At 47.8% G+C, this 71,611-nt stretch overlaps 2 protein-coding genes across 2 annotated transcripts; one reads left to right on the top strand and one right to left on the bottom strand.

Moving 5' to 3' along the window:
• Window positions 1-10,572: 10,572 nt before the first annotated feature.
• On the top strand, window positions 10,573-12,318 carry CCRL2 (C-C motif chemokine receptor like 2). The gene is made up of 2 exons (XM_060021415.1): window positions 10,573-10,691; window positions 11,251-12,318. Exon 2 carries the CDS (start codon window positions 11,263-11,265, stop codon window positions 12,307-12,309), a length of 1,047 nt encoding a protein of 348 aa, XP_059877398.1. The 5' UTR covers window positions 10,573-10,691; window positions 11,251-11,262; the 3' UTR covers window positions 12,310-12,318.
• Window positions 12,319-22,780: 10,462 nt separating this feature from the next.
• LTF (lactotransferrin) lies at window positions 22,781-51,323 on the bottom strand. The gene is made up of 17 exons (XM_060021416.1): window positions 51,239-51,323; window positions 47,430-47,593; window positions 45,960-46,068; window positions 45,478-45,660; window positions 44,990-45,137; window positions 43,989-44,044; window positions 40,145-40,323; window positions 39,515-39,689; window positions 38,403-38,557; window positions 37,200-37,290; window positions 35,005-35,052; window positions 33,919-34,074; window positions 32,054-32,195; window positions 28,112-28,179; window positions 25,911-26,095; window positions 24,609-24,798; window positions 22,781-22,985 (listed from the first exon to the last, which is right to left on the bottom strand). Exons 1-17 carry the CDS (start codon window positions 51,279-51,281, stop codon window positions 22,945-22,947), a joined length of 2,133 nt encoding a protein of 710 aa, XP_059877399.1. The 5' UTR covers window positions 51,282-51,323; the 3' UTR covers window positions 22,781-22,944.
• Between the last annotated feature and the right edge of the window lie 20,288 nt (window positions 51,324-71,611).

Here is a 71,611-nt window from a genome sequence, read left to right on the forward strand (position 1 = left end):
CCAGCCAGGCTGAGGACCAAGGCAAACCCCGTCCTGCAATTAAAATCTACCATGATTTAATTCTGTTAAAGGAACTATTTTTAAAGTGAGATGCTACTTAGTTTATTACCTTTTACCACTGTTTATAAGAAAAAAATTCTTATCTAATTAAGATACGGTTAGTATCCAATCAGTGACTGTCCAACACGACCGACCCTACGAAAGCTGGAGTGTGGCCAGTGAGGTGGGGAAGGAGAGGCGGAGAAGGGAATGTTGCGGGGGGCGGGCAGGAGGGACGAGCCACTTCCTCTTCCACTCTTCTGTTCACACCCTGATGACAACGGTGAGTAAGCCAAGGGAACGGTCAAGTGGAGTGAGCGGGCAGTGCGGCCTCGCTGTGCCCATGACTCCTCCTCCGTACACCGTACACATGGGTTTCACGGTCTTACGACACATGGTGGTGTTGAAAATTTCAGTTTCCATTTCTTGTCATTCAGGGTAAATGAAATGTGCGGGAAACCAGAACACTCAGCCTGTGCAGCGCTCTGCCCAGATGCCCACTTCAGTCCTGGGGACAGGGCTGCTGCCCCCCTCACTGGGAACCACCCTCAGCCACCAGGACCTACCTGCCCATGGGGTGGCTGAGGCCGATGACTGGCTGAAGTGGGACTGCAGAGGCCGGGGCCCTTCTCTCACTGTGGGATGGCGCTCAAAGACCACCCCGGAGCTCCACACAGGATCGGGTGAGACCTCACATTGTGCTGAGGTGTGTGCTGTACTCACATCGTGGTGGCTCCTCCCTCTGCCCGGTCCTGCCTCGCTCACTCCCTTACACGCGTGCCTCCTGGAAGCTGCCCCAACAAGACCTCCGCCCCTGAGGGCTCTGGATTACCAGGAACGCAATCTAAGGTAGTCTGATTCTTGGTTTCAACTTTCCCTTCCACAGAAACTCAATCACAGATGCCAGTAAGTAATAAAATGTCTCTACCCTGAATTGTGTTACTTTCCCTTCCCTTGCTCCATCTCTGACATCCAAGTAGATGGTCCCTCAAGGACCTGAAACAAAAGACACTAGGAGGAAAAGGGAGGAGAGGGGAAGAGGCCTATGCACGCCTCGTCTGGCTAACTCCCATTCAGAATTTGGGCTTAGAAGACTCCCACCCCGGGAAACCCTGCCTGGTCCCTCCGGCTGGGCCAGGTGCCCCTGCTGACAGCTCCCACAGCTCCTGTGTTCTCCCCCAGTACAGCACATGACTCCCTGAATTATAAACAGGTATGCACCTGACCATCTCGCTCCGGAAAGTCAATGCCACGAGGGCAGAAAAGGGGTCTACTTTGCTCGCCATTTTCTCCAGGGACCTGGTAAAGTTCCTGGCACTTGGGAGATGTGTCCTGCGGGGTCCTGGCAGCAAACAAATGGCACACGCAAATAGGGCAGCTGAGGAAAGTTTGGTAAAAGGACTCTTTACAAAGATTTAGACAGGGCATGGGGAAACCACAGGACATAGTGCAGTACCTGATGCTAGTGAGAGCAGGCCGCCATTCCTGCTGCTAGGAGCAAGGAGCACAGGGCAAAGGAGGGGGCAGGGGCTTCTGTCTGACAAAAGCTGCTCACAGGTCAAGAGACACATCAGCCCCGCCGGGAAAGTGACCCCTGAGACCCACCAGGAAGGATCCAGGGAGCTAAATCCCTTGACCTCACTTTCCAATCTCCTGCCTAAAACTCCCCATCGGCCAAACGCAACTGAAACTCAGAGGACAGAGGAGTCTGCTATTACAAGATAAGGCTCCCTGGACGTAAATCAAGGTGGAGGAAAGCAGAGAGTAGATACTGAAGAGCAAAAGGAAGATTTATGAGACAGTCGACACTAAATACATGGGAAATGAATAAATGAATGATGTTTTTCAACAAATACGCACTGAAACACTACTCAGTGGATACTTATTCTGATCACCGTCTTCATGGAGACAAATCAAAGGCCGCACACATAAAAAGGCCACTAGGTGTAACTCCAACCTGTGGGCAGACAATAAGGCCTTAGGCTACGTGAGATGGGCATCTGGAACTGAGAAGTCCTGACAAAAAGCAAGCGCTTGGGAAAAGGTGGACCAGAAGAAATTTGCCCAGAGGCAGATGACAATAAGTAAGCTTACCTGTTTTTGCCTAGGCTCTACGTGGGAGGGGGAAAATCTCTGAGAATCCAAAACCTGCACTTCATGAAAATCTGAGGTTCAATTTTACAATACCCTCAAAATGGGAGACCCCAAAACAGGCCAGGAAAGCTCATCTCAGGCCATTGATATCTTAGTGCTCCTGGCTGAAACAAATGCAAAACTCCTCCGGAAGGGAGTGTTCCCACTTCAGGTCACGAAAAAGCTGCTGCAGAGAAAATAATCCCCGATAAAGATGAACTCACACTGAGACTACAAAACACACAAGTAAATGGACCACCGTGAGTGACAGCTGGCAGGCCTAACAACTACAGGATTAGAACTCTGAAAGGGTTGATTAAATCATGATTTGATTAAAAGTATTTTTATAAGGAATCAAAATCCTAAAAAAGGAACAAAATATTATTACCAGAACCCACTCAGTGTATACAAAGGTATACTCCACTCTAACAGAATCTGTCTTATTGCCCTAACTCAGCACACTGTCTTAGAGGATGAAAGGTCCTAGAAACCCTTCTGGAATATGGGGGCTTTTACTCAGTAGGTGTTTCCCCTCTCTTTTCCTAGGGATACATACTCACCCTCTGAGTCCCCCTGTCCCCTAATTGAAGAATACTGAAATAATTCTCAGGACTTAACGATCTCCCTTCCTTCTTCAGTACCATATCTGTAGTAGGATTAGGTTTAGGTACAATTCAAAGGTACCACATTTCAAAGTTGTGGTACACGATTGGACCCTATTTCTTGTTCAGTCGCTACTGGCAAATTTTTAGAATTTTTGTTGAAACTATTTTTCAGTCATTTTACAAGGCAGTGGAGAAGGAAGAGTCCTTGACCCTACTTCACTCCACCATCTTTACTAGAAAGCCCCACACTAATGTTCTTGAGATTCTATAGGGGTAAGCACTGCTTCAACTTGGGCAGCCCTAGATGTAGCTGTGCTTGTATGCTGACTTCAGAATTCTGTTGGTGGGGTTGGTGTTTACAGTTGGGCGGCAGGGAGATACTGGACACCTCGTTTATGGGGCATTTGCCCCAACTCAGCAGAGCAACTGATTACATTTCACCACACGATGTTGCTGGTGACCCTGGGAGACCAATCTCAGGGGAACGGTGGGGACAGAAGCCAGGCCGGAGGGGACTCAGTAGGGAGTAAACAATGTGAAGCAGCTGGACAACTAATGAAGGCTGCCTGGGAAGAGGTAGAGTAAGTAGTTAGAGCAATGTGTGAGGTTAAGGGTGGATTTACAGTCTTTATTTAAGGGAGATACCTGAGCATTTTAAAATTTTGGAGAATCCAATAGAGAGAGAGAGGCTGTAGCTAAAGCAAAACATGGAAACAACTAACGGAGGTTAGACAGAATGAGATCCAGAGTGCAGGAGGAGACGCCAGCCTTCAATATAAGAGGAGTAACTCTGTCCGTGGAAGAGGAAGAATGGAGAATTTGAAGCTGGGGACCAGGGAGGTGAGAGTTTGAAAACTGTAGAAGGTGAGCTCCTCTCCTGAGCATAAATGTAGGTGATGGGAATGGGCATTTGAAGAGATGGGAAGAGTTTTAAATTGCTCAAAGTAGCCAATGGAAAATGAGAGAAAGTGACAATTTGAGATATTCAGAAGAGTTACGAGGGAAACTAGAAAAATCTCTGGAAGCCAGCTGAGATGGGAGACCATAAATGAGTGATGGATCTTGTCTTCATGGCTACGTGGTTTTAACCAGCTATTCTCAGAAATACATTCTCAAAGAAAGAATGGCAGGGAGTAGCAGATTGATGGATTGATCTAAGGCTGGTGGTCAAGGGAGCTCAGGGTACTGACCAGAGAATGACTATGTGATAGACTATTAGATTTCAGCTAGACTAGGGGGATGCAACCACAGGAGGGGCTGAGAGGCAGAGGCTGGAGGGCTTGATGAAGAATGACGACAGTTACAGAAGGAGCGAATGGAGTGAGGGAGACCAAAGGGGTAGACGTTGTGATCAGAAGAGTGAGCGATTTTATTGTGAAAGTCCAGTGGTGGATCAACTTAACAAACCTGAAATCTGACCATGAGTGTGGACGATAGTGGAGTGAAACTGAAGGCCAGTGAGGCTGAGTAAATGAGCTGAAAGCCCGGGGCCCTGCATGGGGGTCAACATGGGCAATTAAGTCACCAGGATGATGGAGAAAACTGGGGTGAAGAGAAGCTCCTTATCCATGTACACTAGTCTTAATAAAAGAAGGGGGCAATCAGGCAGACAGTGGTAATGATGAGGTGGAGTAGCGGGTAGTGGCTGGAGACCACAGTAGTCTCTTATATACGTACCTATTAGATCTTATAGGAGTAATGGTCACCAAGTGGTCACCTGGGGCCAGGGACGTCACCTTCTGATCCCCAAGGGTGAGGCGGGTAAGACAGAGAAGGAGCATCCTCAAGGGACAACAGATGGTAGGAACATTAGGAGGTGAGGTGAGGTGAGGGCAGAGAAGGCACAAAGGAGAATGGCAATGAGAAATTGAGAAGGTACCTGACCTGAGGCACTGACTGAAGATGGTGGGGATGGGGGCACGATGACATCAAGTGGTCTTACGTGTTCCAAAAAGACTGACCCCAGCAGACCACAGGTAGACGGTGGTTAAGAAGATGAGAGAAGTATTAAGATGCTGCTGAACGTATCATTCTCCAGTAAGCAAAGGACTCAAGACTCTCTAGAGACTGATGTCTCCCTTCAAAGGCTGTGTTAGCACAAGTTCTTCAAAATATAGACGCTAAGATGGGACGTGGCATAAAAGAAATGTATTAGAGGAAACGTCTCTGAGAGAGCTTGCAAAGGGAGGTGGGAGAAGCTGGGAAAGCTGCCAGATCACAATGCAGGTCTGACCACAAGGGAAGGAGAGAAGGAGGAAGTGAGGTTAGGGAGAAGCACCAGTCCATCTCCCAGGAATGGGCCTGTCCCAGTGCCCCTAACAGGGCCACTGACTGGGAGCAGCCCGTGGCCGGCATGGCCTCAGCACGGATGCAAGGATGCATTTCAGAGTGAGGAAGCTGGGATCCTCAGTCAGTTATGCTCATTCCCATGGCCGCCACACAACACAGCAATATTTGTATGTCTGAGGCAACATTTCTCAAAATACAGCCTGCAGAGTCCTTGGTCCATAAGTAACTGCGTAAGAATTAAAAGGGGATTCCATGATCAAACAATTTTGGGAAATGCTGCATACTTTCTCTAGGATCCTAATGCTTACTAGCACTTGAAGAGTTCTGAGAAGCACTGTAGTAAAGAAACTTGCTTTATATTTTCAGTCCACCTATTTCTCAAACCTACTTGAGTGAAGTCCACCCCCACTTTTTTTTTTACACCTTTCAGCACAAAGCAGAATAAACCGGACATGAAATGAGAAAGGGTTTTTAAGGATATAGTTAACTATTTTTCTTCCAGCAAGTACATATAAAATCTATATTTCAGGGTTGGTCATCAATACAATTGTTTTTTGGAAGTATCATTTCCCCCTCGCTGCCCTCCCAGGTAGCCCAGGTATTGAGAGGACTAGGCACTAAGGTGACATTTTAGGCTTAGCCAAGATGTGGGAGAAAATGTGGGGGCAGGATGAGACATTCTCAGAATCCCTAAAATTATAACATGTAGGTATAGGCCCCTTCAATCTACTGCTCAGTACCAAACAACGAATCCAGAGGAAAATTGTTTTCTAAGAGTAGGTTTTACACACTTTCCATTAAGAAGCAGTGCTATTCAGGGAGATCAGCTCGGTGCTTTGTGACCACATCGGCGGAGGGGGTGGTGGGATAGGGAGGGTAGGAGGGAGACGCACGAGGGAGGAGATATGGGGATATATGTATACGTATAGCTGATTCACTTTGTTACACAGCAAAAACTAACACACCATTGTAAAGCAATTATACTTCAATAAAGATGTTAAAAAAAAAGTAGTGCTATTTAAAAATTATAATAGCTGCTATTTGGGATTATCATAGATTTTTTTTCCTATACTTACCTGATTTTCTGTAATATTTGCTAATAAAAATTAGTTAGACAGATAGATAATCTGAGAACACTGATATTTGATGAAGCCATTTTAAGGGATAGATAAATTATTGTAATTCTAAAGTTCTGAATACCCATTTCTCAATAACAAGTTAGACCTCTGAAAATGTCATCACGCTAGCATTCAGCATCCTAGCACCCTCCCATCCCTTCGCTCAACTAATTTAATGTTGTATCTATCAATCAGCATCCAGTCAAAAGACAGGTATCATACCAGTAATTTGACCAAAGAGCATTTACTACAAAGAATTATTAATTAGTCAAAGGGGATTAACTGTCTAAGGGAGTAGGAAGCAGAGGTAGGAAGAGGCCCCTAGACTGAGGCAGAGCACCCGAGAAGGAACACACGTGGAAGAGGCCCTCCCTCCCAAGGCTGAGATTCAGACCTGTTACAGAGGGTGACTGCAACCCACTGGATGGTCAGGAAGTTTGTCAAGGTGAGGCCCTTGGGGGCTGGTGAGCAGGAAATTGCCTGCAGTGAGACCCACAAGAGGGTGGGCACCACTCGGTCTCCACACAGCACTGTCAGGTCATCCCAAGGAGCAAAAACAAACAAACAATAACAAAATTCTGTAACAGAATGAGAAGCCCCTGCCTCTTCCTGTGATTCTCAGAGCCTTCTACATCAGCTGGCAAAGGAGAAATGCTTATAGGGCTCAGCTCAAGGATTACAAAGCAAGGCAAGGAAGGATGGGTTAGGAGCTGAAAGGCAATAAATTACTAACAGGTGCACCGCATCCTTTGCTTGTTTTTTTTACTGAGGGCCAATGTAACATGAAGAATATTTCTGCATCTCCTGTAAAATTATTAATAAAGTCATCACCCAGTGTGTTTTCCAACCTCCCTAATGTAAGAACTTAGAAACAAGAAAAAAATGAGATAATGAGTGTAAATTATTGGACCTAATCATCTGCTGCTTCATCTTGTCAGAGCTCATCTTGTCAGCACAGCTTTCTCTGACTATCCTACATAAAATGTGAACCCCCAAACCACCCTGGTCCTTCCTAGTCTCCTTCCCTGCTTTGCTTTTCTCCACAGAACTTCTCTCCTACTACCCTACAATTTACTTACTTATTTTCTTTTTGTCTGTAATGTAAGTCCCATGAAGGTCAGGATGTTTGCCTACTGATGTGTCCCCAGCACCTGGAACAGTGCTGGGCACATGCTAGGCACTTTACAAACATTTGTTGAATAAATGAATTGAATAAATGCGTGATCTACATGTATGGGGGAATGAGAGTTATAACATGACAGTTTCCTAGACTGAAACTGGGATTGAACTTGAACAGACATTTTTCCAAAGAAGACATACAGGTGGCCAACAGGCACATGAAACACTGCTCAACATCATTAGTCATCAGAGAAATGCAAATCAAAACCACAATAAAATTATCATCACCTCACACCTGTCAGAATGGCTATCATCAAAAAGACCACAAAAAACTAAAGTTGGTGAGGCTGTGGAGAAAAGGGAACCCTCCTACACTGTTGGTGGGAATGTAAATTGGTACAACCACTGTGGAAAAGAGTATGGAGGTTCTTCAAAAAAATAAAACTTCATATGACCCAGCAATTACACTCCTAGGTATATATCAGAACAAAATGAAACCACTAACATGAAAAGATATATGCCCTCCAATGTTCATAGCAGCATTATTTACATTAGCTAAGATATGGAAGCAACCTAAGTGTCCATAAACAGATGAATGGATAAAGGAGATGTGGTGTGTACACATACAATGGAGTATTAACCATAAAAATAAATGAAATTTTGCAATTTGCAACAACATGGATAGACCTAGAGAGTACTACGCTTAGTGAAATAAGTCAGAGAAAGACAAATACTATATCCTATCACAAATACTATATCACTTATATGTGGAATCTAAAAAATAAAACAAACAAATGAATATAACAAAATAGAAAGGTACTCACGGATGTAGAGAACAAACTAGTGGTTACCAGTGGGGAGAGGAAAGGGGAGAAAGGGCAAGATAGGGGTAAAGGATTAAAAGATACAAACTATTATATATAAAATAAACAAGCAACAAGGATATATTGTACAGCACAGGAAAATATAGCCATTATTTTGTAATAACTTTAAATGGAGTGTAATCTATAAGAATACTGAATCACTATGTTATATTCCTGAAACTAATATAATATTGCAAATCAACTATACTTTAATTTTTTTTAAACTGGGATTTAATTATAGTAATAAAGAGGAACTCAGAGACTCAAAGGTAAGGTTTGTGAGCTACATGCCAAAGCCACAGCATGTGGTGAAGTTTCACCAATAATGATGACCCTATTACAGTTCCAGATATTAGAATGGTAAATAAAACTTTCCTCTTGCCTCAACTTCAGACCTTTAAACCATTCCTACCTACCAATTTAGAATTTCCAAGAATCCCACAGTCTTAGAGACCTAATACACAGTACAGTGATTATAGACAACAAAACTGTATCATAAACATTAAAATTGCTAAGAGAAGAGACCTTAATTTTTCCCACCACCAGAAAAGTTGATAATTTTGTTAGCTAACACTATCATGGCAATCATATTGCAATATAAATGTATCAAATCAATACGGTACACCTTAAACTTACACAATGTTATTTGTCAATTATATCTCAATTAAAAAAAAAAAAGAATCCCATGGTCTGGGTGTGGATAAGCAGAATGCTGGGAATCAAGCCAAAATAAAATAATTCAGAAAGTGAAGGCCATACAAATATCAGGAAGTTAGGGTGATCCTGAAGTTACCAAACAGTGCCTTCCTTAGGGAACTTCAAATTTCACATGGTTCTGTGACACGGATGAGGCGCCTGCTTGCTGCCATTTTCCTCCGCTTGACCGTATAATGCAGTGTGTATGTTCACAGGGTTTTTCAAGTTTCAAAGTTTGACTTGACCCTCAGTCCCCTGCCTGGGACTGACCAGTGAGTATCAGGCAATAAAGCACCACGAGCCACCATCACTTACTCCGTCAAAGTTCTGGGGGTACTGGTGTGGCTACAGATAGCCCAGCCACAGGGGGCTGAGCCTGGAGGAGGAGCAGGGCACGGTGGCCCTCACTCACTCACAGAAGCCATACTGCCGGGCGGTGGGGGAAGACCTGCTGGGAAACATTCACAGCCAGGTTCCCACCAGCACCAACCCCTCCCAACCCCTCCCAACCCCTCCATACGGAGGAACATCATGAGTTTCCCTCTGAGTTAAATTTAATGCTCGATCACATATTTGTCCAGGCCCTTTTAATGTTTATTTTTCCTTTCCCTTAATAGTTTCCTCAGTTCTATTTCTATTTTGGCAGGTCCACATTCTGCACCGACTACCACCTCAAACATATCTTTGGCATTAACACATGTCGTTTAACCAGCGAAATGCACGCTAAGCCAACATGTAAGACTGGTCCTCAAATTAGGTCCATCACAGATACAAAGAGTTGATCCAGGAGAAGTTCATACAGATTTTCCAGTTATTTCAAGTTCTTTTTCTCAGTTCATCTTTCTTCCAAACCGCCCCCATCCCCTTCCTCCTCCCTACACCCTCCTCCCACCACTCTAAATCTGGACTCTCAGCTTCCTTTCTCTCTGGCCTTAAACGTCACCCCACCCTAGCCTCAAACGGGGGTTGAACTTGTTCCCCTCACATTCTCTGCACGTGACTTGATGGAGCCTCTGCATCCTCACCATGGAATTTTCCTGTGCTGGGCCCTCCTTCTAGGAGCAGGGTCAGCTCCTAACATCTTGCCTAACTCCTTGGTTCCCTCACATCAATTTCCCCCAGGCACTGGTACTGAGGCTCTGTCTCTGCACCACCCCCTTCCCAACTGACATCACTCTGTAGCTTCCACTGTCCCCAGAGCAGACCCTACTGGGGCCCCATTCCTCAGCCAAAGCACACAGCGTCTCTCAAAAGGGACAATGAAAACCAAAGCAGTGGTTCTCACTGCAAGTTCTTGAAGCCCCATATGCTAATGCTGATGAAATGCTACATGGGAGCCTCAGGCCCCTGGGCCTGGACGCACAGTCATCGTATGTGACACTTCTCTCCTCTGCTGCAAGCCACCACCTGCTCAGTTACACGTCAGAGCACTTTGCTATCCCTCCCTCAGTATCACTGAGAAGCAGCAGTAACTTAGTTCCCTTATCTAGGGCAGCCAGCAGGATGGCCACAGGGAAATCAAAGGCGGGGTACGGGGTGGGGGTGGAAGCAGCAGGAGAAAACAACTTCCCAGTTTCTCTTTGCAGCTTAAGAAACTCTCTGGGGGTCTGGGGGAGCTTTCAAGTTGCTTTATTTTGGTTAGTCCCTGAGATGTGTGACTGGCGGAACACAGCCACCAGGGGGATAAACAGTGGTTTCTCTTGACCCTAAGGGTCAGGGGCCAGCTGTTCTGAAGGAAGCCAGCTTTTAACTGGCCCAGACGGTTCCCACAGCAACTCGGATGGTAGGTCAGGAGGCCATACCCTCCCCGCCTAGGAACTCGGTCAGTGGTAAGTCTTCGATGTATTTAACCAGTTATGTCCATGTTGATGCTTAGGGTGGTTTCGCTTTTGCAAACATTTATTTATATCCTTCAAGAGAAGAACTCAGACCTCTCCGCCTGTCACAGGAAGCTGTTACGGGGGGTGAGCAAACTTTTTAAATGCACAGAAATTGCGACTGACACCAATTTTGTGACGCTAAACCCCGGTACTTGGTTCTCTTTAATTGTGTTTTTTCCTACATGGCTTCAGGTAGGCAAGTCTCGTTTCTACCAAGAGAACGAAGTTATATGAAGAAGGGTAATGCTTACTTTTGTCTGCCTGTGGTAGCTCGCATACTACTAAACACCTGAGTGCTTAATGAAAGGATGAATCATAGCAGCTGCTCTCAGGATATAGGGCGTGTTAAAGAAATGTTTATTTTCAGTCTTCTGAGTTGTAGACCTGCTCTGGCTAAAATCAGACACCAGAAAAGGGCAAGTATTTATTTATCCTCTAGTCCTGTGTGCCGTTTCCTCTAGGACCACACAGCTGTATGAAGGGAAAATCATCTTTCATTTCTCCACAGGGCAGCCTGAAGATGGCTAATTACACGTCAGCACCAGAGGATGATTATGATGTCCTCATAGAAGACAATCTGAGTAACAACGAAATAGAACCATGCACCCCATACGAGCCCAAGATTCTCTCAGCCCAGCTGGTGCCTTACCTCTACACCATGGTGTTCACGGCTGGCCTCCTGGACAATATCTTGGTTGTGCTTATCCTGGTAAAATACAAAGGACTCAAGCAAGTGGAAAATATCTATTTCCTCAACTTGGCAATTTCTAACTTGTGTTTCTTGCCCACCCTGCCGTTCTGGGCTTACACGGCCTCACGTGAGGGGGTTCTTGGTGACCCCCCGTGTAAAATTGTCGTGGCACTCTACTCCATAGGCCTGTACAGTGAGGCATTTTTCAATGTCCTTCTGACTGTGCAAAGGTACCAGGAGTTTTTCCGCATGAGAAGGCTTTTCTCGGCCTGCAGGATGGTGGCTGGCAACATCTTCACAAGTGCTCTGGCGTGGGTCACAGCCATTCTGGTCACTTTGCCTGAACTTGCTTTTTACAAACCTCAGATGGAAAGCCAGAAATACAAGTGCTTCTTTACCAGACCTCACTTCCTACCAGCTGATGAGACATTCTGGAAGCATTTTCTGACCTTAAAGATGAACATTTTGGGATTTCTTTTGCCACTGTTTTTTTTCGTATTTTGCTACGTGCGAATGAGGAAAACACTAAAGTGTGGGGCGAGGAACTGTGACCTTTTCAAGCTTGTTTTCACCATAATGGTTGTTTTCCTTCTGATGTGGGGACCCTACAATATTGCGCTTTTCCTGTCTGCTTTCAACGAACACTTCTCCCTGCATGGCTGTGAGAGTAGTTACAACCTGAACAGAAGTGTCCAGATCATGAAAATCATCGCCACCACCCACTGCTGCATCAACCCTCTCCTCTACGTGTTTCTCAACAAGGCATTTAGGAAACACCTCTGCCAACTCTGCCATCTGTGCAGTGACACCGCACCTCCACCCACTGAGGAACCTGCCCAAGGCACATCAAGGGAAGAATATCACCTTTCCACTTAAATGTAAACTAGCTCCTACCAAAGGCGGGATAAATAAACAATAATTTTTCCCTCATTGCATTGTTTTGTGCAATAGTTTTTACACATTTGTACATAAAATAGGCTCCAGGAAGAAAAGGGGGAGGTGAACAAACATTCACCAAGCGCTGAATTTGTCTCAGGCGCTGTGCTAGGTTCTTGACAAACGTGAGCTCCTCCGTGCCTCACTGACTGCTCGTGGTGTAGGTGGAATTAGTCCCATTTCTCTGGGGGAGGAAACTGAGGCTCAGAAATTTGTCTGAGATCACACAGCTAGAGCGTGGCAAGGCTGGGACACAAACCCGGTGCCATTCACTCCAGAACCTATGCCTTGTCCAGCACATGCCGAACTTCTAAAATTCAGGCAAGAAGACACATAAAGCAAATCTGCACTTTTAAAACCAACCGGACCACATTCCAAATTAGAACAACCCATTCACACAAAAGTAATTTATCAGGCACAGTTTCTTTCAGGTAATTGAAAGAGATGGCTAGCTGGAGGCTCTGGGTAAAAGGAGGAAAAGGGACTTGCTCTGTGGAAAGTTCTCTGGGTTTTCTTGGCTAATCACCACACCCCCCGAAGCCCCCAGATACCCCTGAGGCCCCCAGATACCCCCAACCTCTGAGCCTCCCAAGGTTTCTAGCACTCTCTGCTATCTAACAATAGCAAACGTACGATCATGTCTAGAAATGTTTAACACAAGGCATGTTTTGTCCTTTTCAGTGTAACGTACACCTCAGGCCTCACCGCCTGTGACTACAAAACATCACAAGAAGAGTTTGCCTGGGGCGATCCAGTGCCCATTTTCTGTTACATATCCCAAGGAGAGGTGACAGATGAATACAGGATGCCTGTGGACCACAATCTCTCACCTCCATCACTGAGGCGGGAGGAGGAGGAGGTGGCACCTGGGGGAGACCCTGTAGGGAGCACAGTCTGTACCAGTCACTGGCTCTTCCGTGTCCTCACCGGGTGCTATGGATGAGCTGTGTCCCACAAAACATTCATATGTTGAAGCCCAAGCCCCAGTGAGATGGTATTTGGAAATGGGACCTTCGGGAGGTAATTAGGTTTAGATGAGGCGGAGTCCTCAGGATGGGATTAGTGCCTTATAAGAAGAGACACCAGAGAACTTGCGTGCTCTCTGCACCATGTGAGGACACAGCAAGAAGGCAGCCATCTGCAAGCCAGGAAGAGAGCCTGCACCAGAAACCCCACCATGCCGGCACCTTGATCTTGGACTTCCCAGCCTCGAGTACTGTGAGAAATAAATTTCTGCTATTTAAGCCACCCAGTCTGTGGTATTTTGTTGTGACAGCCTTAGCTGAGTAAGACAGGGCTCACCCTGAATGACATTAAATAGCCAATAAAAACACCATGACAAGTCAAGAGCAAGACCTCAGCTGAAAGTACCCCAGCAGATATGAAAAGAGGAGAAGGAGAAGGGACAGAGATATCTTCTTCACACTCATACTCACCAGATATGAGTAGGTCTGGACTCTCCATTCACTTCTACCACATATGGGACAGAAATCTCAGGCAAAATGACATCGTTTTTGGATGTTTATAGACACAGTGATGAATTCACAGAACAAACCCTTTCAGAATTTTCAGAATGAAAACATGGAGCATATAGAGAATAAACTCTTACAGTGACTGAGAGTGAAACAGTTACTGAAGATCAAAAGTTTGTGATGGCTGATCCGGCTACAATAGCCCACACACGTAAGTAGTATATCCAGCAAGGTCTTCTTCCCCTGTCAGAAGAAGAAGACAGTCGTCCTAAAGATAAAAATGATTCATGCTTGCACTATTTACAATAAAAGCAGCCCAAGTGCCTATCAAGTGCAAGTCGGATGAATGGATACACACACACAATGGAATAATACTCAGCCATAAAGAAGAATGAAATGCTGACATGTGCAGAAACGTGGATGGACTACAGAATATTATGCTACATGAAATAAGTCAGAGAAAGACATACTGTATGGTATCACTTATATGTGGAATCTAGAAAATAACACAAATGAATGTACATGCAAAATAGAAAAAGACTCACGGATATAGAAAATAAACTTGTGTGGGTTTCCCTGGTGGCGCAGTGGTTAAAAATCCGCCTACCAATGCAGGGGACATGGGTTCATTCCCTGGTCTGGGAAGATCCCACATGCTGCAGAGCAACAAAGCCCGTGTGCTGCAACTACTGAGCCTGCGCTCTAGAGCCCACGAGCCACAACTACTGAAGTGTGCGTGCCTAGAACCCCATGTTCCGCGACAAGAGAAGCCCGCGCACCGCAACGAAGAGTAGCCCCCGCTCGCCAGAACCAGAGAAAGCCCACGCACAGCAACAAAGACCCAGCGCAGCCAAAAATAGATAAAATAAATTTATAAAAAAAAATACTGAATCACTATGCTATACACTTGAAACTAATAATATGAATCAACGATACTTCAATTTAAAAAATAACACATTTTCCACTTTTCTACAAACTATTGCATTAGAAAACTAACAAACAGTAAAAAGCCAAAGAGAAGGCAGCTAGCATATTTAAGAAAATTTGACAGTGTTTCTGTTTTTGCCTGTAAATTATTTTCTAATGCAAAAAAAATTTTCCTATCAGGTCAAGATAATTCTGATTTGGGACATTTTAGACAGAGACTGAAATCTCATGAGAAATCTCTGATTCATCTCAATTTATGTGTTTGTGGGTACAAATGGAACAAATTTTAAAATGGTAAACGTGACTGATTTAGAGAATGAGAAAGCAATAAAACCTGAAATTGAAAAAAAAAATACAGATGCCCAGTTAATTTTGAATTTCAGTTAAGCAACAAATGATCTTGTTCTTTTTGGTTTTTACAAATGTGCTGTGGCCACATCAGCCCAAGTTGTCCTCCCTCCTAAGAGCTGCTCACCATTCCCTGGTCTTAGGCTCCCACACCAAGCCTGAATTTCAACAGGACTTTATCCTTTACCAACTGCCTTCACAGACGTATTTGCACCACATAACAGTCCTTCAAAGAAAACTGACTATCATCAGCCTCATTTTACAAGTGTGGAAACTGAGGCTTAAATCTCACAGCTCTCAGGGGTCAGAATCTGGGCTTGACATTTTCTGATATCAAATCCCACACTCTTTCCTCTCCTCCACCCAGTACTTCCTGGCTTGCCTACAGCACTTGGTTTATAGAGTGAGTTCCTGTATATTACTGCTCCAGATTTTTCACAACAGTCCAAAGGACTGGGGGAAGGCACATCCAAGGATTGCTGCTCCCCTCAGCCACCCATTTACAGACCCTGTGAAAAGCAAAGTTCGCCAAAGAACCATCTCTGGCACGTCTAACAGAAGAAAATCTTTGATCTAAATTTCAGACTCTGAATCCTTTGATTTTTCCCTGTGGTGTGGCCTTTAGCTATGAGCGGGGCCATGAGTCACCTCCCTGGAGTCCCCTACCATGCCTGCTCTGGGAGAAGGTAGGAAAGGGTGTCTCTCTCTTCCTGTGGGACCCAACACAGGCCATCTAGCCTCCCTGTGCCTCAGACAACTGGGAATAAGACACCCCCCCACACACACAGGGCTGCTGGCCAGGATGAGGGCTTAGTGAGCAGCACAGTGACTGGCCCACAGGACGCTGCCCACATCCCACTTTTCCTCACACCCTCCACAGATGCTGCCTGCACCCTAATGGTGCTTGAATTTCAGTTCTGATGGGCTTCCTCGTCCCCACGTCAGCCTCCTGCTGCTGCTCCAGGTAAATGACTATGTTGACAAAAGGATCTGGGGACATGTGGCTCAGCCCCAGCTTCTTTGTTTGAAGGAGTGGTGGGGAGGTTCAGACCATCTCGCTTGTATCACCTATGACAAAATGTGTTTTCCTCTGCCCTCAACCACGTGGTCAGCTCAACAATTTTTTTTTTAACATCTCTATTGGAGTATAACTGCTTTACAATGGTGTGTTAGTTTCTGCTTTATAACAAAGTGAATCATCTATACATATACATATATCAGCTCAACAGTCCTGCTATGAGTCTGTGGACAGCCATCCCACCAGAGCCCCTGCCCACATGCTCTTTCAGGCGTCCATCTTTGCAGAACACCTGCCACACACTTCCTGGGGGGCCACCCAGCTTGCTCACCATGGCTCAGGACCATCCCCAGCTGCCCCGTGCAGACGCTCCCTCCTCGGCAAAGCACACAACCCATGTCCCCAAGCTCACGCCGCTTCCAGCGGATGGCTATCTGTATGCATACTCACTGTCTCCACTCTTTTGTCTCTGAAGGACTCCAAGGCAGAGTCTGTGGGATTCATCTCCAAACGGACTAGAGGAGCTGCGACGTGGTGATGGATGAGGAGGCGGCCAAGAGAGAGACTCCAGCCAACACAGGTGCTGTTATTCCCCCAGAGAGGTGACACTCATGCCTGTGAGGGAAGGCAGGAGGAGCTGACTGCCAATGGGTAGTGGGAGCACTTCCTTAAGAAAGAGGCTTAAAGGCATTCCAGAGAAAATCAGAAAAATATGACTATAAACAAAATGCCAGATGACATACTTATCATTTTCAAGGGTGACAATAAAATTGCAATTATGTGGGAGAATGTCCCTATTCTTAGAGGATGCGTGCTCAAGAATTAGGAGTGAAATGTCGTAGTCACAGCTCACATTCAAATAATTTAATCCCACACATACACACACCAGGTGCATATAAAAGCAGCAAGAGGGAAAACACATCAAAATGTTAACACCTGTCAACTCTACATGGAGGGTATATGAATGTCCACTGAGCCCTCTCTGACCCCCACCGCACAAACGGAAATATTCCTAAGACCAAGTTGAAGGACAAAACTGACTTTGATTTTGTCTGGATAAAAACAAAGAAGAAAGATTGACCCCAAGTACAAATTTTAAAAGTCTCCTCCCTTCTGGTCCCTCATGACTGGGGTCAGACTCAATCTGTAGGAGAGTCGTAGAGAGAACAAGCCCCAAGCCCTCATTTTACTTACAAAGCTGAGCCCAGAGAAGGTAAAGGACTTACCCGAGGTCATACAGCCACACAGCAGCAGAGCTGCGACTTTGCTCTAGACGTCCTGCAGCACATGCCACTTCTTTCCCACTCAGGACTGACCTGTTATTATTTCTGGAGACAATGGCGGGCCAAATGATTCCGAATACGCTAAGGCTAACAGCTGAGAAAAAAGTACGCAGACTCAGCCCGTTTCCCAACGACCTAAGTACACACGGCGTTCCTCCTGACGTGATGTGATAGGGAAGCTCCCAGCACCACAAGATACTGGCTTTTCCCTCAAAACTAAACGCGCACCGCTAGGGAAGCTGCCTGCAGGCGTACCTTCCACGCTTCGTGCAACGCCACGCTCCGCGGAAGCACCGCGCAGGCGCAGACAGGAGCTTGGACTCCTCCGCGGCACCGATAGTCCCGGCACCGGGGGCGGAGTGCCGAAGTACCGCGGCGGATGTATCGCTGCTCCGGAGCAGCACCAGGCCTCACAACACCTGGTACGTTGGCAGGAAGAGTCGTCCCCGTTGTACTTCTAGAGCACTTCCAGGAACTGGTCCTGCACATCCGACAGAGGCAGAGCCCACCTTGCAAGAATGGATGAAAGGAGCCAGGGATGTTCCTACGCCAGGACAAAGAGCAGCAGCCAAAGGATGGGCGCATGCGCAAAGAGTAGCGTTTACTTTTTTTTTAATAGTTGGAAAAAATCAAAAGAATATTTCATGACCTGTGAAAATTATATGAAATTCGAACTTCAGTGTCGAATTTCAGAAACTTTATTTTCAATAAAATAAAGTTTTTTTGGAACACGACCACACTCATTTATATATGTATTGCCAGTGGTTGCTTTTGCACTGCAATGGCCGAGTCCAGTGGTTTTGACAGAGGCGGTCTGTGGCATTCTCATGGCTTCCCACTGCTGCTTGGTGCATTGTAAATTACAGCCAGTTATAATTCAATAGCATTTCAAGTACCAGACTGTGTTGTTGTGATACAATAAGACATATACCTCCGGTCTTCAGCCCTGACTGATGGGGTGATAGGAGTGTCCTTTGTTATTCATAATAAACCCTCCACCTGAGTTTCAGTCAGACCTGAGTGTATGCTGATGAGGTGACTCTTGGTGCTTCCCTAGATAGCTTCAGGATGGGAGCTGGTTCCCAGACCAACCTTGTGATGAGAGGATTGGAACTTTCAGCTCTGCTTCCTGAGTTCCAGAGATGGGAGAGTGGCTGGATAATCACCAATGGTCAATGACTTAGTCAATTGTGTCTATGTTACGAAACTTCCATACAAACCCTAAACTACAGGATTCAGAGAGCTTCTTGGTTAGTGAACACACTCATGTACTGGAAGAGTTGTACACCCTGACTCCACGGGGACAGAAGCTCCTATGCTCTAGGCCCTTCCAGACCCTTAGCCTATGTACCTCTTCATCCGGCTATTCTTTTTCTATCTTTTATACAATCCTTTAATACAAATAGGTAACAATAAGTAAAGTGTTTCCCTGGGTTCTGTGAGCCATTATAGCAAATTATCAAAACTGAGGAGGGGGTCGTGGGATTCCCCAGTTTACAGCCAAGTTGGACAAAAGTACAGGTAACCTGGGAACCCACTACTTGTGATTAGTGTCTGAAGAAAGAGGGCAGTCTTGTGGGCCTGAGCCCGTAACCTTGTGGGTCTGTGTTAACTCCAAGTGGTTAGTGTCAGAATTGAACTGACTTGCAGGAAACCCAGTTGGTGTCCACAGAGAATTAGAGAATTGTTTGGTGTAGAAAACCCACACCTATTTGGTGTCATAAGTGTTGTGAGTAGATAGACATAGAGAACAGATTTGTGGTTGCCAAGGCGGAGGGGAATGGGAGAGGGATGAATTGGGAGTTTGGGATTAGCAGATACAAACTATTATCTATGGAATGGATAAACAACAAGGTCCTACTGTATAGCACAGGGAACTATATTCAGTATCCTGTGATAAACCATAATGGAAAAGAATATGAAAAAGAATATCTAAATAACTGAATCACTTTGCTATACAGCAGAAATTAACACAACATTGTAAATCAATGCTACTTCAATATAAAAAATGTAAGTGTTGTAAGTAGAGAGAACAGTTTATCTTTATACACATAGAGCCAAACCACCTTTTTTTAAATTTTTATTACCAGTGCATATTCATCATGTTAAAACAAGCAAAGAAGAGAAAAGTGAATTTTGAATGTCACACTAATAAGACACTATGGATTGTGGATTATTTTGTTATCAAATTAGATGCCAAAGCACTGTATTTATTATGCAATGAAACTATAGTTGTGCTAAAAGAATACAACATGTGTTGACATTTCCAGACAAAGCATTCATTGCACTATTCCAAACTCATAGGGGAAAAATGGTCAGGAAAATTACAAATTTTAAAGTGAAATATCTCATCACAACAGAATTTCTTCAAGGGACTTCCCTGGAGGTCCGGTGGTTAGGACTTGGCACTTTCACTGCCGTGGGCCAGGGTTCAATCTTTGGTGGGGGAACTGAGATCCCACAAGTTGTGTGGCACGGCAAAAAAAAAAAAAAAAAATCTTCAAAATAAAAAAAGAAATGAGGCTGCAAGCAAAGTAACTTTCTAAATAGCTCATTTGTTAGCCAAGCAAGAAAAGCCATTTACCTATGTTGAGTTAATGAAATCATGTTTGATTGCAGCTGTAAACAAATGTGCCCAGAGAAAATTAACTTAAGACTTTAGCCTTTCACTGACAACTCCTGCTTAAAGAGCTGAAAACATTGGGAACAAGAAATAAAACAAATGATTTGAGTGGCTTTCCTTGGCTTTTGATGAATAAACAGATGTTACAGATGCTGTTAACTATTGTCTATTTGAGGAATCAGTGGTGAGTTTGAAGTGAGTAAAGAATTAGCCTCCAGGAATAGTCCACATGGGATAACTACAGGCAAGAATATTTTCCAGAAAATTGAGGAAACACTAATTTAGTACAATCTGAAGTGGAATCTGCTGAAATGTATTACAATTGATGGTTGTTAAAATCTGTGTTGGGCAGAAAAAAAGTTTAGAGTGGGGACCGCGCAGAATACAAGCTTTCCTTGAAGACTGTAAGGAACTTGAGGTCTGAGGAAGTAAAAGCAGGGACACCAAACACAGCCCCACACTCAATTCAGTGTCAGGGTGAAAGAATGCGGGACCAAAGACCCCCCTCATTGATGCTACGGCCGCCTGACTTGCTTTGGGCGATGAAATGATGGAAATGATATGGCCTCTCCTAGAAGGAAGCTTTAAGAGTTTTTTTGTGTTGCCTCCATCTCTATTTCCCGCTCTGTCTACAGGCCAGTGTGCCCCAGGCAGGGGCTGCTGGTTCAGCCTGGGTCTCAGAATAAAGAGATGAACAACAGAGCCACTGATGACCCATGACAGGTATGAACGTGAGACAGAAACAAACCTTTGTTGTGTAAGACATTGACATAACTTAGCATGAGTTAATGAATACAGCGATGTTAGATTTTGCAATTTTTATTTCAGCCAGAAAAGGGGATTTCATGGGCCTTTAATTTCACCTAAGTATCTTATTTATACAAGAAGGTTTATATGGTTCAAATATGATGTTTTATCTTGCTGGTATTATGACTAATATGGCTACACCATCAAATGTTGCTCCCACAGTAAACTTCTAGTTTACTAGTGAGGCTGGACTACATATCTGGGCCATAATTCAAAGTAGCAAAAAAGGGAGTTTTCATTCTAGGATTATGGGACCGTAATTAATGTCCTTCCTGACAGATTTCAGAGGCTTCTGCAGGCAGCAGCAGAACTGCCTATCTCATTTTTTTTTTTAACATCTTTATTGGAGTATAACTGCTTTACAGTGTTGTGTTAGTTTCTGCTGTATAACAAAGTTAATCAGCTATACGTATACATATATCCCCATAACCCCTCCCTCTTGCATCCTCTAGGTGGTCACAGAGCACTGAGGTGATCTCCCTGTGCTATGCCTGCCTATCTCATTGATACTGGTCAATGCTGGCCATTCTTGTCTGCTCTCTGCCTTTGAAAGGGAAGATTCACCCTGGTTGACGCAGGTTTGCCTGTTGAGTCCAATGAGCCATTGGAAATACTAAAAACAGGAAAATGATCCTTTCTCAGGGAAGAGTTACTAATCTAAGGTAGGACCCCAATGGGCCCTGTTTACTGGTGGGGAGAGTCTGTGCATTAGCAGCTAAAACCCAGCCATTTGGTTCTCTCTTAATTCCCTTCCCTGGCATCAAGATAGTGGGTCAGAATTGAAACTCTGGAGAAGAAAACTATGGGGAACACTTAAAGGACAAAGCATGGACCTTCAAAAAGGCAGAAAAAGGAAGCAGCAGCAGCATGGAACCTGAGGAAACAGAACTTCAAGGAGCACATGTCCACAGGATCAGACATAGTAAGGGGCTCAGGGAAAAGAGATGTGAACCCTACTAAGCTTGGCCATTTGGGAAGCTGGGGCTGTCCTATTCCAGAACTGCTTCAAGGGAGTGAACAGGTTAGAATCAAACTACTGTGGGGTGAAGAGAGAATGACCCAAACACCCACCTGACTTGCTGAAGTGAGGGCAGCCCTCTCTGACCACGCTTTAAAGAGCTTGGCTGAGAAAAGTGGGAATAAACTGGTGACCAGAGGTGAACCGGAGGTTGAGGGCCAACAAGGCCAAGGGATAGATGTACAGTTGTCCCCTGTACCTCGGTATTTGCAGGGATTGGTTCCAGGACACCCCGTGGATGCCAAAATCCAAGGATGCTGAAGTCCCTTATATAAAATTGTGTAGTATTTGCATACAACCTATGCATGTCCTCCCATATATTTTAAATCATCTCTGGACTACTTATAATACCTAATACAATGTAAATTGCAAATTCAAGTTTTGCTGTCTGGAACTTTCTGTAATTTGTTTTCAAATACCTTCAATCCTCAGTTGGTTGAATTCAAGGATGTGTAAGCCACGGACATGGAGGGCCCACTGTGTTCCACATTTTCCTATCTCTATATTTGTACATTTACTATACCTGATGCTATTTACTTAAAATAGCAAATACTCATAAATCTTCTTGATACCCGGCTTCTTCCACTAATCCCTTGATTCCTACTCTCTATTCCTTCCCGCGCCTTAGAAACACACACACACACATGCACATACACACTCAAACACACACACACACACACACACACACACACACACAACTATATGAGGGACCAACAGGTGCCCTTGAGGAAAAGAGTTGCTTGGCCTGACCTTAGACTCCAGACCATCAGGCACTAAGCCCGAAACTGCCGGAAAGAGTGGGAGTGGGAAGTGGGAATACAGGGAAGGAAAGGTTCCACTGGGCAGGTGTTTGGTCAGACACATGATTTCAGTATGAAATTCTAGAAAAGATGAATGGCACTTTATAGGAAATGAAAATCAACAGCATTTCTAATTTTATTTCTTGTTAAGATGGTAGCAGGGATCTGTGAAAACTGATGGGCTTGGCAAAATCCGCCCTCAGGAAGGGAGAGGAAGGGAGAAGAAGGATCAGGGCTGGAAGCAGGGAGGGGCCCCCGGGGAGGCGGGGCAGCTTCTCTTCAGGTTTGACCTCTCAGGAAGGCGCAGGCTTCCAGAAACGCTGTGGGATGCAGCAAAGCAGGAGATTCAGAAACTGATTCCTTTTTTTTTTTTTTTGAATCAATACATCAATCAAAGAGGACACTAAAACAGACTTTCCTCTGCCCTCCCACCACTGTAGGTCAAGGCTTGCCATCCCCACATTTCCCCACTGTCCGTCCTGCGAAGAGCTACAGGACCCAAGGGAGCACACAAAAGCTCTGGTCCTTATCAAGCTGCGAGATTCGCTGTTCTGGCCTGAGTGACACAGCTGCCACCCACTTGTCTCCAGGTAAATCAGCGGTCACACTCTCAAGTTCACAAGGTATTGATGGTCCTCATTGTTCTGGAATGTGAGCAACTGATCATCTTCATGCAAATCTGCTTGCAGTGATATCCACCTACTCATTCACTCATTCATCCATGAATCCCTCCTGAGCACAGGCTTTGTGTGAGCCTCTGTGTTAAGTGCTGAGGATTCAACACAGACAGATAAGCCCTGCCCTCAAGGGGTGTACCATCTGTGCAATCCTGAGCGGGCTGCTCACGAGAGTAGACCTGCAGCGCAATTTCTAAGCGTAGCCCTAGATCCACCTGCATCACAATTCCCTGAGATGTCCGTGGAAATAGCAGGGTTTCCTTGGCACTCTTGACATTTGGGGCTGGGGAATTCTTTGTTGTGAAGGCTGTTCTGTGTGTGCTCTGTTTAGTAGCATCCCTGCTTCTACCCACAGATGCCAGCAGCACCCCCTATATCATGAGAATTAAAAATACCTCCTGGCATTGCCAAATGCCTCAGGGGCAAAATGATCCCCGGTTGAGAACCACTGATACAGAGATTCTCAGCCCTTCCCCAACCCCTGGACCACCACACAACACCCACCGATGCCTCCAACTCCCCTGGTGAGGGACCGGGAATAGGAACCCAGACGACATCAGTGCACAGAGGAGGCAAAACTTGCTGAAACTCGAGAATCATTGCCTGGAGGCTCACAACACTCTGCTGTGTCTTCTAAATGCTTTTAAAGGGTTAAATTATTGTCAATACATTTTCCGGGCTAAAATGTTTTTCGAGAATTTGTATTCTCTATAGTTAGTACTTACGGTAACTGCCTAGAAAGCAGAATTTGTCATTTGTCAATATATATGTAAATATACGTATACCTTTGTGTGTATGTATATACATACATACATATATTTACAATCGCTACCAGCATTATAAAAAGTTAGCATATTACTAAGGGTTTATTTTATTCTCTAGCTCTTTCACCTCATCAATGAGAGTGTAATTTCCCAAAGTATAGAGACATTGGATTGCCTTAACGTTTTTTTTGTTTGTTTGTTTTTTTGTGGTACGTGGGCCTCTCGCCGTTGAGGCCTCTACCGTTGCGGAGCACAGGCTCCGGACGCGCAGGCTCACGGCCACGGCTCACGGGCCCAGCAGCTCCGCGGCACGTGGGATCCTCCCGGACCGGGGCACGAACCCGTATCCCCTGCATTGGCAGGTGGACTCTCAACCACTGTGCCACCAGGGAAGCCCTGCCTTAACGTTTTTATACCCGCTTCATCCCTAGAATGTTTGGCCCTCCAACCTTGACCTTCACCCGCGGTGGTTTCCCAGTGATGCTACCTATGTTCCACTTACGGGAGGTTGAGCATTTTTTCAGGTTAGCAATGGCTGTGACATACTCTGGTCCCAAATATTTTTCATATGTTGTTTTGCCTCCAAGTTTGGCCAGACACTCAGTGTTGTCATTGAACAGAAGGTTTTTGGTCTCAGACTGGAATAAGCAAAACCTGTCCGGGCAGTGTTTTCCATTTTTCCCAAACTGAGCCTGTGTCAAAAGGGCAGACAGTAAGAGAGCAGCGGAGGAAAACAGGAGAGGTTATGGATTCGGGGAGGCCAAGGGCATTTCTTCGGCACAGGATCAGCCACAGGAAAACCATGGGGCAAAAGGAGCTAAGTTCTGGAATCACTCCACTGTCCTGGCTAAGTCTTCCCCTGCCCCATGGCCCCCTGCTCCACACCCCAGCCCAGTGCCCAGGCCCCTCACCACTTCTGATCTCACCTCCCGCCATCTTGCCTTTCTTTTTAATCTGTGGCCTCTCCCCTTAGAACTTCTGTGTGACTGGGTGACAGCTGAGGATTTTGAGATCCACCCTCAAAGTAATCACCTCTAGCATTCTAATAGGCCAGCTCTCCCAGAGAGGCAGACTGCATTGGAAATCCTCTCTGCCACGGACCCAGTCATTGCCTTGGGCAGGTCACTTAGCCTTCCTTGGGCCTGGTTCCTCCTCCATGCCCAGGCCTCCCATGGAGGTGAGCTGCAAGAACCAACCACCTGCATGGCAGCAGACCTCTTACCAGCACCCGTGAGTGTGCACAGTGGGGGCTCCATAAATGCTAGTTATTGTGCCAATTTTTACATTCTAGGGCCAATTTCTTTAACGCACATCTACAAACATGCCATTTTAATACAGAGCTAGATGTCCTAATAGAGAATCCCAGACTTCAAGGAAATTATAGGATTTCCTTCAAACCACTTCACGTAGATAGCCTTAAATCTATACAAGTTCTGGGTTTGTTGTTTTTAGAGATTACAAATGCAGGGGCCCTGTCTAGAACATCCCCAGTCGGCCCGGGCTCTGGAAACATCAGCAGAGTAAATCACTCTCTACCTGGCTATGGGAGGAAGGCTCAGTCGCCTCCCTCATGTGCCTGAAGAACAACAGGAGACTCAAGGAGAGAAAGCATCTCCCAGCCAGACCGTGAGCGCACGTCCAGGGCCATGAGACTCAGGGCAGCCCCCCAGCGTGGAGCAAATACTCTCATCACCAGCTTCAAGCAGAGGGATGGGACAGAAAGGCTGGGGATGGGTGGATTCCCTGAGCTCTGTGATTGCCCCACCTAACAGGAGCCCCTGCAGGAGGCCCTGGTGACCCATACCTGTTGGCGGAGCAGCACCTCTTCCACGTGTGCTGCCTTATCGCTCCGAGATACCACGGCATGATTTGGGGCCACAGCCAGGTAGCAGCTCTCAGCCTCTGTCACAGGCTTCCTGGTGCCATCGAGACACAGCAACTCAAAGTCCTCCCGATTCAATTTCCTAGCCGTGGCCACAGTGTTCTCTCCTGGAGATATAAAGAAGGCAGCATCAGCCACGGCTGCCACTCTGAGGCAAAGCATCCTTTCCGGGTAGCTGTGACCATCCACCGGCCTCTTGAAACGCACACACTGGGGTTGCAGTGATGTGAAGGACAGCAAATAAAGCTCCACAAGATACACAAACTTCAAACATATCAAGCATCAGTGCTATATCCTCACGATGGAGTATTACTCAGCAATAAAAAGGAGTCAAGTTCTGACACACGCTACGACGTGGATGAACCTTGAAAACATTACGCTAAGTAAAAGACGCCAGTCACAAAAGATCACATATCGTAGGATTCCATTTATGTGAAATGTCCTGAATACGCAAATCTATGGAGACAGAAAGTGAATTGGTGGTTGCCAGCTCTGGGGGAGTGGGGAAGGGACTGGTAATAGGTGCGGGGTTTCTTCAAGGGGGTTTGTGAAAGTTCTAGAATTGGATTCTGTTGGCAGCTGCACAACTTTGAATGTGCTGGAGATCACTGAATCCCATTGAATCTACACTCTGAATGGGTGGATTTTGAAGTATGTAAATTGTATCTCCACAAAGCTGTTACATTTCTTTAAAAGAAAACCCTCCATGTATGCCAGATTCTCCAGTGAGTTCCAGAAAAAGAAGTGTTGGTTTGTGTTCAAGAAGAAATTGTTGGGACTTCCCTGGTGATCCAGTGGGTAAGACTACCAGCTCCCAAGGCAGGGAGGGGGTCCGGGTTCGATCCCTGGTCGGGGAGCTAGATCCTGCATGCTGCAACGAAGATCCCGTGTGCCGCGACTAAGAACTGGCTCAGCCAAATAAATAAATAAGTATTTTTTAAATAAAAAGAAGAAGAAATTGTTTCCTTTCGTATTCCAATGCTCTTAGTGTAACCAGAGGAAGGACAGGAACATCTATGGGTTTATCAAATATGCTTTCAGTCAATTCCGATAAAATACAGTTGTGAAATCCCAGAGAAGCTTAAAACTAAATTTGACGCCCATCTGATCCCTGAAGATCACTTAGATTCACGGTTCCTGAATTCGAAATGAATTCGAAATGTAACTGTACACAGTTATGCCTGTGTGTGTGCAAATGTAGCTTTCGTGGTCAGGTGGCTGCTTCTCTCCTTTCGCCCTGTCCCCTCAAGAAAAGACTTCCTGCATTCTCTTAGCTTTGTCCATTCAATACTGAGATCACCCCAGATTTACATGTCTGGCCTCGATTGCTCTCCCCAGGGACTTGGAGGAGTGGCTCTGGCTGTGGCTGTCACTGAAGGGAAGAGGCAGAAAGGGGAAGCAGCCCCTTTGAGGGGGGAAGTGGCAAGTGCTCTGCGGCGGGTGGAGGGCTAAGTGCCGCGGGTAGGGAGAGAGGTGCAGTTTGGAAAGCAGCACACTGCTGGGAGTCTTAAACTTGGTAATTAGTATTTTCACCAGAGGTCAGAAGAGAGAGTGACTTATTCCTCTATTGGCTGAGGGATTTTACCTTCTATCATCTGCATCTGCCTATGATTTTGTCCTCATTAACTCCCCAAGGAGTTTCCACACTGAGGGCTCACATGGGCTGAATGAAGGCTCCTACTTCCTTGTTTAAAAGGGGAAATTTAACCTGCATATGTCCAAATTTTTTTTTCATGTATCATCCACGTTCAGTTTCCGATAGGCTGAGACAGGAAGATGGTGTGCTTCTGTGGCTGACTAGACAAAGCCAGGGAGATAGTTGCCCCTGAGTATGGCTGGTGTGTGTGTGTGTGTGTGTGTGTGTGTGTGTGTGTGTGTGTGTGTGTGTGTGTGTGTGTGTGTGTGTGTGAGAGAGAGAGAGAGAGAGAGGAAATTTGGTTTCAAAATCAATGTGACACCTATAGATGTTACTATGTTGCATACTGTGGTAAAGTATTTTAGAATTAATTTGATCCAAGTCTGGAAAAGGTTATAATATTTCCCAATTGCAAATTTGAACAGTAATCTGTGTCGTGATGGCAAAGATTCTTCTTTGAAGGGGAAAGGGAAACATCTTTACCTACCGTTAGTATTCTCCAAGACAGTGGCATCTTTCACAAATGCAACATCCCCAGCGTCCTCAGCCAGGCACCTAAAATGTTTCAGAGAATAAAAACATTGCCAGGGCTTCCCTGGTGGCGCAGTGATTCAGAATCTGCCTGCCAGTGCAGGGGACACGGGTTCGAGCCCTGGTCTGGGAAGATCCCACGTGCCGCGGAGCAACTAAGCCCGTGTGCCACAACTACTGAGCCTGCACGCCTAAAGCCCGTGCTCTGCAGCAAGAGAAGCCACCGCAATGAGAAGCCCGTGCACTGCAACAAAGATCCAGCACAGCCAAAAAAAAACATTGCCAGAGAAGAAAAACTATTAGAGTTTTCATAAGTATTCATAATACACATTCCAAAAACTGAAACATGGAACTAAACATAGAAAACATAGAGACAAATATTTCCAGGAACTTAGAGTTTAAAATGGTAGGTTGAAGATATATGGGTACCTTCCCTTCTTCTAAAATTCCAATAAAATGACATGAATGAGATTTTTTTTTAAGCCATAAATCTATGAGCCAGAGGAAGGCAAGAGGGAAAGAGAGAAGATAATAATGACAACGTTTGGAAGCAGAGAACAAATGGGTGAGCAGTAATTGACCCAAAAGAGCAAAGAAAGCTGTGACTTAAGTTGGAAGTGGGGGGCGCCCAGGAGAAAGCTGATGTGCATGGCAGAACTCCAGAAAGACTCAACAGTTAGAAGTACTAGGCACCACTGAAAGTAGCTGAGAACAGCAGCACTAGATACAGCCTATATACATGAAGGGTAAATATATATATGCCCAATCCGATGAATTAAAAGAAGACCCACTAAAGAAATATCATTGTGAAGTTTCAGAACACTGGAGGGAGATTTAAAAATAATTTTTAGAACTATTTTATTTTTTTAAATCAAAAACTTTTCACAAAAATAGTTTTCAAAGCATTTTACATTGGATGAAACACAAAACTCATTTTTTCCTAAAGAGTATTTTTCATTCATAGTTAAATCTCTGTAAATTTGGAGAGAAATATAAAACATATGTGTCTGATATATTTACTCTTCACAAAATATTCTTTGTGTAGACCTGTTTGTCTAAGACACTTCACGAGCCTTCTACAGCTTCTCTCTCAGAATTAGGAAGCCAAAAATAAATTGTTGAAAACTCAAAAAACAAAATTCTTTTCAAGAAGAAAAAATGTCATATACAAAGAATCAGGGATCGAAAAAAATGGTACCAGATTTCTCAACAGAAACTCTAGCTTTAGAAGACAATGGATTAATGCTTTTAAATTTCTGTATTTGCTCGATTTTCTGTCTATGTTACATTCTGCATAATTTTTTCACATATTTTCCACATTGCTACTTCTCTTTTTAGCTATGTTTAATCTGTTAAACTGGTCAATTATATAGCAAACTTCAATTGCTGTCATTTTTTTCCTTTCTAGAAGTTCTATTTATTCCTTTTTAAAACTACTAACCTGTTTATTCCGTTTTTTGCTTCTGGCAACTTTTCCCGTGTGTTTGTTTCACATTGCTATAATTATTTTTTACTGTGTCCTGCTCATTGTTACTGATAGAGTATTTCTGAGCAGTCTTTGAGGCTTAAACTGAAGATGCTGTCTTCCAGACAGATTCTTAAAGGGACTGCTAGTCTGGGACCACTTTTTAAAAAATTATGAGTTGAGAATTTCTGGACCATCCTAGGGGACACAAGTTGGAGCTGCAAATCCATGCAAGAGCTGGCCCATGGTTTCAATTTTTCAGGGATGGCATGTATTTTCCTCCCTGTTTTCCTCAGCATCCAGGCAACCTGAAGCCTCCTAGGAGTGGGGTGGAAGTTACTTCTGGTTCACTCCTACCTTAAAGGTGTATGTAACCTCTGAGTTCAAGTTTGTCAGAATAGCTACTGTCAGGACAAAGTGTCTCCACCTAGGTCTCTGAATTCCTATTCCCCTTAGATTTTATTCTAATAATCCCTTGTTACTTTGTCAGTTATTCAATGCTCTTAAGAACACAGGTGTGTGTGTGTGTGTGTGTGTACTTAACCCAACATTTTCGCTTGTTTGTAGTGGGACAGTTGGTCAAAACAGTTAATGCTCCCATTTCCCAGATATGGAAATCCTGTCAAAATTCCTAGGGAAATTGTTTTCCAGCCTGTACTTAGTTATCCAGCCAAACTATAAATCACTTCAAGAGTAGACTAAAGATGTTTTTAGACACGTAAATACTCAAAAAACAGAACTCCTATTCACCCTTTCTCAAGAACATGTGTTCTGTTGCAACAAAACCAAGAAAACCAAAGATGTGGGATCCAGGAAACAGGTCATTTAAGAGGAAGTAAGACAATGAAAAATCCCAGAATGATGCCTAAGGGGAATCCCCAGACCACAGATATGTAGGGGGCCTCGAGAGGACCAATCCAGACTGGGGAGGAGGGTGGAGATCTTCAGGTGCAACATTCGCAGGTAAATGATGAATCTGGGACAGCATCCAGTCTGTTTGTGCATGAATTGCTAGATTTATGCTACTAGTAGAAGGTATGGGGATGAATGAGTGATTTTTTAAAAGAAGTACAGAAAATTAAGCAAATTTTAAAAAGACACCTATCGACTCCAGAGTAAACAAAAACTCTGTTCAATAAGGGAAATATAATTTTATTATGTCATATATTTAATATGAGACTAATATTTACATATTCATAATAAAGTAAGCACTAAATATGTCATACTCTTGTTGGATACTAAAAGGAGGTGAAGTTTGTGGTTACGGGTGGAAGAAACACAGGAGCAGTATGAGAGGCTAGATCTTCTTTCATAATGGAAAGTCAGCAGAAAATAGCTGACATTTAAAAATCAAGAACCAGCAATATATGAGGATGTTAGTTAGAAACACAGAGATAAATATGGCTCTGGTTCCACTTTTGATTTGAGCAAAAGACAAAGCATTTCCCTCTAGTATAAATAGGAATACTAAAGTGTAGGTGTTTCCAGTGAAATAATACCTTACCATAGGTTTGAAAAAGAAAACCACATGGTTTTTTATCAGACATGTTGTCTATTCAATATTTCTGAGTAGAATCACATCACAACTCTTCCATTTGCAAAACTTTAGCCCCTTAAAGATATTTTTGTACGTTCACGAAATTTTTTTTTATAAGTCACTCAGAGTGTAGCAAAAGCTACTTTTATATCATGCCATCACTGGAGAGAAGGCTACTGAATTTACATTAAAAAATTCAAAGACCAGTTTGGGCAGTCATTCTCAGATACATGACGCCACCTGGTGGTGAAATATATTCTTGGAGAATACAGAAAAACGGATGGGGGAGAACTCTGCCCTTCAAACCCCTAATTGGACCACTGAGAAGTAACATCTGGATTATAAAATGAAGACTGTGGAAAGATACTGTGATTTATTAAGTGTTTATAATTGGTGAATTCTAAAAACTTATTTTTTGGTTTATTTTTCACTAGTGGAGAATAACACTGCGCTATTTTGCCATTTCTAAGGCCAAAATCAAAGAGAAAAGTAAAACGTGAAACATAACAATGACCTAGGCTGGGGTAGAGGGTAGTGCCTGTGAGAAAGAGAATTCTTCCCCATAAACTGAATTGCAGAAAGGACTGATACCACAACCTCTCCCCATTTGATGCTGAGGATGAGGACATCGAGGCCCACTGAGGTTGACCTTGGCTCCGGGCCACAAGGGGGAGACCAGCAGAGCTGAGGTCAGACAGCCCCGGGGCCAGTCCCCACTCTTGGGGTGGTGGGTGCGATGGGAGGAGCACTCCCCAGCCCGCCCATCAGCTGATCCCCAGGCTGCCCCTTGGCTCTGCTGTGATGGGCCACATTGGGCCCCTTAGAAATGCAGTGCCAAGATGCTGGAGAATGAGAAACAAGGCCCCGTCCTGGTGAAGCCTGCCCACAGCACTCACCTGAAAGCCCCGGTGTAGCCATAGTACCTCTCCTTACTGTTGGGCACACACTTGTTCATGTTCCAGTCATCGCCAACACACAGTGCACAGAGGCTGGATTTCGGGTCAGCCCCAGGGGCACAGCTTTGATCAAAGAATTCATCTGCAGAGAAGAAGCACAGGGAGTCAGCTCTTCCTACCTGAGTCAAGATAAGCGGTCTTTACCTAACAGGTGATGTGGCTTGGTTTCCATTCATCATATTGACCAAGGCAGATAGAACACAGTCATTATAACACACAGTAACATGTTACCACCAACCCGGGCCCCACCAAGGTTCAGAAAAACTTGAGACTGTAGGTACTTGAGACAGGAAAGCTGACTGGGGCTGGGGAAGAGAGTGTGTAATTGTACAAAGGGTCCCATCATCACAGCCTCGAGCTGGGGACTCAACTTGATGAACCTGATGGCCATCTCAGCAGAAGCTGCAAAACGTCCACTCCAGGATCTGATTTCCCCTTCTCCTCAGTAATAGGAACCCTGCTTTTTACCTGGGCACCTGGTCCCTTAGAACAGAGACAAGCCTTACTCTGTGGCTAGTAAGCCACATGGCTAAGTATCGCCAGTGAAATATGAGCAGGAGTGTTGGGTGCCAGCGTCCTGACATCCTTAAGAGACAGTTGGCACATGTGTTTTGCCCCTTCTTCCCTTCCTTCATTCTGCACATGGAATGCAGAAGTGGGGACTGGACCCCCAGATGTGACATGGGCCATGAGCGACCTTGAGCACGGAAGCCACATATGTTTCAGAATAGCCAGATGTTTGAAACCTGGGCCCTTGACACCATGTAGTCGTCCTGCCAGCTCTGGACAATCCACCGCTGGACTCCACTCACGTGGGAGAGAAATAAACTTCTATTCACTTCTACTGGGGGTTTTCTGTCCTTGCAGCTGAACCTAATACAAACCAACCCACCATGTGATTTAACCCACAGTAAGGAGTTAACATGGATTAATACAGATTAAAAAGAGAGGAAATAAAGGTGACAAGAAAGCCCTGCCCCGACAAGCAAGTAGCACCCATTATCCAACTCGTGCAGCCCCTGCCACTGGAAGAGCCATGCCACGTGCCAAGCTCGGCCTAGGGCTGGGAGTGTCCCACTGTGGTCCTGGCAGCTTGCCCACAACCTGGAGGCTGCCGTGGGGTCATAGAGGGTGACACCAGTGTGCACTGCTAGTGAGGAACAGAGCCACACGAGAGCCCGCCAAGCCAGGATCACAAACCCATTCAAAATGCAGCAGGGCCCCACTTGAGCAGACGCCTGCCCGGGAGGTGACCGTGACAAGAATGTGGCACACAGCTCCACGTCACCAGGCCCACAGCAGGTAGGGCATGGCTCATGTGTGGGGTGGGAGCACGGCGCGCAGCCAGGAGGCGAGGCTGAGCCAAAAGCCTGGAGGTCTTACTCAGTTTCCTCTACAGCGTGGAGTAAGACGTCAGTTCTGTTTAGTAACAGAAGTCATCTTTCATGAGGAAGGCAGATGGCTTTTCCCAAATTGAGAAGCCAGTGCCTGGGAGGAATTTAGATCCGGAGCTCCAGGAAGCAAAAAGTGACTTTTGTACTTCTCAGGACCTGCATCCATTCTTAGGGTGCAGAGAAACAGACCGATCCTCCAGTTTTGCGCCTTCGTGTGGGGTGGAGGGGGTGTGGGAAGTGCTGTGTGGAGAAGCTGCAGAAGGAAGCCGCAGGGGGATCTTGCTTACACCAGAAAAGGCCTGTAAGCCACGGTCAGCCTGCAAGTCCCCACACCTCCCCTCCCTGAGTTCTACAGAGGACCCCAGCCTGCCCCTCAGGATGGCCGACCCACGACTCCCTTGGGACTCCTACCAAATTTGCAGGAGCCTGTCTGGTTGGCGATCAGGCCCATGGGGATGTTCCAGCCTGCGGTCCTGTCCACGGCAGTGTGGCAGGACTTCTTGCCTCTCAGAGAATTCCATGTGAGCTCAGCATTTGCCTTCTTGACAACTGCCACGGCAAGATACCCTTGGACAAGAGAAGAGCAAGTCTTAGCCTCCCAGGGCCCGGTCCATGGACTCTACTGCAGCTGTGTGCAACCCGAGCCAACGAAGGTCAAGAAGCATCACCAGGCAGATTCCCCCGGATGACTGGCCACTGTCCGATAGACCAACAAGTTTAAGCTGCTGCTCTATGTTAAGATGAGATTGATCTGGGTTATGAAATGAAATAGTAAGCTGATCCTTGAAGTCCTTGACCAGCCATACACTGCCCCTGAGTTATAAACCGGCAGTTCATTCTATTGTAGACGTGGGCTATTAAAGCCACGAACACTGACCAAGAAGCATGACCCCAAGAGTGCGTAGATCGCCAGCTGCAACATGCAATATACCAACTGCATCAGGCCAGAGCGTGATGGCTGCCGGAATAAGTGCTGTGTGGATGCAGGGGGTGTGTCCCTAAGGACCTCCCTGTGCTGAGAGAGGGCCAATGGGGTGCAGTCCTCCTCCTGAGAGCACGCACCGGGCAGACTCCGCTGCCGGCAAGTGCAGAGCTCTGCCGAAGTTGAGGAAGCACCAGCTCTGGCAGGCAGGTGGGCTGGTGCACAGGGCAAGGGATTTAGCACAAGGGACCTGGTTCCAGGCCAGGATCTGCCACAGTATTATCAACGGCTGTGAGTGACATCCGGGACACTGTTTCCGCGTCCATATGAGATGGGGGTGTGACACCCCACCTTCACCGTGGTCAGGACAAAATGAGGAACTTATATTTCTCTGCCATGTATGAAGGTCCCTAAAAACATAATTATAGTTACTCATCTGTGAATGATTTGCACCTGCAAAAGAACTTACAGCTTCTATGGCTGCATCTCTGTGAGGTTTTTTTAAGTTCCCACCACCTCCTCCTCCAGATACAAAAACTTACCCTTGACTCTGAAAGTGATCGATTCCAACTCACCTTCCGTTGGTCTGTGCACACAATCTAAGCTGTTGCTTTTGGAGGATTCTGAAAGAATAAAGACAAGCAAAAGGTCATTAAACACATGTTTTATTGTGATCATATATTTTTCAGAGGTACACACATATCAAAGAACATATACTGGCATGGTTTTGTGTATATGTGTTTTTAATATAAATAAATGGCATTGTATTATAGACTTCACTAAGTTTCCTCCTTTTTTTATTTTCAACCCAATACTGTGTTTTTAAGCTCTTTTTTTTTTTTTTTTTTTTTGGCCGTGCCATGTGGCTTGCAGGATCTTAGTTCCCCGACCAGGGATCGAACCTGGGCCCTGACAGTAAAAACACCGAGTCCTAACCCCACTGGACCGCCAGGGAATGCCCTAATTGAAGTATAGATGATTTACAGTGTTGTGCCAGTCTCTGCTGTACAGCAAAGTGACTCAGTTATACACATACACATTTTTTTAAATATTCTTTTCCATTATCATTTGTCCCAGGAGACTGGATCTAGTTCCCTGTGCTATACAGTAGGGCCTTGTTGTTTATCCATCCTATATATAATAGTTTACATCTACCAACCCCAAACTCCCAGTCCCTCCCTCTCCCTCTCCCTCTCCCTCTCCCCCTTGGCAACCACATGTTTGATCTCTATGTCTGTGAGTCTGTTTTGTAGGTAGGTTTATTTGTGCCATATTTTAGATTCCACATATAAGTGATATCATATGGTATTTGTCCCAATACTGTGTTTTTAAGTTCAAACCGCCTTACTGTCTGTAACTTATTGAGCTGAGTTAGGGCTCCTAAGTTCACTGCTTCCAATATTGTCACTGACATCTTCATACACGTCTGGGGATGTACCCAGGGGTGGAACTGCTGAAACTAACGTCTGGACAGTTCAATCACCACATAAACCAATCAACTATCTTTTTTGTTTAAGCCACTTGGCAATGGGATAGTGTCATTTGCAACCAAAGTACTCCTACCTAATCCTCGCCCGTTGGAGGTGAGGGGTACCTTGTCTCACCTGCCTGACCTCCTCTAGTTCCCTCTGGAGAGGCTAAGGATAAAGTAGCATTTCTTATGTCCCTTCAGCATGGGGAGATCCATGCTTTCAGACTCAGTAACTGGCTTCTTCTTAGGAAAAAGTCGCATCACTCCTGTTTCATGGGATGGATAATGTGAATCTGTAGGTGTTGTTTTATTGGAAAAGTATATTTAATTGGTTTATAACATTATTTAAGTTTCACGCATACAGCATTATATTTTGACTTCTATATACCTACCAAAAGTTTAGTTTCCATCCATCACCTATAGCTGACGCCCTTTACCCCTTTCCCTCTCCCCCCACTCCCCCTTTCCCTCTGGTATCCACTACTCTATTCCCTGAATCCGTGTGTTTGTTTTTGTTTGATTTGGTTTGGTTTGTTCCCTTGTTTTTTTTTAATATTCCACATAGGAGTGAAATCAGAAGGTATTTGTCTTTGCAGAATCAAGTCCAAAGAGACTGTCCCAGCAGTTCCATGCAGCAGAAATGCATACATGTGCTCACCAAACGACACAGACACAGATGATCATACCAACGCTATCCACAGCAGCCAACTGGAAATTACCCAAATGCTCATCCACAGTAGAATAAATAACTGCAGTGGAGTCACAAAGTAGAACACTACAAAACGAGGTATAACGCTGAGCAAAAGACATTTTTAAAAGCACATGCTGTGCAACTCCTTTTACATAGAGTTCAAAAACGGGCAGAACTGATCTGTGCCATTTGAAGTCAGGAGTCATTACCCTTGCTGGAGTAAGGGGGCTGGTGACAGGAGGACACAAGGAGACTTGTGGAACCTGCTGTGTCCTGCTCTGGGCCCTAGCGCTTGGGGATGTACCACTTTGTGAAATGCCCTTGAGTTGTACACTTGTGTGCACTTTTCTGCATATATATTATACTTTACTAAAATCTTTTTAAAAATTAAAAAGAGGAAACCAATCTGGGCTTTGTCAGTTCTCACTACAATAGGCTGTGTGGGTAACATGGCCCCTTTCATCTATTCTTTCCCCTGATTCTCCTGTTTGAACGTATCTGTCCATTTTAATGTCTCCACTTGGACCCACAGAGTGGGGTTACTCCTCTCTATACCCCACCCCCGAAGCCCTGAGGGAATAAACCAGAGAGGACTCTTCTCCACTTACTTTGGTTCTCTGCCAGGACAGGCACCAAACCACACTTGCCCGCAGTGTAGATATATCCTCCATCTAAGCTCAGGGCATCAGCTTCTCCTTTCTGCCAAGACAAAGCATATCTCCAGCACCACAGTGAGGCTGTTTCCTGTCCCGCCTGCCTTTACAGCTCTAAGAGAATGGCTGTCAGGTGCCCCAGTAAAGCAGCAAGGGTTGAACTGAGGACCCCAAGGAAACACCATGTGCACTATTAATTCTCTACCAGACCTACATGCCTTTCATGCTGTCGCTTCCATTGGAAAGACCGGGTACAGGTAGCCCGGTCCTCTGAACAAAATCCCTTTCTGCACTTGGAGTACTGTTGGGATGCCCTCCTGGACCAGCCTCCCTCACTGAGGAGACAGATGGGAAGAGCTGGTCTTGTCTAGTCTCTGCTCATTAGCACTACACTCAAAGTGCTACACAGAAGCTATTCAACAAGTGGGCAGAAACAATTAAATTCACTCACCATCAGAATGAACGAGCCCACGCTCCAGAACTGGAACATGGATTCATCAAGATTGTAAAACTCCCTCTTTGACTAAGTAATAATTTTTTTACAACATTATTAAAGCTAATAGGAGATGTGGATAAAGATTTCTATTCAAGGCTGCACAGCACAGGGTTATTGTTAACAACAAAATAAGGAGACAAAGAAGAATAGGGTCATGACTAAACTGTGCCACACCATATAAAAGATATCCTGAAATCACTTTTTAAAGTGTTTTCAAAGAATATGTCACGTGAGAAAATGGCCATGATACACTGTTAAGTGAAAAGGACTCAAACTACGTAACTGGAACGACCCAGTACTGTTCCGAGCCTAAACTGAGATGAACCGAGAAATCCTGGAGTGGGAAGTTAGCAAAACTCTAACTGTGGTATCTCTGCATGAGGTCCCAGTGTTTTGTTTGTTTTTACATCACATCTTTCTATATTTTCCAAATTATCTGCATTCATCGCAACTCGTTCTTAAAATCAGATTGGAAAGCCCACAGTAAACAGATTGCAGACGGAAAGCTGTGTCTGTTCCCACACTGCGCAGGAGCGAGCAGACCCCGCCCCCGGGGCCGTAGCGCTTCTAAGGTCCGCCTGACTTCAGACCAGATGCCCGTGACCTCGGTCTCGGGCGCTGCCCCGCCCGCACCGCCCGCAGGCCCGCCGCCGGCCACCTACCAGCACCAGGGCGATGCAGTCCTCGGTGGTGGTGGCCGTGGCGCAGGACACGTTCTGGTTGCTCTGGAGGCTCCACTGCCGGCACTTGCGCTCCTCCTCTTGTCCCACCGCGCACCACACGACCCGCGCGCGCCGCGCCTCCACCTCCGCTGCAGCTGCCCGAGGACATGGCGGTCGGCAGGTGCCCTGAGCCCAGCGAGGGACACCCAGGCCCGCCGACCTCCCTGGAGCGCCGGCTCCACTCAGAGCCCCCTTCCTGCCCCGACGCTCACTGGGCGGGAGCTACTTCCTCCAGAGAAGTGGAATCAGACACCTGCGCCTCTTCCCTTGCATGTGCTCCTCTCCCCCCTCCACTCTCAGCTCCCCAAACCCTTCTTCAGGCATAGCCCTCCTTGTGTCTCATTTCTCTTCCTTTGGAGGCTTCCCCGGCTTCTAATCCACCCTTCAAGCTTTAGTGTAATGAAAGAGATACCGAGATATTGCCTAATATCTCTGTCCTACTGGATAAAAGCTCCAGGACACAGAAACAGTGGCAGCCCCAAGAGATGGCCTAGGGGACCTTAAGCCCTGTCCTGACTTCCCCTAAGGCAGGCAGTCACCACCACTGACAACAGCGCAGCTTCCCAGTTCACCCAGACTCCATCTGAAGCCTCCAGTGGAGAAGGAGCCATGGCTGAGCTGGCCCAATGCGGTATCCCAGCCAAGTTCAGGGCCCAGGCACTGGGCCGTGTCCCACCAGGCCTCTGGATTTATCCCAGGAGGGGCCCTGGCTCTCTTGGTTCATGTTCATACTTCTCACTTCCTGGGAGGCAAACTGACTGTTTCGCCAGGGCTGGGGAGCCTGACGCACACAGGGACCTGTGGCAGTATTATCAGGAGGCGACACATTCCTTTGGAGACACTTTTCACCTGACTTGGTGCACAGAGGATGCTCACACTCACATCAAACCTACCATGGTGAAGACCTCCAGTGGCTTGGAGATGGCCAAGTGACCACTACAGAGCAGGGCCAAGCTGCCCATGGGGTGGGGGTGAGGTGCTCCCCGAAGGCCTCACCCATGGCTCACCACCCACACCAGCCTGCCCTTGGGGCCTGCCTGGCCCTCACTCACTTTCCCTCAGGCCCTGCAATGCGGTGAGGTAGCGGAAGCCCAGGTACAGCCCAGAATCTATCTTTGAGGGGATCCTCAAAAACCCAAGGGCAGAGTCTTTGAACAGCAGGTCCTTCTGCCCAGGAGGAGAGCCAAAGAGCTGGAACCCCTGTAGAGCGCTTTTTCCAAACTTCTCCTAATTAAGGGAAAAGAGAATTATGATGTCAGTGGTAAATAGGAAACAAAAACACGATGTTGAAAAAGAACATCTGGAACTTAGGGATGACTCTGAGAGGAGGAACCTTGGTTGACTTCCTCCCATAGAGGGACTCCAGCCATCCCTGTGACATAGCTCAGTTATGGCTTCATCTTTAAAAAGCTGCTGGGTTCCAAGCATCTTAGAGTCCTGAGAATATTGCATTGTCCTCCCCCTGCTTCTACTCCAGCCCATGAGACACCACCAGTCCGTAATGCTAGAAGGGGCTTCGTTGTTCCTGCTGTGTGGAGTATGGCCTAGAGACAGGCAAGCCACTGCATCTGTGCAGTGAGGCTACAGAGGACTTCTACAGTGGCAGGTAGTTAGGGAAAGAAGGAAGGAAACCCCACCACCACCAAATCCAAGCAGGTTAGGGGTACTCTGGGTGGGGATACCTGTGCCTTGAGGAGAAGGTTCCAGATCAAGTCCTCCTTGCCATCCACACTTCGGGCCACAACAGCATGAGAAGGGATCTGGGCTAGGTGGCACTCCTTGAATGCATCCACTGGCTTCCGAGTATTGTTTGGGCAGAGCAGCTCATACTGGTCCCTGTCAGCCTTCGCTGGCAGGTTCTCTAGGGAAAGAGGGAGGTGGAGGGGAGCCCAGATGAGGCAACCCCAGACAGTAGCCGTGAGCTGTAGTCCCCCTTCCCCCATAGAATTTGAGCTGGAGGAGACATCTTACACAGTTGACAAAACTGGGCGTCAGAAAGGCAGTGGATTGCTCCAGAATGTCCAGAAAGGTAAAGACAGTGCCCAGAAAGCCTTAGGGGCAAAGCCCACGTTCCTCTGATTGCATCATACAGGCCCTGGGGTTGCTGCAACTCCTGCCTGGCAAGTCAAGGAGGCTGAACCAGACCCATCTGTTTCCCCGGCAACTCCACCTAGAAAAGGGTCACATGACGGAGACAAGCCCAGGGGGCCAGCCAGGGGCTGCTGCCTTACCCACATCTCCAGCAAGAATAAAAACAAGAAAAATTTTAAAGCAAGAAATACAGTTGAGCCACTTCTCAACACTTGGGTGTATCAAAAGAAAAGATTATTTTTATGAGTGAGTTCATCCCAATTTGGAACTGTTCATCTATATCACATGTAAACTGCTTCAGAATACATAAAGTGACGGAAACTGACCCAAGTTGTTTTATGAGCTTAGTATAATCTTGATCTCAAAATCAGAGAAAGAAGTACAGGAGGGAATAATTACAGACCTATTTTACTTATGAACATAAACACAAAAATCTAAAATAATTGGCAAACTCAATATAACAGAGTATTTTAAAACTAATAGATCAGGATTAAGGTTTATCAGTTTATTCCATTCACAAAAGAATGGCTGAATGTCAAAGAAGCTAAAGTAATTCATGACAAGAATGGGTTAAAGGAAAACCATGAGATCATCTTAATCCTAGTAGGTGCAGCAAAAGCATTTATATGTTCAACATCTATATGTGCTTTTTTTTTTTTTTTTTTTAGTTTTGGAAAACAAGTAACATAGAGAACTTGGCAAAGGTATTAAACTTGATAAATGCCACATATCAAAATATCTACAGCAAAATCATTCTAAAAGAAGAAAATTTAAACAGTCACTTCAAAATCAGGAACAAGGCAAAGCTGTCATGTTGCCAACACAGTATCAGACGACCTGGATTTCACAATTTACTAAAGAAATAAGAGATGTAAGCACTGGGAAAAAGACAAACTCTAATTTTTTAAAGATGAGGTACTCACCTACATAGAAAAGCCAATGAAACCAAGAAAAAACTAATAAAACTAACAAGAGAGTCCAGCAAGGCAACACTACAAAAATCAAGTGTTACTCTCATTAGCAATAATAAAACAGAAACTAATACAGAATATGATACTATAATAGCAACTAAAACCATTGAATAGCTGGTAATTAGCCTCATTAAACAACGCAGGAAGGAGTTCCCTGGGGGCCTAGGGGTTAGGACTCGGTGCTTTCACTGCCGTGGCCTGGGTTCAATCCCTGGTTGGAGAACTGAGATCCTGCAAGCCATGCTGCGCAGCCAAAATAAAACAAAAACAAACAATGCAGGAGACCAAGAGAAAAATGTTAAGTTCTGTAAGTTCTATTAAGGGACATAAAAAGAGGTGTGATCAAAAGGGAGAGATTGGGCTTCCCTGGTGGCGCAGTGGTTGGGAATCCGCCTGCCAATGCAGGGGACACGGGTTCGATCCCTGGTCCGGGAAGAGCCCACATGCCGCAGAGCAACTAAGCCCATATGCCATAACTACTGAGCCTGTGCTCTAGAGCCCGTGAACCACAACTACTGAAGCCAGCGAGCCACAACTACTGAAGCCCACGCGCCTAGAGCCCGTGCTCCGCAACAAGCGAAGCCACCACAAGGAGGAACCTGTGCGCAGCACAAAGACCCAATGCAGCCAACAATAAACAAATAAGTTTATTTAAAAAAAAAAAAAGAAGGGAGAGATTTATCATGGTCAGGGATTGGACAGTTTGACATAAATATGTCAATTTTTCATGAATCAATTTAAATTCAATACAATTCTACTTAAAGTATGATGTTTTTAGAAATTCAACAAAATAATTCTAAAATTTTAGTTAGAAAATAAATAGCAAAGTGTTGGGGGAAGGCACTTGCGTGCACGCTCTCTCTCCCCAGACCCCCACAAGCTATTAAGAACCATTACAAGCCAGAGTAATAAAAGCAGAAAAATACAAATAGACCAATGAAACAAAATAGCTCAGAAACTGATCCATGATTATAAACAAGCTTGATGTATAGGAGGCTCCACATATCAGTAGGAAAAGGGTGGACTTTTTTATAGTCGTTACTGTAAGGAAAATGATCTCACTCTAAAGGGGGGAAATGCTGAAGCTAAATCCATACCTGATTTCCTAGGTAGAGTACGTATGAACAAACAAGTGTGTGTTAGGGAGGGGAGTCTATAAATCTTATTGTAGAAAATATTTATGATCTGGAGGGAAGAGGGCATCTTTAAAAGTCCCCAAAACACAAACCAGCAGGGCAAAAGTGACCAATTTGACCTTATCAATATCAAGGGCTTCTGTTCAACAAAGGTGCTACTGACAGATTTTTTGACTGAGAAAAGACGTTCCTAAAGTCTAGAACCAACAATGGCTGGATATCTAGAGAGAAGGAATGCCTAGCCTTGAATCAAAATCATGAAGAAACAGACATGAAAATCAAGAGGAAAATAGTCAGAGATCATAAAAGAAGAAAGGGAAGCCCAAACTACTAGCAAATATATTGAGATGATCAAACTCACTAGACGTCAGAGAAATGCAAAATAAACCAACAATGACACATCTATTGCTTTACAACCATAGATAATAAAATGTGATGTGTGTGGACTTCCCTGGTGGCGCAGCGGGTAAGAACCCGCTTACCAGTGCAGGGGACACGGGTTTGATCCCTGGTCCGGGAAGATCCCATATGCTACGGAGCAACTAAGCCCGTGCGCTTAGATACAACAACTACTGAGCCTGCGCTCTAGAGCCCGTGAGCCACGACTACTCAGCCCGCACACTGCAACTACTGAAGCCCACGTGCAAAGAGCCCGTGCTCCACAAGAGAAGCCACCACAATGAGAAGCCCGGGCACCTCAACGAAGAGTAGCTCCCGCTTGCTGCAACTAGAGAACGCCCACACGCAGCAACGAAGACCCAATGCAGCCAAAAAAAAAAAAAAAAAAAAAAAAAAGTGATGTGTGCTTCCCATGGAGCATTTCTCATCTATTAGAACCACTGAACCAGACAAGTACAACAACACGGATAAATCTCCAAAACAAAATGCTGAGCGGAAAACCTTGATCACATCATGATCGATAATGATCAGTAAAGCTTCTGTGAGCTTAGAATCCAGAAACACAAACCAGCACTACATATTTTGCAAGACCACCTATATATCTCGGAGGACACGTGTCAAATACGTTGGCATGGGCGTCTTTGAGGGGGAAGAGAAAGACAGCGGGCATGGGAGATTTCAAGAAAACTGATCATTTAGAAATAACATAAAATAAGAACACATTCCACTGAATTATTCCACATTCCATTGAATTATTCCATGAAATAACATAAAATAAGAGCTATGCTCTGTAGGGAACCTTGATGATCGTGGGGCCAGGAAGTGAGGAGTCAAATTAGCTCACTACTTGGAATTACAATAAATTGAAATGAAATAAAATAAGGAAAGAAAAGGAAAGGAGGCAGTACCCGTGGCTCTTCCTCTCTTACCAAACACTGTACTGTCTTTCACGAAAGCCACATCTCCAGCCCCGTCCTGCAGACACCTGTGGGATGAGAAAGCACCAGAAGGGTCAGCACAGAGCGGCCCTCCCCGACTTCTTCCTCGTGCCTCCCTGTGGAACAGGGTCCTGCGGCTTGTCTTCTGTGGGCTCCTGATCTGTGGAGGGCAGGGCCCTCAGGCTTTGGGGCATCCCCACTGGGAAGGCTTCAGGGGTCACCTCCAGGTGAATTCTGAGGAAGAAGGGCTCAGGTGCTGGCCGGAGACCCCTGCTTTCTGCTTTAAGGGCTGAGAGGGCCAAACTTTGTCCTTCTACGTAAAAGAGTTTCGAAGCCTCTACACCAGAGGGTAAAAGTAGTGTCCTTAGCCATGTAGCTTTTTTCTCCCAGGACTAAGTGGCAGATGTGCCCTGGCCAGTGGAGAAGCAAGGAGGCCTCCCTGCGCAAAATGCTTGAGTCCGAGAGGCAGATGGGGGAACAGGGGCAGCATCAGTTGGGTGGGGGGTTTGCAGAGAGGCGCTGGGGCCAGTCAGTCAGGAGGAGCCCACCGCCTCCTGGCTCCGGGACAGGCCAGGCTGCCCTGCCTGGCCAGGAGCCTGGGACTGGTCTTCTCATGACAAGACTCCTTCAGTCCCTCTGTGGTTATGGAGGGGACAGAGTCAGCAGGAGGAACCCAGGACAACAGAGGGACAAAGCCCGATTCAGGGTTCTCTGGGGGGACAGAAGGGGCCACTGGCCAGATGGCTGCTCATGGGGCTGGTGCAGAGGTAAAAGGGCACATGTCGGGCCTGGGGGGCTAGAGGGAAAAGTGCACTGGGAAGGTGCACTGGGCACCCTCTTCGGACTCAGTTTCTCTGTCTGCACAGCAGTAGGACTGGACCTCCTCGATGGTCCCCACTAGCTGACTGAGCTCTATTTGGGACCAGAGACACAAGCGCTTCCTAGCCGGAGGACATGTGGGCCGCTGGGGAGAAGAGGACAGTCTCACTCACTTGAAGGCACCAGAATAGCCAAAATATGGTTCCTGGGAGGAGCAGGCACATTTATTTCTCCCTGTCCCTGTGCACAGCTGACAGAGGTTGGGGTACTCTTTGCCATCCACGCAGGGAACACAGCTGGCAGAGAAGAATTTGGCCACAGCTGTTGAACAGAGAGAAATGAACCAGAGTGTGAGCCCACCGGGCCACAGCCAGTGGCACCCCCCAGTGTGCACTCCCTCCACCCCTGCCTGTCAGCGTTTGCAAAGCTAGCAGCTCAGAGAGATGTACTTTGGCTGAGAACAGACTCAGCTGCCACCTCGCAGGGCTGCTGATGCGGGTAGACCCTGCCCCTGCAGGCTTCACATCAGTTAACTTCACCCCTGCCTCGGAGTCATCCCACATGTCCACCTGGGCCATCCCGAAGTGGCTTGTGTATGTGCCACTGGAGTAGAGACCCCAGCCAGAGATCACCCCCAACACCCCTCCCCCAGCCATCTTACCTTTCTGGAGGGGCTCAGGTGGCCCTGTCCAGTTCAAGAACGGGCGAAGTGTCCCCATAGGTATGTTCCACCCGGCGGACCTGCCAAAGCCCGTGTGGCAGGACTTCCGGCCTTGTAGCTGGTTCAGTTGAAAGTTGCTGCCCTTCTTCACTACAGCCACGGCATAATACTGGGTTTGGGGCTCTGCAAAAGAGCAGAAAGAATCGAGAGCTCTTAGCCTGGACCGGAGGGAGAGAAACAGCCCACGCTGACCGAGCCCCCAGTGGGAAGGGGAGTGTGTGCTGCCGTTTCACCTGGTCACCGCAGCCCAGAGCCTGCTCTGTTTCCCCGGTGGGTCAGTGACCGGCCCGAAGAGCCCAGGGACTCCATTCCCTGTAAGTGTGATGCTGCCCGAGACATCACCTCTGTGGCTCATCCACTCTGACTCCACGGAGCCCAGGGCCCAGGCCACCCCACCTTCTGGGTCCCCAGGGGCAACTCACGCTCTCCCGTCCCATAGACCTCTGCCGCTACCGGCCGCAGTTTGTAGGGGTCCAGGCCTGCCTCAAACACCAAACCACCATCCAGGGTCACAGCATCTGCCTTTTTTGCCTGAAAGCAGAGACCAGACCGGATTAGGAGAAAACCCACGCTGAGCCACGCAAGTGAACTTCAGAAGGTCAGAAGCCTCCATGGCTGGAAGGACCTTCCAAAGGGTCAGCTTTCAGTCATGTCCTCGCAGGTGCCATGAGAGGTGGCACAAGCCCAAGGCCCCTCTTTTTGGGTAATGAGCCCCAGGGGAACTGCTTTGACTCCTGAGGCTGGCGGGTGGCTGCTTTTTCACGTGGCTTAGATCTCTCCGTGGATCGCAACCTTCGCGGTCATTTATATTAAAAGTTGTTCTAGGTGCTTTCTCCCCTGTTTTTGCTCTATATTTCTTTTAAGTTCTTGTTTATTGAATAGAATTTTTAACTCTTAATATATCTTAAACTTATCATAATAATAGACCACGTTCATTCCCTTTGGCATATTACCCCTCATATGCTTACCTATTTCTCATATTTGCAACCTGGTATAGATAATGTTTTGCGGACTGTTTTATTCATCTAAAACTGACTACATTTTCTTACTTCTCTAGTGCCTTTATTGATTTTATTGACTTCATGATATTTCATTATAAATGTGGCTGTTCCGTAATTTATTAAGCTAAATTTTAAAAATTCCCTCCAATGTTCGCCACTTGGGTTCCTTCTAACTCTTTGCTGTTAAAACTGTACTTTTATGGACAGCTTTGTCCTCATAGCTTGTTTTTCCTTCTGATGACCTGTTGCCTTCGGATAGGCATCTGAGGGTGGGATTGCCCAGACAATAGGCATTTTATCTTCAAGGCCTTGACTGTCATTGCCATTCTGCTTTCCAGCTGACTCGTTTCTAACCTGGAATGCCACTCGCTATGAGGATCAATTTCACTATAGACTCACCAGTGGGCCAGGGTTTCATTTTATTAAGGGTTATTATTTAGGAAATGCGAGTGCTAACAAATTGCTTAGATTTGTATTTCTCTTGATTATGAAGGGGAACATTTTCGTAAGTATTTTTATTCATTATGAACTCCATCTCCTCGTGTCGTTTTTCTTATATGATCCTACGTTTCTTACCAATTGACTTAGAGTTCTTTATAGAGTGTAAATGGCAGTCACTTGTCAGAGCTGCCGCATATTCACTCTGGTGCTTTCAAATTTTTGGCTTATTCACAATTTCTGTGGCAATCCCAGTTTCCCTACACGTGGTTCTCCACTTCAGAATGTTAATTTCTGCTTTCAAAATAGCATCATGTCCTATGAGAGAGGACAGCTCCCAGCTTACAGGTTTCCATGAAGAAGGACAGAGGGAGCAGGGAGAACACATATTCTATTGCGCTCGGATCCTGTCCCTTTCAGTCTGGTCCCACCCAACCTATGGCATGGACTTACTGCAATGGCCTGGATACATTCAAAGCGGGAGGTCCTCCTCACACAGGTGACAGAGGGAGTACCCAGGCTTTTCATCCTCCATCGCCATTGGTAGCATTTTAACCACTCTGGTAGTGATATGGCGCACCATCGAACATTTTTCGTAGGGACAGCCAGACACAGTCCTGGGAGAAAGAAGCCAAGGAGTGAGGGCTCCACCACTGCCCATGGAAGAGACGGCCTCACCCTCTCATGGAGTTGTCCTCCCCTTCCCTCTCCATTCTGTGGCTAAGTCAGGCCACTCTCCTCAAATGGAGGTGTCTTGCTAGTCTAATGACAACACCATGCTGGCCAGAGGGCTGTACTTCTCAACAAATTAGAGGAGACGATCTGGATCGTTGCCCTCCTATGACTGACATACTTCCTATTCCCTGAAAAAAAACAATGATGCTGCCTTCTATCGGTTTATGGAGTTCTTCCACCTGCTTTCTCCCCTGGAACCTGGGAGGCAAGCAGGGAAGGGATGATTACTCCTGTGTTTCTGGTGTGGAATCTGACTCTCGAGGACACCGAGTGATGGCTGCTCAGCAGTGGCAACGTCCCACCTGGAATCTGGGTCTCTCTAGATTGTTGGTGGCTACGAGCGTCTCCCAGAGGATGCCAAAGGAACAAAGGAAAATGCACCACACGCCTTGTCAGTAGCTGCAGTAGGTGGTGTCAGTTTGGGTGGGTTTGCCTGAGTTATCACCGTTCACCACTGTACCAGAGAGAGGACTCTTATGGGGGGATGGAAATGTTCTAAAACTGATTTACCGTGATGGTTGCACCACTTGGTATAAAGTTCCTAAAAATCGTTAAATTGTACACTTTAAATAGGTGAATTTTATGATATGTAAAATATACCTCAGTAAAGCCGTTACCAAAAACAAAAAACTCTTGGTTGCAAAAGCCGCCTCCCCTTTAGGATGTGCTTTGGGGTGGACCATTCAGCCCTCTGCCACCTCCTATTCATGAGCCTTCCCCTGCGCAGTCAGACCCACCAGGGTATTGAGACACCCGCCAAGGGTGTGGCTGCCACACCCTTCCTCCACCAGCCGTCATCCCAGGGACATCTCTGGGGGTGTAATCTATCCTTGGAAACCTTCCTGGAACTGTCCCGAAGTGAGAACTGGCCTTATCCGATTCAGCCGTTTGTGACCCAATAGCATGTCCTGGACGCTCTCTGTATACACAGCACTGAGTGATATGCAGAGGAACGTGCAAGCAGACAGCACCAGCTCTCACCTCCCATCTGGAGAGGCAAAAGCCCCCAAAGAGGACGCTAAGTATGATGAATGCTCTAGAAGAGAACAAATACCAAGCCAGGAGTGATGTCCCCATGACCTCAGCCAATAATGGGGGGGGGGTGGGGGCATTCCAAGAGGTGGGAACAATGGGCCACGTGCACAACGACAGTTGCAAGCACATTCTACGCAGGTCTTTACTCAGCCCTTCATGTGTTCTGTCTCCTTCCAACCTCCCAGCCCCTCCTTATTGTGAATTTTGCTGATATCCGCATTTTCCAGGTGATGAAACTGTGGCTTCAACTAGTTATGTGGCTTGCCCAAGGTTTCACAACTAATAAGTTAGGATCTAGGATTTGAACCTAGGCAGTCAGACACCAAACCCCCTGCCTATTTAGGCTAACTGGGTTAGAGACGGGCTGCCATGGAGATGGAGCTGGTAAAGTGTTTGGGGTCAGATCATGGAGAGCCTCCAATGCTGGCCCAAGAAGTTCTTATTGGGAAGCAGTGGAGCAGTGACTCATTGGGAGGGCAGGGACAAGTGGACTGAAACCTGGGAACCAGGCAGAAAGGCATCGAGAATGGAGAACAGGGCCCAAATAAGGAGTTGGTGTCCAAAGTTAGCTTAGTAATAGATGGGACCTGAAGGGAGAGAGCAAAACGAAGACCACGTCTCAAGCTGGGGGGAGGGCGTGAGCAGGGGCAGGAATGGGAACATGGGGAAGAGCTCGTTTGCTCCCCTGGGAGGGGATGAACGAAGAAACTAAAGCGTCACTGAGAGGTTTTCTGAGATCCACAGTCCCCAGCCCCCCCAAACACCAGGGCCGGGTGCAGAACACAGCATTCTGCTCATCCCCTCCACAGCTCCCACCAGCCAGCTCTGAAGCTATGTGCCCCTCTCAAGACAAAACGCTCCCTGAAGCAGGTCTGGGCCTGGCCCCTCCTGTATCCCTAGCCTTGCTCCTGATCTGTCTCAGTCACTCAGATGCTGCCCACCTGAGCCTCGAAGGAATCTTCCTGAAAGTACAAATCCTCAGATTCCTTCTGTGCAGACATGTAGTGCCCCTGTCTCAAAGGCAGGGGCTGGGATGGAGTTACTCTTCCCACCCCACCCAGCCTTTGCCAGCCAGGACACACATGAGAAGCAGGGCAGGAATCCCCTAGGGCAGCTGCCACTCCTTCCACTGGGTAGGACAAGGGATTCCGTGACACTTTGGGACATTGGCCACCATCCCATGGACTGCAGGATTTAAACTGCAGACCTCTGTGGGGGCCAAGACAACCAAAGATTCAAGTGAAAATGGAACCCAGTGGTGCAACTCTGAGCCAGAATCCAGACCACCGCCCGTAACCACCTCTAGGAAAGCAAGGCTTCCTACCCCTCGGGCCTCTCCCAGGTGGCCCTGACCCTGTGCTGTGGGCCCAAGCAGGCCACGTGTCAGGGAGCAGAAGGGAAGTTGGTCCTGAGCAGTTGGTCCTGGCTAGGCCAATCCTGCCTTAGAGAAGAGAGAAATAACCAATACCCATGGGAAGGAATTTGGAGAAGGGGACCAGAAAAGACAGGGACAGGTTTGGGGGCATAAGCTCATTGCTATCCGTTAGCCACCCCTTTTCATCCAGGAAGCTCCCAGCCCAGAGTAGATGCCCTAGGACAGGAGGAGGCTGCACTGGGCTGCCGCTGGGGGAAGGGGGTGACACCTGGGCTTTCACTCTGAGCCCCAGGCACACACACTGCCTAGGTGCTGATGCCCTCGAGCCCTTACCGCTGCTGCCCTGGACCCTCCCCCTCCACTGCAGGAAGCCCTGCCCTCACATTTACATCACTAATGTCCATCATAGGTGAGTGTCCTGGGAACATCCCAGAAATTATTTCAGATACTTGGGTACAGAACTAACAATTGTTTAGTCCCTTCTGTTTAGTCCCCTTCTAGTCCTGGCACATTAAAAACCAGAAACCAATCACTTCTCTCACACCCTCTGGCAGAAGGGTCCCATCAGCAGGGTCTGTGCCACCACCCCTGACCTTCTGCAGTGGGAGGCTTGTGTACACCTTTGCCTACCACAGAGCAGGTGGACCCTGCCCCCTCCTCACAGCTGTGTGGGAAGAGAATTGGACCATTTTTAAATGAAACTAAGGTTCAGAAAGACTCTCTCTTGCCCAAGTTACATAGTCCTTGCAGGAGCTGGGATCCCATCTCCAGTCTCCTGTGTATCTTGGGCAAGTCGCTCACCCTCTCTGAGTCTCATTGTCCCCCTCCATGTATACGCATGTAACAGTACTATGGGTAGGACAAAATGGGACAGGGACCCGGAAGACCCTTCGGGGAGCTCTGCCAGCTCTAGGGAAAAGACCCAACCTGCTTCGCGGAGCCCTGCTCGAGCCCCTCCCCAGGAGAGTGGGCGGGAGCCGGCCCACTCCCGGGCTCCTCCCCCGCTGCAGGCGCCGGTGCCCACCTGGCGGTGCGCGGGACCAGGATGCCCGCACTGAGTGGCCAGGGGACCCGGACGCCCGCCCGGAGGGGCGTGCCCCCAGGTACCCGCACTCACCAAGGGCCCCAAGGGACAGCAGGGCGGGGAAGAAGAGCTTCATGTCTGGGCTCTTGAGGCGACTCCGGGAACGAAGGCTCTGCCACCTGCGCTCGCTCTGCACCCGTTTATCCAGCGCTTGGTGACCTCACGAGGTTAGCCACGCCCTGCGGCCCAATAAGCGCCCCCGCCCCGCCTCCCCCTCCCCCTCCCCCTCCCCAGGTCTACTAGTTGCTTGAAGGGAAGCAGCAGCGGGGAGAGGACAGAGGAAGCCGGAATGGTGCCTGGGCTGGGCTTGGCACACCCGAGAGGATACCCAGCCCACACCCACCTCTCAAGTCTGCCCTGGTGCTGCCTGGATTGGGGATGTTTTTCCTCTCCCACTAGTCTGCAGCCCCTGGGGAGTGGCAGCCCCTAAGTTCTGCCCTCCCTCTGGTCTCAGTGCTTCCTAGAGAGTGGGACACAGAGAAGCGGTCCTAAGGTGAACCTTTGTGGATCATCTTGACTGTACAGATGGTATCTAAAGTGCTGGGGAGCCCGTTAGGACAGAAGGATGCCCCTCCATCTGCATGCAGCAGCCAGCCCAGCGTTCGAAAGGGGACTCGCTGCCTGGCCCGAGGTCCGCAGCAGGCGGGCACAGCTAGCGGAGGTGACAGAGGCTGCCCACTGCCTGACCCAGGCTGCCCATGGGGCCCTCCTGAGACCACAACACGACTCCCAGAAAACAGAGCCAGAGGCCTCAGTGACCAACAGCTGTCTCCCGGTTCCCTCATTTACCAATGTAAAGGATAGCCTACCACTTGTTTTGTTTTTGTTTTGTTTTGTGGCAGTATGAGATGGGAGATGGGAATCTCATTTTGATAAATGTCCTATTTTGTCCTCAGTACACAAGCCGACCCTATTTCAGGAAGCTGCTTTTAAATTCTAAAACTAGAAGTCTGCTTCTACATCTCTTAAATACACTCCCTTGATGCACAATGGCTCACATACAGGGGTCTCCAGTGCAGCCCTGCTTATCGTTCACTGATTGCAAGCAAACTAAATGTCCATCACGGTGTGTGGGGGGGGGGGATCACACAGAGCAGGGGTCCCTGACCCCCGGGCCACGGACAAGTACTGGTCTGCATGGCAGGAGGTGATCGGCAGCGAGCGAGCAAAGCTTCACCTGCCGCTCCCCATCGCTCACATTACCGCCTGAACAACACTCCTTTACCAGCCCCTCCCCGCCCCGTTCCATGAAAAAATTGTCTTCCACGAAACTGGTCCCTGGTGCCGAAAAGGTTGGGAACCTCTGACATAGAGCATGGTTCTGTGCCTACAGGGGGACACACTGAAGGCCCCAGAAAGAGCAGGCCACCCTGCATGTATTGATGTGAACTTAGTTCCAGGAGATGCTAAGTGAAGAAGTCAGGTACTAACGATGAGGGAAATCGCAGGTCATCTAAACATTCCCTCTACTGTTTAGTCTGGACAATATGTTATTCTGAAATCTGCTTGTCCTGAAAAGCTGGTCTTGATTCTTTGCTTAGACTACTTGGTACAAAAAGCATTTCTTGGAGCAGAGGGGCAAGACCTAGGGAGACAGCACTGTTGAGAGTGGGCATGTAGCGAGCAGCACTTGGCCATGGAGAAGCAGAGCCCGCCCAAGTCTTTGAGGCCCTCAGGGAGGCTGTGGGGCCCTTCTGTCTGGGTGTGGATGCTGCCAAGGCACGACAGTGGTGTCTGACCAGGGATCCTGCTTGATGGGCACAAGAGTGGGGTCCAAGGTTCAGCACCAGAATCACCAGCCAGGCTTTGGGGTGACAGATCCAGGGTCTCTCATTGTTTGGAAATACAGTGTCGCAACATTAAAAGTTGCTTTCATCAATAATTGCAATAAGCTGTTTCAAAAATAATGAAGTAATACAAAACTGGCTAGTTCTCAGGAGCACTGAAACATCTTTTTATGTAAATTAGCAATTTGGCTTTGCCTTTCCATGATTATAAAAGAACTAAGAAATGTCACAACCCATGTCTGTATCTCCAAGTGCAAATTAGAAAAGGGATGTGTTGGGAGGTCAGAGGCCTCTAGATCCTCTTATATCTGCTGGCAGGAACACAGAGAACCTGGGGCCAAAACAGAGAGGCTGAGCTTAAGGGCCGCCCTGGAGGCAGGACTGGGGCAGGCAACAGGGCAGACTGTTTGCATGCTGTGTCTTCGGGAAGGCCCAGCCTCAGGCCAGGGTTGTGCTCAGCTGAACACCCGCAGAGCAGCCCCCAGGCCATCTGCAGGGGAAGCTGATGAAGGGGGTGGGCCTGCCCAGAAGACAAAGTTCAACTGATCTGTTATCAACGTTCATTCATTCACTCTTTCATGCCAGAACTGGTGGGTGCCATGAGGGACACAGAGAAGAGGGGTCCGTCCTTGCCCTCAGGAGCTCATGGCACAATGGGGGACAGGGGTAGGCACAGGCCACCTGGAAAGAGGCAAGGCAGCATAAACAGAGTAAGGGTGGAAGCCAAAGGAGGCCTGACTGACTGGTTCCAATCATGAGGGTCCCAGAAGATTTTGAAAAAGAGCATTTGACCTGGGTACCTGAAGGAAAGGTAGGGTTTCTACAAAGAGAATTCCAGGTAGAGGAAAGAGCCAAGTCAAGTCTCTGGAGCATGGATCCGGTGACCTGGAGGAACAACAAAAAGCCGCTCTGCGCTTTCTGGCCTGGAACGCTTATTGAAGAAGGATTAACAAAGTCACCTCCTCCATCCTCAGCTCCACACAGGTGTCTCTGTGCCCCTGGACAGCTCTTCCTGCAGGTCCAGCAAGCACTACAGTCAGTGCATCTAAAATGGAACTCCTCTGCTCCCTCCAGCCCTGCATCTCCTCTCATATTTCCTACCATTTTCCACCAAACCCACCAGACAAAGAGCCTCGGAGTCATCCTCAAATCCTCGGCCAGGTAGCCCTACATGTGTGCCGGGCACTTAATGATTAATATTGGTTGAATGGATGGGTGAATGAGTGAGGAGGAAGGACAGAGCAGGGCAAAAGATCCTGCCTGCAGTGTGTCAAATCTGAAAGACAGAGCCTGGTCTGGCTATGCCGGTCGCCCCAGAGCCTGTGTGCCTGGAGTCATCAATTTACCCGTTAATTCAACATCCATCTATGGGGCACCTCTGATGTGCCAGGAGCTGGGCCAGATCTTGAAAAGCCTGCAGGGAGGTAGGACGCAGGTTTCTAGATGCTGAGACGGTAGCATGGCATGAATATAAGGAATACAAAGAAGGTGGATGTGGTACAAACCCGAGTGTAATGGCAGGAGCTGGTGTTTCACAGGCAGGTGAGGGAGGCTCTTCCCCAAGGACCCCACCCTCTCTCCACTCCCGAGATTCACACAGCGACCCTTTGCTTGTGCAAGCTAAGCCCTCCCGACAAATGGGCAGCAAACCCCACACCCTGCCCTCTCTGGAGTCCTCCAGCTTCAACCCCCAAGAGAAGTGTTGGAAGGAAATGCGGGATCTGGGCAGAATCGGCTCCAGATGGAGTAAAGGAAAAAAGGAGTTCCCAATGGGCTTCCCTGGTGGCGCAGTGGTTGAGAGTCCGCCTACCGATGCAGGGGACACAGATTCGTGCCCCGGGCCGGGAAGATCCCACATGCCGCGGAGCGGCTGGGCCCGTGAGCCAAGGCCGCTGAGCCTGCGCGTCCGGAGCCTGTGCTCCGCAACGGGAGAGGCCACAGCAGTGAGAGGCCCGTGTACCGCAAAAAGAAAAAAAAAAAAATTTCCCAAGACATCCACTCCCATGGGGGCTTCCAGGCTGGCTGACAGGAGACGAAGGCCTTGTTTCCTGCCCCTGCCAGTGGTGTGAGGTTACTGGCTTGGTAGAGAGCCACTTGTTAAATATTTAGGGATGTCGTGGTGGTTTGTTAAACCATTGGTAGCTTGGAATCAGTCATGGTGGGAATATTTACACCATGGAAATGAGCGAATTCTATAAATCATGTCATTCTTCCCTGTAAGAATGGGGGCCCAGGGATGGCCTCCGCTCTTGCTCTCAGCAGCAGTATTGGACCCTCCTGTGGATCAGGCACTGTCCAGCCCCTTCACATATCAGCCATGGCTTCACAGAAGCACCGTGATGGCCTCATTAGACCTCATTCCAGACGAGGGGATTCAGGCAAAGTAGCTCGTCCACCATCATGCAGCTAGAAATCTGTCACTGACCCCTGACTCCTGTCCCATGACCTCTTATTGGTTTGGTCAATCCTGTGCTGACCACCCTGGAGAGAGATCAGGAAGTAAGCAAGAATGAGCAAGAGATGGATGGAGAGCTCCCTGCCTTCCAGCCAGTGTGATGACCGTGATTTCTGGAGCAAGGCCTTCGCTGGAGCTGGGCCCTTGCATAGAGCCGAAGGTCCCCAAGAGTCTTCAGACACGCCTGTGGGGTTTGGGGTGCCGTCACGAGGGAGCTCAGCTGAAGCACAGTGGCAGGAAAACCACGCTTTTGTGAACTAATAGGTCTTATTGCCAATTGTTGCCCAATTTACAAAGAACCCACAGAGACAAAGCATTTCCATCTCCATGCACAGACTTCTTCCCCTTCCTCCTCCTCACTACCCCTCCTCAGAGTCAGGATCCTTGCCCCGCGGGGACCCTCTCCTCCCAGGGCCGGGCCCTCCCGGGGCCAGCACCCGCAGACCTGCTGAGGGACACTCTCCCCAGTAGTCGAAGGGGCAGTGGAAACACCCCAGGTTGGCCCAATTGCAAGATTTCAGTCTTGCTGGTCAGGGTGGCACCCCATGTCCCTGGCAGAAATCGGATTCCATGAGCACCTAACCATCACACCACTGAGATGAGAATGGGCAGTACGCCAGGCCTAGGGAGAGTTTTCCAGGAAGGTGTCAGCGAAGGGCAGCCTGGACGATGGTGGAGGCTGGCCCAGGGCCAGCCATGCAAATTTCTTCCCAGAAGGAATGAGGCCCTTTGCCCAGGGAAATGCCCAGGCGGGAAGCACCTGAGCCCTGGGGGCCCTTTCGCTGCCCCTCTCCTGGGGCCACATTCTGGGAGGGAGGGTCCTGCCCAGTGGCCTTCAGGATCTCAGCTCAGCTGGCCGGAGGCCTCCATGTCTGCTGCCTGCACCCCACGAGGGAAGGTCGGATGGGCTTTCGCTGAGAAGGAGCTTGAGATGGGTACTTAGCGGAACAAGGAACCACCGTTTTCCTCCATTTCCCTGGGTGAGGCCGTTGCTCCGTCTCTCCAGCTCCTCTGGGCCAGGAATGCTCAGTCCCCAGACCACTGCTCCAGGTGGGCTTCCCTTCCTCAGCCCCCCATTCACTTCTTCCCTGGACAGTCTGGCAGGCTGGAGGGCCCAGGGGAGATGTGGTTAGAAGCTCAGGAGGTGGGTTTGGACAACTGGGTTTCAACCTGCTCCGCCCTAAACAGCCACCTGGACGTGGGCCAGACTCTCAACCTTTCTAAGCCTGTTTCCCCAGGTGCAAAAAAGGGACACAAATAATACCCACCTTGTGAAGTGGGCAGAGTTCAAACCTGATGTTTGAGATGCATACGCAGGCTCAGTACAGGCAAGCTATTGTCCATATTTGCAGACACTCATGAGTCCTCACCGTGTGGGGCTCAGCTGGTCACAAGGGTACAAGGGGAGCAGAAATGGCCTCTGGAGGCACCTGGTCCAGCGGGAAGGGCTGTGTGTGCTGAGAGCTGCCTTCCAGTGTGCAGATTTACAGACAGAGGTGTCGCAGGGAGCTTTGACAGCGAAGGGAACAGCGCACCTGGGGTGGAGACAATGGCAGAGGTAGTTTCCCCACATGCCCCTCCTTATCACAGAACACATGGTTGCCCCAGGTGCCCCCATGTTCTAAAGTGTTCAGTCTTACCCTGTCCTGCTCTCCGGCCCCTTCTCCGTATCTCTGTCTCTAATCCCGGCCTCCTCCCCTCTCCTTCTCACTTTCTGTCTCTCTCTCCTTGGTTTCTTTCTCCCTCTCTAGCTCTGTCTCTCCCTCCCTCCTTCTTAAACATGTGTCTGCAGTTGTCCTGGGTGCCCCTCCTCTGGGAGCCTGCACTGAGCCTGACTCAGCCTCCTTCTACCACAGTCATTGCAATTACTGGCCCATCTCCGGCACCCAGAGCCCCCAGCGCTGAGCTCCAGGGGGAAGGGTCTGTGGCTGACCCATCTCGGGCCCAGGAAGAGCCTCACTGAGGGCTTGTTGACTGAGTGAGTGTGGAGAAAGCTGGGGCGAGAAGCCAAGCAACCCCCCGCACCAAATCCTTTGGTTACAATTCTAATTGATGGCACCCTTCTCATCCCCCCGGAGGTGGGAAGAAGCCCCAGCACAGTGTGGTGGGGGGTGGCTGCACCCATCCTTCCTCCTCCCTACCCTGTGCCCTGCAGAGGCCTCCCAGCAGGGGGGACATTCTGATCCTGCCTCGGACCTCGGGAGGGAGCAGGAACATCAGAGCTGAGAGAACCCAAGGCCTTATCTGATGGAACAGAGGAGGAGGGGCCCTGCACAAAAGCGCAGGAGAGTCGAGAAGTGCCCCACCCTGTGCTGTGCAGCACCTGCCTGCCTGGTGTCCCGAGGAGGGTCGGTAAGAGCATGGCAGCAGGGAGCGGATGTGAAAGGCTGAAGCAGAGATTCCTCCATCAACCCCGGCACCCAGCACTCTCCTACAGGGAAGCTAGGACCTACTTCTAGCAAAAGGCCTCTTTCCTCCCCACATCAGCTTCCAAAGACAAAATGAGAGGGCAGCAGGAGAGCACCACAGAAACGCCAGTGATGAGCTGGGAGAACCGTGGAGGCAGGGTTCCAGACACCCCCAAACCCTCCTGTGCCTCCCTTTCAAGGCCAGAAGTGCTTTCAACTTAGTGGGTTAGTTTGCAGTCAAAGGCTTGTTGGAATCTCCAGAGGGGTCCCTGGCAGCCTAGGGCCTCTCACTAGCACCTGCCAGGGGGGTCTTCCGTGGGGACACGCCCTTTCCATTCCCTTCCCTTCCTTCCCTCCCAGCTCTAGACTCTAGCCTCCTCGGTCCTCCTTCTGTTCCTATGCATCTTCTCTTCAGCTGCAACCAGAAGTGAAAATAGCACAGACCCAGGGCCCTTCAGGAGGTGCTTGCCCGTGAGCTGTGGCATTTATCCTACAAGTGTGTCTTATCCCAGAAATGACACTCTCCCAAGGTTGCTCAGCAGGCACTAGCCCAGGGCTCCCTCCGGGCATCCTGTCCACTCGTCCTTAACCTCCTGTGTGTTCACACTGAGAGTGAGAGGAGGGGTATGGGGGTAGCAGGAGGCCCCTTTTCTTGATCCACCAAGCCAATCTTGACCCTGAGCAAAACCTTCCTGCAGCGAGAATTAATTTCCAAAAATCCATTCAGGAAAAGACTCTTAAAGCTCAGCCACCTGGTTGTCCCTCTTGAAAAGAGAGCTGACCCCCTGGAGCTGTGGTGTTTGTGGGGGACTCTGAGGAATCTGAGGGGAGGGGGCTGGGGGACAGGAGAGCAAGGGCTCTGAACCAATAGCGGTGTTGCCCAATGTTGCCCCATTTGTAAAGGAAACTCAGCAATCAAGACTTCTCTGCTTGTCCTTCCTGCCCTTTCTCCTTCCTGCCCTTTCTCCTTGCACCCCGGAACACCTGCCCTTCCTTGTGGTCTTCTCTTCACTCCAGTCTGGTAGGGCTGGGCCCATGTTCTCAGTCTCTCCGGGTTGATACTTGTGTGTCTTTCTGATTCCCTTTCTCCTTCACCCACTGTGTGTGATCCAGGGCCCAAATGTACCGAGTCCTTCTTCATTCTGCCCTTATGTCCACATGTTCCTTTCTCTTCCATGGTCACAAGATGGCCCTGGGCTCCTGCCTGGGCTCCTGACCACTCCCTTGCCTCTCGGCTCCCCCACTGCAGTCCGTCCCCGAGGGAATCTTTCAGAACCACAGAGCTAACAGTGGTTCCAAGTCATCTCCCCTTGCCCCGCCACCACCGCTACACCCCGTCCCTAAGGAATCTCATCCCCCTTCCCCCTTCGGATTAAACCCACTCTGTGCCGAAAACCCCCAGAACTGTATTGCCCACCCAGATCTCATGCCTACTTGGAGGTGCGCTCAGCCGTGAACCAGACAACTCATCCTGAAATCCCACCAGCACCCCAAAGCAGCACACCCAACTTCCAGTGCTGGACAAAGATTGAGTAGACACATCTCTCCCTGTTCCTCCTGCTAAGTACAGCTTAAACCCTGGAGATGATAGATATAGTGGTGTAAACAATATGAATGAATCATCTTAAAGTTGTAAAGGTAGAGGTTCAAGTTATCCTCAGTAGGCTAAAGAACACCAGGCTGTGCTCCTTCTGGAGACTCCAGAGGAGCCCACTTCCTGGCCTTTTCCATCTTCTAGAGGCCCACCATATTCCTTGCATCTTGGCCCCACCTCACTCCCACTTCTGTTTCCAGCATCGTATCTCAGTCTCTCACACTGACTCTCCTGCCTCCTTCTTATAAAAACCCTTGTGGTTACATTGGGCCCACCAGGATAATCTCCCCATCTCAAGATCTGTAATTCAATCATATCTGCAAAGTCCCTTTTGCCACGTGAGGTAACATACTTATAGGTTCAAGGAATCAGGACATGTACACCTCTGGGGTCCATATTCAACCTAACAGGCCAGTATATTGTGATAAATTGTGTGTGCGAAGTAATACCTAGAGCAACCACTACGTAAATTATACAAAGAGATACACTCAAAAACACTATAGACAGGGCCTTCTCTGGTGGCCCAGTGGTTAAGACTTTGCCTTACAATGCAGGGGATGAGGGTTTGATCCCCAGTTGGGGAGCTAAGATCACACATCCTTGCAGCCAAAAAACCAAAACATAAAACAGAAGCAATGATGTAACAAATTCAATAAAGAGTTTAAAAATGGTCCACATCAAAAAAAAAAAAAACCAAAAAACACTATAGATAAATCAAAATGGAATTCTAAAAAATGTTTAAGTAACCCACAAGACAGTAGGTAAAAGAAAACAGTGAAAATGTAAAAATAGGGAAAACAAACAAAAATTAAAATAAAATGACAGATTTAACCCTAATATATCAATAATTATATCAACTATAAATAGTCTAACTATTCCAATTAAAAGACTGGGATTAGCAGAGTGTTTTAAAAAAACAACCCTGCATTGGCTGTCTACAAGAAACTCACTAAAATATGTAACAAGCATATCTAGGTTGAAAGTAAAAGAATGGAAATATATATACCATGTAAATGTTAATTAAAAAGAAAGTAGGAGTGGCTGTATTAATATCAGATAAAGTCAAATTCAGAGGAAAGAAAATTATTAGGGGCAGCTTGGAATATTACATAATGGTAAGAGTCAACACACCAAGAGATCATAACATCCTAAATGGGTATGCACCAAAAAACAGAGCTGATAGAACTAAAAGGAGAAATAGATAAATTTATAATTATAGTTGGAAGCATCAAACTCCTCTCTCAACAACTGATAGAACAGGGAGACAGCAAATCAGCAAGGGTAAGGACCATTCCAACAACACCACCAACGAAGATCTAATCAACATTTACGGAACACTGTCCAACAACAGCAGAATACACATTGTCCTCAAGAGTCCACAGAACATTTACCAAGATAGACCACATCCTGGGACATAAAACAAACTTCAACAAATTTAAAAGAATTTAAATCGTACAAAATGTGTTTGATCACATTTAAATCAAACTAGAAATCAAGAACAGAGATAGGAACACCTCCGAACACTCAGAAACTAAGCTTCACACTTCTAAATAATCAATGGGTCAAAGAGTCAGAAATGGGGAGCTTGAGTTCCTCCCAAAAGACAACAAAGTCATAACCTTGAATAAGAACCTAGGTAGTTTTAAAACAAGCAACCAAGCCACCATTTTGAGAAACGCAGGTGTGAATGTTCAGATATGGGGGAGACACACACACAGAGACAGAGACGTAGAGAGAGAATGAGAACCCATTATTCTTTGCAGAAGCCCTCTGTGAAATGAGATCACTTTCTTCTGGCTCTCTCCTCCCCCACATCGCCCTCTTCCCCTCCCATACTGTCCTGCAAAGGGCTATTCTTGAATCCCATGGCTCTTCTGATCTGGCTATAGCCAACTGGCTTAAATTGTGGATCACCTACTCAAGCTGGCCATGGAGTCTTTTTTGAACTTTTAAAAAAATGACTGTCATACAGAAAAGTGTAAAAATGTAAGTGTACAGCTCAATAAATTATCCCAAAAAGAACACTTACGTAACCACCACTCAGGTCTAAAAAGAAAACATTGCCAATTTTCAGAAGCCTCTTTATACCTCCACTCAAACCAACACCCCTCTCTCTGTCCCCAAAGTTAACTACTATTCTAATTTTTAACACTATAGTTTACTTTTGCCTCTGTTTGAACTTTATGTAAATTGAATCATACAATATGTATTTTCTTGTATCTGGTTCCTTTCATTGAACATTATGTTAGTGAGATCATCCTTTTTTTTTTTCATTTTCTGATTTTTATTTTGTTTCCTAATAATTGCTAGTATTACAAATACAATCTATTTTTGGATATTATCCTTATTATCTGGCAACCTCATTAAATTCACTTATTAATTCTAAGGCCCCTCCTAGCAGCCTCACTGGCTCATCTTGGCATTTTCTAATCCATCTTCCAGTCAGCTGCCTCCTGACTCTTAGGTCTTACCTCTGCTCCTACCTCCAAAATTCTCTGGGCTACAAGGAAAGATTTCCCAGAGCCCATGTGGTTACTTGGCCACTTCCTCAAGAGCTGAGGGTCATTATGTTGGTGACTAAGGACAGGTGATGTGCTTTGCAGGGGCCACAGAGAGTGCCACGGACTGAGGGGTGAGTCCAGGACTAGCTTGTTCTGAACCCATCATTCCCTAGTCATCGGGAATGGTTCACCTTGTTGAGGAAGCAGCAGCAGGGTGCAACATGGATGCCAGATGGCCAAGACGAGGGTTTAAAGGCAGAAGATGACTCGTAGAATGAGGAACTGGTAGCAAAGCCTGGGGACGTGCTAGATGAAGCAGAGCCCGATGACTATTTGCAAATGGAGGAAAGAGAGAAGTGAGCAATTTCCAGGATATTTGGAAATATTCTGGCTTGAGGTTGTTCCTATGAAATAACTTGAGCAAAAAAAAAATCAGACACTCTCAGAGTTGAATGTTTCCTTTGATGCTATTTTACAAGTAGGGTCTCTAAGCCCAGAGGCGGGCATGTGGCCTGCCCAGACTCGCCCAGGGAGGGCTAGGTAGAATCTGGCTTCCTGACTCCTTGCACTAGGGGAGGAGTGGGGTTCCTTTCAGTTGAAAACATCCTCATTGAGCATTTATTCTGGTCCAGGCACTTGTCAAGAGCTGTGTCAGCAAAATGAACCAGACCTGGTCCCTGCCCCCAACAGCAACAAACAAGTGAGCAGGCAGTTACCATGATGGGAGATGAGAATGTCCAGGAAAAGGCATGGAAGACCATGCCTGTGCTCAGTGCCCTACAAATGGGAGAGGGAGTCTGCCTCCCACCTGTGGCAGCTCTGAAAGGGGCAGGGAAAGTCCCCACACACCCTCACTCTGGCATCTTCCAGCAACCTCCACAAGGTGGCCTTGCTGGAACCAAGTGACTGAGAGAGAGTATAAGGACGAGGAATTGTGGGGCCTTGTGGGTAACTGGAGGAACTCCCTCTTTTACTCTGGGAAGGTAGGAGCCACTGCAGGGTGGGGGCTAAAAATAGACTGAGAGGGAGCAGAGAGGCAATTGCGCAGGCTCGGCAATAATCAGGGACAGAGATGAGACAGCTTCGCCTGGGGTGCAGCAGCGGGGAGGTGGAAAGACAGGTTGAATTCTAGGCACATTTGATAGGTGGACACCATGGGATTTGCTTACATTACCGGGGGATACGGGGTGTGAAGGTCAGGAGTGGAAGACGACTCCAAGGTGCTTGGCCTGAGAAGCTCAAGGATGGACTTCCATTAACTGAGATTTGGAAGACTCTGGATGGAACAGATCGGGAGGGGGTGGACCAGAAGTTCCATTCTGGACACCATCGGACTGACAGACCCCTGGACCTCCAGACGGATTGTGAGAGAGGAAGCTCCCTGACTCACCACCACTCAGAATGCACTGGTACTGCAGAAGTCAAAGGCAGAGGTCTGGGGCTTTATTTAAAATTATTTTGGGGGCCATGGGTCCATTTTCTCCCCGGGATAATGCTGATGTCTAATTACCCAAAACACTGTCCAACTCCAGGGCCTCATGAAACACTCTGTATCATGCTGATGGATCATTCTTACATGTTAGGAGCCTGGGACAACCTTCCTAATGGCCCCCTCAAGTCCCACTCTGACCCTTCTGCCCCTGCCCTACCCACGCCTGCAGCAGTGGAGTGCAGACAATCTCCCATTCAAGCCTTCAGCTTATCGGCACTGTTCCATGCATGTCGGTTCCTTCCTTGCACAGGGACCCAGAAGGGCTGGAGTGTTTCTCTGTATGGTCCACGTCTAGCACAGAGCCTGCCTCTGTGAGTTTCATGACTAACAGTGCTTCGTGACTGATTGTTGACCACTGCTTCGTGATCGATTGTTGGCTCACCCCTGAGCGAAAGAGAAGGAAACATCTACCCTGGCTGCAGGGAGAACAATGGGTGCATTCACAAGCTTCAGAAGGGCTTGTGTGCATTTTTGGACAATGTTTATTCATCATTTTATGGGCCACTTTGTGTTGGCCACAGATTTCAGTGCACTAAAGAATTTACTGAGATCAGAGCTGAGCAGTGATCCATAAGATGTGAGAATTAAACCCATGAGAGAAGCCTTGAGAAGGAGAAGAGCTTTCTCACACTGGGCTTCTGCCCCAGGGACAGCCTAGTTCAGGCTTCCTTCCAGGTGGGCCATGGGGCTGATACATAAAGGACAGGAGACCCGGACAGTAGGGATACAGCTACCAGTGGAGTTGCCCCCAGCTCTGTGCCCTCTGCCATTGTTTATGGGAAGATACTCCAGCCATACTCCTTGCCCTGCAGTGCTCACAGGCTGTTCCCGCCCTGATACCTGGTGCCTCCCCTCATCACTCAAATTCTCAGAGCCAGCAAAGGGCAGGCCCCTCCAGGAAGCCGAGTAGCTGCACCTGCGTGAACTCTTCCTTCCTGCAGCCCCCCTCCCCGCCCAGATCACACGTCAGCAAGCGGCCCTACGGAACTAGCGTTTGCTTATGGAATCTTTTGCGGATAATTATCACCCAGCCTGTGTCAGCTAGTTTGCTCCGCCATGGCCTCAGTTTCTAGGAAACTGCTGGCCCTGAGATAGGACTACAAAGTACAACTGAATCTTGTTTAAAACCCCACAAACAGACATATGAATGGGTACAACCCATTTGGAGAACCATTTGGCAGTATCAGCTAAAGCACAATAAGCCCCATGACCAGGGCTGGGCTGCTAAGTGCTTAATAACGGGTTCTGGGAGTGTAATTCCAGCATGACTGTTGCTTGATGTATTTTTTCATGTTAAAGAGCAAGATGAAAGAGAAACGACTAGATGCATGTCAGAACTTCACTTATTTGTCGGTGATGTGAGCAATGTCTTTCCTGAATCAGATACATAATCGTTTTCCAGTACCATACAACTGAAAAATATTTTCTCAATTGTTTGTGCTATTTATGATGTTATAGCTACAGAGATGACACACTTATTAGTTTAATCTGCATTGTGGACATTTTCTCTATCACTTTCTTAAGTCTAACTCTAGACAATCCATAAAAAACAACAATCTATTAAGCCCTGATTTGTAGCATTTGCTAATTTCCAAGGTGACTGATTTCATATTGCCAACGTGGATGGACATCACTGAATCTGGAGTTGGGAAGAGATGAGTAATATCACGTTACACAGTGTTCCTGCCAAACAGGTAACAATAGACATAAATAACGTCGAGAATAACGGGAATGCAAGGGAAAAAGGTCAGAGTGGGGCAAAATTCTGCAAGCTCCTCGCAATCTAACAGCTGGTTTTCATGAGCCCAGATGAGCCAGCTCCTGTGCAGCCCTGCCTAAGTGGACACCTAACAGAACTGTGTGCACGCACGCACCAAAAGCACAGACAGGAATGTTCACAGGAGCATTACCCCTAACATTCAAAATGTCTCTTAGCGGTAGACAGGAAAAATAAATTATAAAGCAACAAGAATTGCTGCTACCCACTATAACAGGGCTGAATCTCAAAAATACAATGCTGAGTGAAAGAGATCGGACACAAAGTTGTGTCTACCTTTGTGCATAGCTCTGACTGTGTTTATATAAAGCTCAAGAACAGGTCAGATGAGCCTATGACCTCACAAGATAGGAGAGTGGAAACTTTAGGCAGAAGGGGTGGGAAAGTGATCGGTGGGGCAGGAGTGGGGCTTCAGGGTGCTGGTAATGTGGGGTTTTTTCTTGATTTGGGTTGTGATTACAGGACGGTGTTCATCTTGTGATAACCCACCTAGCTGTACGTATATTAACCGTGCACTTTTCTACACGTAGGTTGTACATCAATTAAACGTTTATTTTTAAACGCCACCAGCATGAAGGCAAACGACTGCATCCCCCAAAGGGGATGTGTCAAAAATGCTGCGCTGGGAGGCCCTCTGGAACCTGCAGGGCAAATCTTTCCTTGATAAGCAACCTCCTCCCTCAAATGTCAACCCTTGACAGTGGCTGAAGAGAGGAAGGGGAGGGGAGAGGAAGGGGATGGGTATTTGTAAATGGACGAAAGTTGTGGTTACCCAAGTCACAGAGGGATGGTGTTTGAGCTGGGCCTGGGCTCAGAAGGACGGAAGGCAGAGAAGGAGGGAAGGAGGGAGAGGAAAAGAAACGAGCATGTCTGGCAGACTCTGCCCAACACCTGAGCACAGGGACAGGTGCTGTTTTGGACACTGTGTGTGCACAACACATTGGATCCTGAGCCACCCCTGCGAGGTAGGTCCTGCCATCACTCTGCCCATTTCACAGATGAGGACACCAAGGCTCAGGGGCGAGGTGACACCAAAGCGCCCTCTAGGCAGCCTCAGGCCCTGGGAGCTGTGCTCTCCTCACCCCGCCCCACGCTCATTACTCCCCTAGGAAACTTTGTGTCTCTGCTGGGAAGGTAGTGCCACGAAGGGGCTGAATGTCCTGCCAATGTTCACCTCCCTCTCACACTGGCACTGAGACTTCATAATCTGGGGGCCCCAGCATATTGCTGTTAAATCAAAATTAGCTGTGGCTGATGAAGCAGGGACATCAAAGGGGCCCAGAGGGGGAATAAGGAAACAAATGAAAAATCGAGTCAAATGTTCCCAGCAAATGCTGATACCTCGAGTTCCACAATCTGTCTCATCTCTCGCCCCCAGCCCCACCCACCTCGAGTCAAGCAGGGCAAGAACCTGCCGCCTTGGGGCAGAGAGGCCAACTCTTCCATGCTCTTGGGGGCTGCTGAGCTAGCTCCAGACTGGGAAGAGTCTCCACGACCTCTGGGTCCGGCTCCAAGGCCGTGCTTCCTCCCTGGCCAGCCTCCTGCTCTCCCAAGCCCCTGCCAGCCCCAGGAGGAGCAAGCCTTCTTCCTTTCCTTCTGTGGATTAAATTCTGGATCGAGTCAGACCCCAGTCCAGCGCTCAGCTGGATCGGGGACCAGGGAAGCTGGGAGAAAAAAGCTCAGGGGGGCAAGCTGGCTGAGCCAGAGGCAGGCAGCCTGGAAGGTGACGACAAGGTCTGCTGGCTGGGCTCCAGGCTTTGTTCTCCTGGGTTCCGGTTGTGCTCTGGGCCCAGACCAGCCATGAGGCCTGCAAGACACTGTCCACTGGGGCGGGAAGTAGAACTCTCTGCTGGGGAGAAAGAGAGAGCAGGAATGGCGTGTGGGGCAAAGGAAGAGAACTGGTGGCAAGCAGGGAGCCCTGCAGGGCAGGATGTCCCCACAGCTCCTGTGACAGCTGCTGGCGGCAATGGAGGACCACCCACTTGCTTAATGTCAATCACCAAGCAGGGATGCCAAGGTCACAGGCTGAGGCTGGTGGGAGTGAGGTGGGGTTCTGAGGACCCATGCGGCTCCTAAGGAGAGTAGGGGGCCTCCTCAGAGGAAAGAGGCTGCAGGAGGTACCTGCCCCCTAGGAAGCCCTCAAGCCACACCCTTCCTGTGCCCAGCCCCTCCTTCTTTAGAGAACCCACTTATGCCGACTGGCTCCTTTGCTCCCATGGGTGTTGGCCGTCACACCTGTGAAGTGGTTCTTCCGACATCATCTCCCTCAAGCTTTTGGGTCAGGGTTCATTGCTGTGGTGCTGGCCATTCGTGGTGCATTAATTGTCGCTACCACTGGCTAGGTGGGAACCAAGGCATCCCGGGCTCTCTTCCCCAGGGAGGCTGGGGCTGAGGCAGCGGTCTGAATTGAAGCTGGGAGGACTTCAGTGAGATAGAACCAGAACTGCCACCCGCCATGCAAAGGGCTCAGGAAGGAACTTAGAAGAGAAAATGTCCTGGGGAACCTTCCTCGGAATCTTTTAAGGCCTGTCACAGCCAAGGAAGAGGGCTGGCCTGTCCTCTAGAAGTGAGAGAAGGAGTGAGCACAGGTGTTTGGGTTCTGTGAAGAGAGCCTGCTGCTACAAGGAGCAGCTGTGCTCCACCTCGGGGGAGTTCCTCTGCAGGGAAAGCCCACCCTCCTGTGGCCCCTCTGACAGACCCCCATCCCCACCCTCAGGCTGGGCAGGAACAAGGAAGCAGCCTGGTTGCCTGCTTTCTTACCCACAGCAGTGCCCTTTCACGCTGCGGGGGGGAGGAAAGGCCCGAGGGAGAAACGATGCCAAGGTTGGGAAGGGATGGCCTCAGACGGGCCAGGCACCTGGAACGTGGGTACGACATAGACCAGCCACAAGATGAACGGCAGCCTTCAGCTTCCAACAGTGCACCTGGGCTACAGGAGAGGCATTTCTAATTCACCTCTTTGAACCTCAGTTTTCTCATCTCTAAAATGGGAGTAAAAATCTCCCAGGGCTGTAGCAAGGATTCGATATTTATATTTTTTAAAAACCTTGGCACTGTGTCTGGCCCATTAGGGAAATGTTGGTTACAGCTTTGGCTGTTGGGATCTGTTTCAGGTTGGTTCCCGCAACCTTTTGGCATGCCCCCATCCTTTTGTTTTTTTGAGAACCTCCGTATTTTCTGGCACCACAAGATGCTACAGGCTCATCTTGTATGTTCCCCACCCACGGCCTAGAATCAGCCATTTTACCAAGCCTGCCTTCCTTCCTTTCACTGGACAATGATAGTCAGAAATCAAAGCCTTAACACCGGGTATACTTGTTACTAGGCTGTCTCAGCAGAGTGAGGTAATATAAGTAAAAGTCATACACGTAAAGTACACAGATGTACTCACATTGTTTCTGATTCTAGCCAGCTGTGCATGTACTGAGCTGCATACTGAGGTCTCCAGTCTAACCCGTCCTCGGGATTCACTCCAGCCTTCCTTCCTTGTGTGTCTGTAACTTCCCTCTCCTGCGGTATACACAACGTTCTATCATCCATTTACTTCTTTGTTCTACCCCAGCACACCTGCGAAGCAATTTCGGAATTGCAGCCCTCTGGGAAACAAATCTACCAATTACAGTATGCTCTTTACAGCTCCTTTCATCTTTAGCCTTACAATTTCCAGGCAAAACACTGTTTTCTAAAGTGATTCAGATCAGCCCCTTTTCCCGCCAGCCGCTTCAATGAGGTCATGTCACGCATTTGTATAATGTTCGTGTCAATCATCAACTTACCACCTCCCAGCTCTGAATGCACCCTTCAGCATATGCACTGAGCTGGAATTCCAGAGTGAGCGCGATGGTCAGCTTTCTCAGTAGAGGGCGCCGGAAGGACATTGCAGGAGAAAGGCGTCCTCCTGCCAGTTCCAGTGAGGGCCAGGGGAGGGCAAGGTGGGCGTGAAGACAGGCAGTCTGGGCTGCGCATTTGCAGCCTGGGTCTGGTGATTACCTTTTCCAGAGCCCTCTCCATACAGAGCCGGGAGCCCCGTGCAGCCTGCGTGTCCTCCTCTAGCGCTGGCGCCCGGACTTCCTCTCCAAGCCCAGGGTCACACATTGAGCTGCAGCCCCTGTGCAAGCCTCCACGTGGCTCAGGCACTCAGAAGGCCTCCTGGCCCCAAGGCCCCCAGTGAACGTCTCTGCTATCCCTGGGCTAACCGCACCGTCTCCAAGGAGACCCGAAGCCCTTCCAAGTTTGTCCTCCCTTAAGGATTCTCCCTCAGCCCTAAGTTTCCTTATACCTTAGAGTTACTCTTGGATTATTTTAGTTTTTTATTGACTCTTCTGCTGCCCTAGGAGCACTGCCTCTGGGAGAGAAGGTTAGCCTCGGCCCCAGAGGAATGTGTCCTAATTTAATAAAGCAGCCCAATTATGACACCTTGGGACCAAGGCCAGTGGGATGAGAAATGCAGACTCAGGTTGGTGGCCCTACCCCTGGGCTGGTGGCAGGACAACTCCAAGTGCTGGTGAGGATTAGAGCAATTGAAACACTCATAAACTTTCAAAAAACTGGCTTATCTACCCAACTGTTGGGCTGCACCCCACAGACCTACAAGGCCTGTGCCTGCCCCACTTAAAGACCAAAGAAAGAGCCCGGAGTCAGCAACAGAGACGTCAGTGGTGTAATGGATGGGGGAGCTTACACGTCTGAAGCGAGGTCCTGGAGCGACACCCGATTGTGTGCGGTGGACGGGGAAAATGAACATGGTGGCAGTCTTCGCTCTGGGGCAGGGGGGAAGGGGAGATTACCAGTTACAGGGGAATTGATGTCAGGTGGGCTCATTAGTTACCAGGGAAACCAGCGGAGGGGCACGCCCCTCACCGCCCCTTTGATAAGAACAATCACGGGGGCAGGAGTTCAGGAAGGTCAGTCGTGTGTAAGATATAGGTGAAACAGACACTGGTAGGGCAGGGGAGGTACAGAGAGCCATCTTGAGTGGCCCGACCATACACCAAAAAAAAGGCATATAGGGCTTCCCTGGTGGCGCAGTGGTTGAGAGTCCGCCTGCCGATGCAGGGGACACGGGTTCGTGCCCCGGTCCGGGAAGATCCCACATGCCGCCGAGTGGCTGGGCCCGTGAGCCATAGCCGCTGAGACTGCGCGTCCGGAGCCTGTGCTCTGCAACGGGAGAGGCCACAACAGTGAGAGGCCCTCGTACAGCACACACACACAAAAAAAAGGTATATAAAGGTGCATAAGAAGACATGTCTTAAGAATATGCATAGTCCCATTATTTGTAATAAGCAAACACTGGTGTGGATAAATACATTGTGATTTTCATTCAATGGAATATACACGATTAGGAATCAATAAATTATGGCGGCATGGCACAACATGGATAAATCTCACATACATACTATTGGGGAAAAGAAATGTTAAAAGATAAACTGAGGCACATTAAAATTTTCAAGAGTTTGAGCATGTATCAACTGGAATCAGGCAGCACCAGACTGAAGGTTGGCTGGCTATGCTCCACCGACAGGGGCTGGGGGAGGCTTTTTTAGAGAAGACACAGAAGCTAAACAAGGAGACTGTCTGATTGGCTATAGCTTACGTGGTTGACTAATTTGGGAAAGCCTAGTTGGCTATCTGTGATAGGTTGTGCTTAAGTTTCGTTTTCTCAGATTCCAGTGCATTGATTCTGGCTGAGGTTTCAGTTTGCTTACAAAGACTACCAAGTCAGAAAAACCACCTCAGTCTAACGGACTCCTTCTTTAATTACCTTAACAGAAACAGGGGGTTGTGTTAAACATTTTAATAATAATTTTTATTTTTAAAAAAATGGTCATTTAAGTTTTCACTTTTTTTTTGCACCATTAACAACAGAATTATGAAAAACTAAAACTCAAAACATAAATAAACATGCTCCAAGAGAAGACAAAGGGGCTGAGCAGTGAGGGTCCCTGCCCACTATGGGGGTCTCCATTTTCACGGCCAGAGCAGGCTGGGAGCTCTGCAGTCAGGTACCTCGGGCCTCAGAGCACTCCTGAGTCCTGCACCGGCCTGTACATCTCATCCAGATATCAGTAGGTCCCACTGAGCTGCCTCAACTGCTGTGCTCAGGAAGGCATTCATATGGCCAGTCACTTGGTCTCACATTCATTCTGGATTGTTCATTACATTAGCCCTGGCCCAGGCTCTGAATTTTCACTCACAGGGATGGTGAATTTCAGTCAATAAACAGATAATCAGTACTGAGAACTTTTATAATATGGAGAGCAAGTTGTCTTAATGAGAAGTAAAAAATTCTCAGTTGAATGATAATAAAAACGGAAGTTCAAATGGAACTTTTAAAAGTCCCAAAGATGGAAAATTCTGTTCTTAGGAATTAATTACCGATTGGAAGACTGGTT

The sequence above is a fragment of the Delphinus delphis genome, chromosome 10 (genome assembly GCF_949987515.2).
Source record: "Delphinus delphis chromosome 10, mDelDel1.2, whole genome shotgun sequence".
NCBI lineage: Eukaryota > Metazoa > Chordata > Mammalia > Artiodactyla > Delphinidae > Delphinus > Delphinus delphis.

Coding starts and splice junctions, on each gene's coding strand:
- CCRL2 (XM_060021415.1), top strand. CDS start 11,263: ATGGCTAATTACACGTCAGCACCAGAGGATGATTATGATGTCCTCATA.
- LTF (XM_060021416.1), bottom strand. CDS start 51,281: ATGAAGCTCTTCTTCCCCGCCCTGCTGTCCCTTGGGGCCCTTG. Junction 32,196..33,918: donor GACAGGCTCCTGCAAATTTG/GTAGGAGTCCCA, acceptor TCTTCTCTGCAG/ATGAATTCTTTGATCAAAGC. Junction 24,799..25,910: donor AGGTGCTGCTCCGCCAACAG/GTATGGGTCACC, acceptor CTTTTGACACAG/GCTCAGTTTGGGAAAAATGG.